A 67,256-nucleotide genomic window follows, 5' to 3' on the forward strand; every position below is an offset into this window, starting at 1 on the left:
TGGAGAGTGGAGGCGATAATAAAATAGCTTATCTTGTTGTTATAGCCTACTTCTCTGTATATACAATCCACATTTCTCTATTTATTAGAAACCAAAAAAACTCTCCTCTGGGAACATACAGTATAAAGTATGCATTGAGCCTATAAACACAGTAAAATACTAAAAACATATTGATAATCGATTCATGAGACATTTCTGTGTACAATTCTTTATGACGTTTTTGATTGCAGAGCAGAAAGTATTGATCGCTAGGCACCATGAAATGTGTTTTTCACCTGAATGGCTTACAGAACCATTAAAGGGAGATTGTATTGCTTCAGTCAGAGAGAATAAATTAAGTTTGATGATTTAGATGTCTCCCCCTAGATTGTTGGCATCTAACTGCATGTGCTGAAATGAAACACACAGACACATGTTCTTATGCCTTATAGAAAATAAATAGACCCATCATCTATGTATTTATGACATTTAAAAAAAAGAAACCCATCGTTTTGCATTGCAGTAACATGGCAGGATGCTGACCAGTAAAACATGTCCTACTGTGACCCACTTTTGACATTTGTATGAAATATGTATGACGGGTTGTTCCTGAAAATAGGAAAGAAATTCAAATGTTACAGAAAAATGTTACTCATTTTATTCCAGCACTCTAAATGTTCCCTACTTTCCATGTCAGGTTTGATTAAAATACATTTATTTCATATGAATCATTCTGAAATGTTTGCACTTTTATTAGAAACGACAATACAGATGTTCAATTCGTGATCTTTACAAGAATTACAACACAATTCTATAGACATTTTATACAACACTTAAAAGGTAGATACACTACATATTTAAACACACAGCTTTTACACAGTGGTGACAGTATAGAGATAGTGATAGTCTTAGTAACACAGAGGAAGTATGCATGAACACTGTTGCAAGATAATCAATCTACTGGTCACAGTAATTACTATTCAAGGAGCACTTCCATTTTCCTCTGATTCATATATGCAGCAGTAACATATAGAATACATACTGTACATACAATCGTACATGCAATTACATTGAATTGTGGAAACATGCAGCATATACACCTCTTTTTTTCTGACCATCTCAGCCTGTTTTAATCAATACGGTTCTCATACATGCTTATTTTATATCTCACACATTTTGGGTTTTCTGCAGACTTGATACATTTAATGACTCTTAATGTAACATCTTAGATAATAATATTGACTGAAAACCAAACATGCAGTGAGGCCTAGGGGAAGTTCAAAGTACACTGATAAAAACTAATCAATATAAAACTATTTGCCTTGATGAAAGCTTTGAACATCAACTGAAGCATACTGTACATTCACATGTGTTTTATGAAGGACCCACATATTTATGCTCCATCCACATTTATAAATTAATAAAAATCCTCTGACATCCTTAAAATGCCTGGATCACACTATTCTCGATTGAGATATGATTGTATTTAATGTATGAGGTGGCAACAAACATTCAGCTCAGAGCAATAGGCTACTCAGATATTTCCCTTAAAGGGGAACTCAAATCTGTTTAAAGGTCATAGAGAAAAAATCTGTATAAAGTCATTTGTGGCACCAGAGCGAGCTGTGTGAAGTTTGATTGCCTCAAGTAGTGTCACTCTTCAGTTCTGTAGCAAAGAGTCTGATCCTGCTTTTTAATGAACTGTCTATTGTGAGCAAGCGCGAGACGCCGAAATGGATGCCAATTAGATACTGAATGGAAAGTTTACTTTTAAAAAGTTGCCAAATGGTTCCATTGACAAGACCGAAATGATCTGTGTGTTTAGTCGTTGTGAACTAAGCTATCATCGCAGCACGTCCAGTCTGAAATAGCACTTGACGGCCAAGCACACAGCTGATGTGAATTCTCCGCCCCCTCGTCAAAGCCAGGCGACAAAAGCACAAAGCAAGCCGATCCACTTTTCCATGTTGATAGGAGCATTAAAATGAGAAAAAATAATGGGACAAAAAGAAATCAAGGGACAATGAGAATAGATAAAAATGTGCGATTAATTGTGAGTTAACTATGACATTAATGCGATTAATTGCGATTAAATATTTTAATCGTTTGACAGCAATAGTTTTGACACAAGCAGCTTTAATGTTCCAGTTGAAACAATTATTCAATGAATGACATAACGTCTCAATGGGTCCTATAAACTCAAGTAGGTTTTTCTGGAAGTTTGTATCTAAATAAAATTGACATAATCAAAAAGCACAGCTTTTTTTTATGATACCCTCGTGAATATACTGTAAATGTCAGTGAACAGACTCCAAAGAGGTTTGCACAAACAAACACAGACTCACTCAACTCCTGCATATGTGTACATGTACATTTACAGCTGCACACAGCTTCTCCACTATCACTTCAATCTACGGCACAGGATAAAAGCTTAGGCCGTCTCATAGCAACCTCTCCTTAACCTTCTCATTGCAGGAGGTCTCTGATGCTAATAACCCCCTCATTCTAAATGACTGCATATAAAAGATTCGGCAGGGTAGAAAAAAACTCAATACATCAGGAAGTACAAATGCTTTATTGTTTCAGTGTATGTGGTATTGAGTTGAGGAGACTCCCTTTAGGATTTAAGCTTGGATGGTGGGTGTTTGATGAGGAGCATTAGCTCATACTATAAGTCATAAATGTATGTGGAGGGTTTTGTGATGCTTAAGGAGGATTTGCTATTCCAACAATTGTTGGTGAATAAACTCACATGGACAAAGTGTTTTGTGTCACACATTACTACGTCTGCAGCATGTTCATACTGGCAAAAAGATTTTAAAGAAAGAAGCATTCTTAAAAATGGCAACATTTGTACTAAAATGAGTGTGGTGCTGATGGGCAACACTGTCACACAATTCGACCTGCAGCAAAAATGGTGGAGCTATTGATGGCTGGAATCACTACAATTTTGTGTCATCGTTCTCTGGTGTACAATGTTTATTTTTGCATCTATAAGATACGCAGCATTGCATCGTGGGATTGTTGGCTGAACGCAGTGTTCATCTAATATATCTTTCTTTTGTGCCATTGTGGGAATTTTTGAAGGCCGACAGTAAATATAATGACAGAGTTACATCACCATCAGCACACAACAGAATTAAAATCCCAAAGCCTCCATGTTGGATGCTCTTTATTACCTTGGGTGTGTCTTAATTGTCAATAAAATTACAAACAGGTGAGGGGATCCCTGTCATACACCAGGGCTGATTCTCAGTTATCTTATTTGATAACTCCTTGCTCGAACCGGAAGTTCTTCTAGCTCTCCTTCGTGAAGGCCGTCATTCATGCCCAGATCGAGCATCGAGCATCAAGGATCAAGGATCAAGGATCAAGGAGGGATCTGTGAGGAGCTATGAGCGAAGATACAGAGAGCAGCCTTCCTGGAAGCTATGCAGCTAAAAGCCGTTGCTAAATCTGCCCATACAGATGACGTATTCGTGAGACGCATCAAAGGAAAAGACATCTTATCCCTCTAAAAACCCATTTGCTCGCTTCCTCTCTTCTCGCATGATTTCCTCGGGAAAACAAGTGAAGAAACTGCGGATGCAATTTAAGATAACTGAGATTCAGCCCTTTACTTTGTGAGTTCAAAAGCCCCCTATGGTCACAGACACATAGGTGTTATCAATTGTTCAGGATGATTAAATCGCCGCTGCAACACCAGTGGCTGCAAGAAAACTAACAGGGGAGTGAGGGAGGTGTCAATCAAGCACTGTGTAAGCACACCCACAGTCCTGAGAGGACTCAATCAAGCTTGATAAGTTAAAAAACACATGTGGGGCCTTTCAATAACTCTTACTATGTGAGTGTACATCTTTTGATATTTTAGTTATTCAAATATTAAATATGTATTAGTATAATGAAAAAGGAACATGTTGCAGTTAAATAAGTTATTCAAGAAAACACAATTTTACATCTTTTTTACAATATTCAAATCTGTGTCGCTTAATCTTTCTCCTGATCAATCATTCATTCATGCATGCATTCATTCAATCATTCATTTCTAGGAATTTTCCACAGACAAGGCATTTTGACCTGTCACAGTAAGAAAAGCACATATTTTTCCAAGTAATTAAATGAATGGTGGCTGAATTCAATTTAGCTCCTTTGATTTCTGGTTCCTGGTATATGCTGGCTCACTGTCACTGGGACACTTGAAGACAACAGAGCCATCGTTAGTGTTATTAGTAACACTTGTGCTTTTCCTGCTATAGCAAATTTCACACCAGAAATGGAACACGACACAAGTCATAAATCCTGCTGAGAGAACGGCCTACTATGGATTCATGTGGTGTTGAAATAATCTGAAAAATTTGTTCCTGACTGGGAAAATTCACGTGAACACTCCCTCAACTCAGAACAACAACTGGAAAAGTTAGATTTGTTTGTTTTTAAAGATTTGATTTAGTTATGATTTTGTTCACACTTTTAAAGGAATATTTAGTAAAAAGAAAAAATGCATATTCCACAGATTAATACCTGCTTCTATGTTAACCTTGGCTTTGAGAGTACTGAAATAAAATATTAGATGTGGTTTAACCATCTCCTGCGTCCCTGCTTTGTTCCTGCTCTGTGTGATTTTACTGAAGGAGCCTTAAGATTAAACAGATTCATTCAAACACGTCAGGATTAATGGACAGAAAATAATAAACAGTCTCTCAACGCAGCATAACAAACTCCCTGAAACAACTCGAAACACTCTGGCTACCCTTTCATTAATTGTGTTAAAGAGCTCTTAACACATGCAGTGGATACATTATTCAAACAGAAGAACAGCTCTTTTGTTCTATTAAATTCTATTATCAAATAGGATTCAAATATATTATACCAGCTGTTACTTATCATATGATTTATGGTGGTATGTGGTGTATCTGCTCTTTGAGATTCATCTGTGAGTCACAGTAGTTTTAATTTCTCAAAGACAGATATCTCAATGATCTCAGGCTATGTTTTTCTTGCATCAGATGTGTTTTAAGATAGTTATCAAAGATGAAAATGTAGCCAAAGATGAAAATTAAGATAAATCACCGTAAAAACATTGTTGGAAAAAAAAATTCTCACTGATAATGATTTAACTGCTTGATTAAGGTAAAAGTAGCAATACCACACAATACAAATAATGTATGTAAAATGTTCATTAGGTGGCAGGATGGCGCCTGTCAGTGTAAAATAGACAATTCAGCATAGATTTTGAAGAGCTGAAAGAGAGGTGACTGAAAAGTTTCCAAGTTAGTTGAGGGTAGCTTATCTGTGTTGCCAGCTCTCGAGAGTTTGTTCCTGAGACAGAAACAGGTCTCAAACTAACTTTAAGATTTACTCCTGATTTGTGTGTCTGAAAAATGGCATTTTAGTGTCAAAATGTTTGGGAGGCCTAAAGGTTAGAGAAGCCAGCTTGTGACCGGGATCAGTTCAATCCCCAGACCGACAGGATAAAATCTGGATGTGAAAAGTAAAAGAGCAGCGCTTGTCCCTCCCTCATTACCACCACTGAGGTTCCCTTGAGCAAGGCCTTTAACCCCATGGGCTACAGTGGAGCTGCTCAGTGGCCAGCAGATCAGACTGTGGTTGTACTGGGCAGCTCCCAGGTGTGAATGTGTAACTGTGTGAATGTGATCAGGTTGTTCTTGCAAAAGAGAGGCTTCCTCTCAGTGAACCTTCCCTGAATAAATAAAGTTCAAAATAAAAAAATAAAAAAAAATATGCTTGTGAAAAATGAGTCCAATATTTACTTTGGTGAATATAGGGCAAACAAATCGGACATGATCTGGGCTTATGTTCGCTTCTTCCATCGGAATCAATACACTCAGAACCTGCCGCTAGTCTTCTAAAGAGGCGTACTCTGAGTTGGGGATTCACGGTTTTAGAACTCTAGTCTCTGGCTTCACTTTTCTGACCTGTAAGCTCCATCTATTATTTTTTGCAGTCTATGGTCTGGACATTTGAGTTTAGGTTCCTACCATATTTAAAGCACCAAACCAAAGGAAGGTGTTAGGACTTTCTTGAAAGGAAGTTTTCTGATGGAACAAATTGTAGGACTGAAATAAACATCAGTAAAGAATAATACTCAGCAAGCACAAGCAGTCCTTCAGTTGAAGCAACAGGTGTTCTTCTATCTGACATACAACAAAACAAGAAAAGACCGCATTAAAAAAGAATATATTATCGATCCATGTTGTCTCATCTAAGAAAGAGCTGAAAAGAAAAAAATATATATGGCTGCTGGAGCCACGAGCAACATTTTTGCTGCAGGTCTCTGTGTATTTCTGCTTTCACTGATTCTTTCCTCCAGACCTTTGTAGCATCTCTTTCATTATACAAACTCCTTATATGGAATTTATCAGCACTACATAGCCTGCACAATGTCCAGAGGGACGTATACAATATTCTCGATGTGACAGAGAACATGGCTCCAGCATTAGAAAATCACATTTTCCTTAGTGGCACATGTTTTGCTAATCATTGTTATTTATGTTATTTGCATGATCAGCTGTAGTCTTGAATATAATTTTATAGTTTAGAGCTATAGGAAACTGGAAAAACAAGCAAACAAAGGTGGGACATGCTCAGTCACACATGGTAAGATATACAGTAGGCTAAATAATTTTAGCTAATTAAAGCAAAACAGAATCATAAGTGTGTCCTTGAAATGATCCGTTATTCTCTAAGCAGGGTCTGTACTGATGTTGTATGCAAATGTGCTAGAGCTACAGACCCACTTCAGTTAATGGAAATCTACATCAAATCTCTTTTTCCAAAGGAAATACTGGATGAATACTGTCGAGATTTATTTTATTTGACACACACAACTCTTATGAATAAAGACCATGTACACATTTATTAGATGTATACATTTACATTTAAAATGATTTGTTAATCCACATGAAACTACAAAGCCTGCTTACAAAATGTTAAAAACACAAGATCAAACATGCACAATACACAGAATAGATAAATATATTGGCCAAGTGTGAAAGGGATTTATACACGGGTCTGTAGAGATGGGCATGTTGAGATGCAGAGACATGCTTGATGAAGACGACAGCAATAAGACAAGGGGGACAGCAAACTCGTTGGCAGCAACATCCCATTTTTTTTTCCCATAATGCACTTGCTGTCAGTTTTGTTGCTTGTCAAAAGGACAACTTTATTTTCATTCTCTGACTTGGCCGATGTGTTGAATTGGAACTGATCTGTTTCCATGGTTATTACCTCCTGCCTCACAGTTTGGCAGACTGGAAATCTAATGATACAAACTTTTTTCTATAATGCAGAATTTCTTCGGAGTCAGAAATAAACTCAGTGGAAGGGCTGACAGAGGGCTTGTTTACATATTTTTTTTTGGATTGCAGAATAAGTCAATTCTGTGACAATTTCAAAGGAGTGAAAGAGGAGCATAGTTGGTATATCACCTCAAGTGAAATTAGCTGGAGCTATTCTGGGCATAAACGCCAAACTTTATTAATTTATAAAGAGTCAAGGTGACAACCATAAATCCCATCGTCCTCCGTTTGTGTCTGGACCTTTGTTGCATGTCGTTCCTCATGTCTCTGTCCACTCATTTCCTGCTGTCAGCTTTCTACTGTCAGCAGTAAATGCCCAAATAATTATAAGGAAAGATTTGAAATGCTCCCTCACTAACAGGTGTAACCACTCGAACAGGAGACGGAAGGAGATGCCAATCAAACAGTCTGTACACGGCCACACAGGTCTGAGATGCGGTCTAATTGGGCAAGATGAGTGAAAACACCTGTGTAAGTGGAGCATGGCTGTGTAGAGGCTTGTGTTTACTTAGCCTAGCTGACCTAAAACCATGCCAGCCTACAGCTGTCTATAGAAGCTGGTTAGCTATCCTGTTGACTTATTTACAGTATGATCATGATGCTTATGAATGAATAAATAAATAACTGAATAAATAAGACTAAGTGAAGCTGTACTTATAGTCACAGTGATACTTTGAGCTAAAATGCTAACGTCAGCATGCTAACATGTTCACAATGCTGATGTTTAGCAGGCATAAAGTGTAGCCTACCATGTTCAACATCTAAGTTTAGCATGTTAGCATCCTTACATTTGCTAATTCATTGTGAGGGGAACATGAATGTCTGAACTAATGTTTTTGCCAGCCAATACAGTTGTCAAGACAACATCACTCCAAACCACAAACGTCAACCTCATGGACTCGTGGTGGTGCTAGAGAAAAAGTCAGATCACCAAAGCCTATCATCATCTGGGAACAAAGAATATTAGTCCAAAATTTCATGAAAGTCAATACAACAGTTGTTGAGGTATTTTCAACCAAAGTGTTGATAATAGCGTGGCAGGTGAACATCTGGAGATGACGTTCACCAATTAACCTTTTTGATTAAATACCAAAATAATTTGGTAGATACAGGTTAGATGTGATGCATTCAGGGCCACAGACAGAAACATACAGCACAGTGAAAACTCTCTCTCTCTCTCTCTCCCTCTCTGTTTTTGTCTGAATTGTTAATATTAAGTGGGGTTTAAAAAATAAGAAGGAAAAATCTGGACTGTGTTCATAAGTGCTGTCAAAAAGTGTGGTCTATTTGAGTACACTCCAGCCAGAGAGTGTCACAATGAAAAGGACAAGTGCAATTGTTATCAAGAGACGCATTATGCTGATAATGTTATAGGTCAGTGTTGCACATACGTAACAAGTACTGGTACTAGTCAAAATTAAGTTAAGTTAAGGAGTTAACGTAACGTCTGGACATAGTCTCAAAATTGTAAATATGTACAAAAATGCATCTAACATGTCACATAAAATGTCCATCTTTCCTAGTCATTCTATTTTTATGTGCATTAAAATAGTGAGTCATTTTTGTGCAATGGCAATGCACATTATGATGCACTTAATGTCCCACTAAGCAGTGTGAAATACACAAAAGCCTGGTCTCACATACTGTGTTTACAACACAGTTACAATACTGATGCAAAAGTACCACAACTAGCTTACTACACCACAAATTCAACCTGTGTCACTGCAAAAACTAAAATGTCTACAGATCTCAGCGTCAGTAAATCATTTTTCTTACAGGTGGAACTGACAGCAATCTTAAACACAAATAATGCCATTATCCTAATAGAATAGAGCCAACAAACTCATCAAAGCCTTTATTAAGAAATGCTGAGAGTGCTTGCGTCATCTTCGGTTTGGTTGAGCCTTTTGTTGGTTTGACTCACTTCCTCCTGCTCTGTGACCAGCTCATTCTCATGGGAAGAATCCTTAATCACGCTGTAATACATTGGCACATTGTACTCTGCCGCCTTCTCCTTGTGTCGCCAGTTACACTTGCAGAGCTTTTTGAATGCAACGCGAAACTTCTGAGACATGAGGTTGTAAATGATGGGGTTGACGGCACTGTTGGTGTAGACGCACATACGGCAGAAGAGCAGGAACCAGGTGTTGTGGTAAGGCGGGTCGATAAAGGAGTTGACCACCACCAGTGTTCGGTAAGGCATCCAAAGCAAGGCGAAGAGGATGACCACCACAGCCAGCATCTTTGTTATCTGTTGATGCAGAGAGATAGACAGATGTGCAAGGAATTAAGGAACAAAAGTAATGTAATTATGTGGCAATAATGAGGAAGTGTTATAACTATAATCACAGACATTCTGTTTGACATCATGTCAGTATTACAGAAGATGTCTAATAATAAGAGTCTGTAGCTATGCTAGCTCTGTGAGGCTGTACCTATGGACAGCTGTTCTAAATGCTAAAGTCAGAATGCTAACATGCAACAAGGCCAGGTCATGCTACAGCGGAAGGGCCTATAGCTCTTTTCTGAACGATTACATATGAGGGTTCTGTGAAAAGGTGGCCTTCATAGACAGGATGTAAGTGCATTAATTGTTTAAAGGTGCTATAGGTAGGATTGTGAAGATCCAGGACTTAGCCAAAAAATGTGTCTCAGTCCCTCCCCCCTTTCTGCTAAAGTCCAAAATGGTCTCCTTAGCCCCTCCCCCCACAAGGGAGAATGAATGTGTGTAAATGAGCAGTGATTGGCACACAGATAAACACCTGCCCCTGGCCCTGATTGGCGCATCTGAACAGGCAGCTGTGGATTTTTGCAAATTGCACTACAGGCTGTAGGTGGTGCCAGAGGAGCTGGATTTTTTTATTTAATTACCTGCTTCATGTAGTTCTTCTGGAACATAGGGTCAGTTTCAACAAATATGACAGAAAGTTATATGGGGATAACGGTGAACACTTTCAGTCACTTTCTTCTGAATTACATAAATAGTGTTGCACTTGTTTGTACACATCTATAGTGAGATAAATAGTTGTGTGAAGAGAGACATTTTACTCCAAACCACAAATGTCAACTTCGACCTCAAAGTCAGGGGATCACTAAAGTCATCGTTTGACAACCATGAATGTCTGTATCAAATGTCATGGCAACCTATCCAATAGTTGTGTCAAGACATTTTACTCAAAAACACAAATGTCATCCTCATGGTGGGCTAAAGGAAAAATCAGGGGATCACCAAAGTCAGTAGGATTCATCCTCTGAGAACAATGAACGTCTACAAACTATGTAATAGTTGTTGAGATTTCTCAATTTTGACCAAGGAATAATCCAATTTTGGATTTTTATATATTTTAGGTTTGGCTAAAAAGAGATTTCTTAATCAGAAATTATTCATGAGATTTTAATATTTTCTAATAAAGGTGGATTTTTTCAACAGGGGATCTGTGACCCCTAGGGGGGTCCTCGGAGTTAGTGCAGGGGGGGCCGCCAAATTATCTTTAAAAAATATTTTTTGGAATATGTATTTTTTCAAAAATTTTAATATGTTTGAAAATATACATTGATATGCATCTAAAATATTAATAGCAAAGATAAATTGGCCTATTTGTGACATTTTTTTTTTTTACATATTGAAGATAAGCTTACTATAGGTAAGTTAGCCACTATGGCAGCTATACAGCTTAAAGATTCACTGTGCCTTCCACATGTATGTTCACGGTTAAAACATAATGTATAAATAATTTATTTTCGTCCAATCAGTCCAGTTTAATATGCAACTCAATTGTTTACAATAAATGCAGTAGGGGGTCCCTACTTGGTCTCTCTTTGAGCTAAGGGGTCCCTGGTCTAAAAAACGTTGAAGACCCCTGCTCTATACTGTGTGTCAGCCATTCCAGTACCTGTTTCCTTGCAGAGACTGCACCCTTGTTGGCCTTGTTAGTGGTGTTGGAGTGACCTTGGTGAACCGAACTTCCTCCGGCTCTGTCGTTCAAATGCGAGGGCAGGGGGCTCATGAACAAAATCCTGGCGATGAGCCCGTACAGCACCATGGCCACAATAAGGGGGATCACATAGAACAAAGTGAAGTCCAAGAAATAGATCGGCATGTACAAGCTCCTGGAGACACGGTAGCCACAAGTGACCACCACTCCGTTGGTGTAGACGGTTTCTTCCGTGTCCACTAAGAAGAACCACATAATGCAGTAGAGCGAGGTGAAGACCCAGACTGCAGCTATGATCCTCTTGGCCCGGGAAACGGTGCATATGAATTGAGCCTTTATGGAGTGACAAATTGCGATGTATCGTTCAATAGTGAAGGCCGTGATGGAGCAGGACGACACGTTGATGCCCAGGTACTGAAGATAAGTTATACACAAGCACCCTGTGTATCCATAAATCCAGAAGGCTACAACATCAGAGATGTTAGGCAGCCCTGCAGCCAGGAGCACGATGAGGTCTGCGACAGCCAGACTGACGAGGTAGCAGTTAGTCGGGGTCACCATGTGTTTGGTGCGCAGCACAACCAGCACCACCATGATATTCCCAGCAATCCCTACTACACAAATGAGCAATGTCAAAAATATTGTAATGGCCTGCTCTTCAAGAGGGTTCAGAGGTATTTCTGTCCGATTTACAACTCGAGTGACTTCCTGAAAGACGGTTGTGTTGTTCTCCATTGTGTTTAAGTCCTGCAGCCACAACTCAGTTGAACTCCAAAGACACAAAACAAGATGCCTAAATGCAGAAACATGAGAGAAATGATAGGGACTGTAAGAAAATAGTAGGGCGGGCCAGGAGAGGGTTCATTTGCAAAAACAGATATGTTTGTTTGTGTGCAATCCAGAGAATATCAATCAAAACTGGGTTGGTGAATATGTCAATGTCATGTTCACAACTTGTTTCCACTGCCTCCAAATGGCAAAAAAAATCTGTCTTTGCAGGTTTAATATATTAATGAAATAACAGGAATCAGCAAACATCACCAAATTATGACTAGTTCAGTCACTCTAGTTTAAAATAAAGAGATATAAATAAAAGGTTAAATTTCAATCTTAATATTCTTCAACATTATTTAACTTTCTGTTAATCACTAACATCCATAAAGATTTGTATCCTGTGTTTCTCATAATGGACATATTCCTATCAGCCAAATGACTGTGAAGGGAAAGGTTAAGCCCACACTAAAGCCATTATGTTGACTGTTTGATCCGTTCTTTTTTTGTTTGTTTTTTTAAACAAATGAAGAAAGCCAGAAAAGGCTGACTATCCTCTTTATATTCCCGTATCCAAGGAAATAACAGAAATAAATCGTTACACATTTAGAGTTGATTCAGGTTAAGAAAATAAAAGTGTGGGAGAGTAAACAAATATTTTTAAGAGAAGAAAATGGGCAGCTTACCATCACTTGCAAAAGGCAGCTCTCACTCTCGCGTGGTAGCAGGTGCAATCAACCCAGAAACACAAATGAATGTCTTTCTCCAGAGGCGCTCTAGTCGTCCACATATGTCTCCCTATCTCTCTCCTGCTCTCCCTCCCTTTTTCCCAGTGCACCCCTGCCTCTCTTTGCCATCACACACCATTACATCCACACTGCAACACACTGCCTTGTACAGCCACCAACTTAAAAATCAATTCCACCTCCCCATCCAAGCTCAAAATGTCATGTCAACCATTGAGGCCATGGCTGTGGCCATAAATCCTATAATTATCCAAAGAACAGAGGAGGTAGCCTGCAATTTAACACATCATCCACTGCAGTGATTGGCCATTGAATTTAAATGGCACTAATTAGGAAGTAGATCTTTTTTTTTTGCCATAGCAGACATAATTTAGTTAACATTTTACAAATTTACATCTTTGGATACTCTGGTTTTACACAGATTCAGGAGTGTAGAATTAAAAACTATCTTGAAGGACAAACAGGAACACACATCATAAGATTAAGATTTTCGCTATTCCTTTGAGGCACATTTAGGAATGCTTTCACAGCCCCTGGCACTATGTGGTAGATACTGATACTGTTTAAAACCTGCTCCCAATAGCCGAAAACATTAAGACACATCAAAACCGACCCACAAAATCCTTCTTAGAGCTATGGAAATAGATTCAAACAAACCATTCTTTAAACCTCTTTCTGTGGACAAGACTGTCGATATGAATGCTAATGCATGACAGATGCTTGCAATTTTATCATTTCAAGTAGTTGCCAATTGCAAAGCACTCAGTCCACCAGGCTTCCTCTAATGAATAGATAACAGCTTCACAGAAGAAGAAAACATAATCCTGCAGAGAAGTTTCTTTCCAGGTAATTGTTTGATTGAACTGCTGCATGCTAAGAAGTCCATCCTATACTGCGTCTGAACGAATGAACAAATGTTAGACTGCTCGACAAACCCACTGACATTTATTTTTAGTTCCAGTTGAGAATGGTATCAAAACATGCCAGGCTACATTTTAGGGTAATGTTTATAAAATGTAAGATACCTCGAATATTTGAGTCTTAATATTTAACTTAATGTAAACATTGCATAGAATCTTCAATGAAGAGCTGCAACAAACATGTACAGTGTGATAGTGTCAGATAGTGTAAAAAAGTTGATTTTTCCACCCTTAAAGCTATTTAAAGAGAATGAAAATGGGAAAATTGGATGTTAAGAGCTACATTTGATTTACATTTTTAATAATCTTTCAGTTCACTGCCTTTCCAACAATAAGCCCAGAGCTGTGACACACATAGTAAGCACAAAATACATGAATATTTCATAATTTCTGTCTATCATCTTTACACAGTTTGATGAATTTTGAGACAATCATGAGTGGATAAAAAGTCAGAATAAAAAATAGACTAGATGACAAAGAGGTATTCTATTATTATTCTGGGATGGTGTCTTAAAATAAACTCCCGAAGGCTCATGGGAGTTTTAGTAAGGCCATACTGATTAAAATAGGCGGGTGAATTATTGGATGTGCACATGAAACAGATTCATTTCATCTATAAAAGTCATCTAGGTCAATAAAATATTCAAAACATTGTAAGATCCAATATATTGCTGTTCATTTTCTGACAGGAGGTACTGTATTATTCTCTATCCTCATTTGTCCAAAGCACCATAGTGACATCTAGTGGGGCTCAGGGGTAAAAATAAAAAATAAAAATAACAGATTCATACTGAACCACACACAAGGTAAAACAACACTGCACACACAGTACAAAAAAACAGACAGTAAAACATAAGATCTGTGACATTTGTGAATGAAAAAAAAAACCTGTTATCATTCAGGCAAACACACACGAGGATGCAAAGTTAGCAGATGTGGTGGCACATCTATAAAAACCACATCAGGTTTGAGTGTGAGCGCTTATGAGTGGTGACATGCCTGCACAGGAAAATGTGTTGTTACACAGGATGCTCTATCTTCAGTTTATGTTTTGCAAAATCAGACTCTTAGCATAAGAGTGGAGAATGATGTGTTACAAACCTTAAAGAAAAACTGTAGACTACTGTAGGTAAGAAGACTGAGTCTACATGCAGCCACACTAGCAGCTCTTTGAGGCTACTTAGGTCCAGCAGTGCGGCAGCATGCTAATATGCTCAGAATTTTGACCATCGACATCCTATAATTTGTTAGCATGCTGATTAACAATAAACACAAAGTACAACTGAAGCTGATGGGAATGTCATTAGATCTGCAGATATTTGGTCGTAAAGTATTAGATAATTTAATTTTGACCTGATGATGGCGCTAGATTAAAAGCTAAGATATGAGCAGAGTTATTACAATTCATCCTGAGGTGGACATGCATGTTTGCATCAAATTTACTGGCAATCCATCGGTTATTTGTTAAGACATTTCACTCAAAACCACAAACGTCAACCTCTGCACTAGAGGGGAAAGTCTGAGGATCATTAGATAGGCTATACAGTGTGTAGGAGCCATGAATCTCTGTAATCATTTTGGTGCCCATGCATCAAGTGTATGTTGAGATTACACTGGACAAGTGAAACCTTTGACATGCTGTTGGTGCTACGTGACAAGTCAGGATACACCCAGTCCTGAGGAGTCGTCCTCTGGGCACAGAGCATCTGTACCAAATTCCATGGCAATCCACTCGGTGGTTGTTGAGACATTTCAATAACACCGCTAAATATCGACCTCATGCTGGCGCTAGAGAAAAAGTCAGGGGATCACCAAAGTTAGTCAGAGTCATCCTCTGGGGACCAAACTATGTCTGTAGAAAATATCATGGAAATCCATCAAATAATTGTTGAAATATCAAAGTGGTCAATGTGTTATCATCATTGCGCGTTCGTTTGATTTCGTACGAAAATGTATGCACAGCTATTCTAATGATTTCTTTTCATCTATCTTTGAAATTATGACAACCGGTCACCGTTAGGCCTATGCTTATAGTTTAAGGTTATCACCAAAACTAGTTAAGATTAGAAAAACACTGGTCCCCTCAAGTCCTGTGTTTTGGGACCAATCCACCACCTCTATCTCATCCCTACGATATACAGTCCCATACTCAGTGTTTTGGTTACAATTACTACAGACAGTAGAGGGGGCTGCCTTACAGTAAACATCAATGTGGGGTTTACACTAATAAATACGTGGAATACATACGGACTACAGTGCATTACTTTTTGAAACTATATGTACAAATAGTTCACAAGAACAGCCTGAAGTGGTGGACCGACACACCGACGTTGCCATTCCTAGAGCAAAGCAGCTAGCATGGACAAAAACATCTTTAGAAAAATTTGACAAACAAAGCATTGTCCTGTAACCATTCACCTAACCTCAACACAAATAGTCTCTTTTTGCTCTTTTCTACTCTGCTTCTCTTGTACTTTCTTCATCAAGTAAACTATTCTCCTCTCCTCCTGCTCTCTGAAAAAGGACGCAGAGATTTTCCTGCGCAGCCGTCTGGCGTAAACCTCGAGGAACACCAGAGAGTAGCTCATCAGCCAGAGACAGCCCAGCAGGAGTGTGACTCCCAGGTTCGGAGCTGAAGTTGTCACATCACAGAGCGCTAGCTCGGGGTTGAAAGTCCACTTGTAATCCCGGTGGAAGTTTGTGAGCTCCCGCGTGACACAGGATTGTGGGATGATACAAAGGGCAGGGGGGAACCACTGAACCTAGCAGGAGATTAAACAAAGAGCAAAACCTTAAAAGTGAGGAAGCAAATATTGCAGGTAGAATAAAAGGAACTGCAGTAATGTCTTACCTTATAATTGACACTTATGCTGGCAGATGTCGGTGGAAAGTCCAGTATCCATGGCATAATCGCCTGAACTATATGATACACAACATGATCCAAAGCTACTAATAAAGTTATTGCAATGAAATATAATGTTACCACAACCAGTGAAATGAAGCAGGAGGTACATTCCTGACTTGTTATGTTGCGGCTTGTGGGACAAGTTGTATTTTTAGCAGCATGAGTCACTTTTTGCTGAAGCTCTTTGGAGATGTAGCCGTTATCAAACTGAACTGATGCCAGATAAGATTTTAAGTAGCGAGCAGATTCAAAGATTAGAAAAGCAACAAAAACGGCAGCAAGGATCCGGTTTGACAGCAGTTTGTAATCTTCTAGCAGGCCCCTCGCATGTGAGAAGTTGACCTCTATCTGTGCAATCATCTTAGTGAACCTGCTTTTGACTTCTGACACATCAACATGCGTGAAGTGATCCAACTTCCTCAAGTTGGTGACAATGCTCAAGTCTTCCCTTCTCACTTTGATGGTTTCCTCCACAAGGTCTCTCTTTGCTTTGTTCAAAGGTTCAGATGAGTTTAATAAAGTCTTTGTGAAACCCTCAGCGGTGCACTTCAGGATGCGAGCGACCGCCCCTACGTTCACCGAAATATTAGGAATGACGTTCAAAACTACAATCATGACGGAGGCTGTGATGAGGAGTTTGCGTCCCTGTTTGGTGCAGACTGTCGGCAGAGTCATGGTCAGCACACAGCGCAGAGGGTGACACAGGAACGAGACCAGAAATATGGCCACACTGTAGATGCAGGCAGTCTGAATGGACGCTTCATGGTTGTATTTCAGAGTCGTTGACAGCCAGTGATGAAGCAGGCCGCCAGTGATGATGGCGAGCGTGACACAGAGAGACAGTAGAGTCAGGACGTCTCTGACTCTGACAGGTGCAGGTGCAGAGTAAACATCCCACAGGTAAAGCAGGATACATTTTAAAACCTGTCTGTAGGATCCTGTTCTGTTCCTGAGGAGAGAAAACACAACCTGAACAAAGAGGTTGGAAATATTTGCTTTCTTGCCGAGAGTCAGAGAGAAAACCTTTCTTATATCCATTGAATGTGAGCTACATCAGCCAGCAGACAGTTAGCTTAGCTTAGCTTGGCTTAGCATAAAGACTGGAAACTGGGAAAACAGTTAGCCTGTCCAAAGGTTAAAAGTAATCTGCCTGCTAACACCTCTCTGTCTTTGTTGGTTGTCTTGCAACAAAGCTCCAGGAAATCATTAAACCTGGCCAATAAATAGTCTGGCACATAACCCTCCATAAAACTACAACTTGTCGTTTTTACACTTCAGTTTTTGTACAGATTTAATGATACAACCATAGAATACAACTAATTATTTAGTGAACTTTAGAGGCGTTGGTCGGTGAATTGTTCTTACTAAAGCTAAAACTTAAAGCAACACTAGAGAACTTTTCCCGCTTCGGTCCCCCTACAGGTTGGAAGAGGAATTGTCCATTACATAAAATTATGCAAGTTTGCCAGATCAGGTAGCGGATCTGTAGTTCGAATGAGACAAAATGAGACATTACGACAGCGGTAATGGACAATTCCGCTTCCAACCTGTAGGGGGACCGAAGCGGGAAAAGTGCTTTAGTGTTGCTTTAAGGCTAACCAGCTGCTGGCTTCAGAAAGCAAATGTGCAAAATGCCACACTATTACCTTAGGTATGAAGCTACAGTAGAACAAGGAGGTAATTAGCCTAGCGTAGCATAAAGACTGGACTCAGGGGAAAACAACTAGCCTGACATTTAGCTGATGCTTTTATCCAAAGCGACTTCCAATAAGTGCATTCAACCATAAAGGTACAAACTCGGAACAGCAAGAATCATACAGAAGAAGTACATTAGCTTTAAATAAGCCAAAACTACAAAGTGCCACATTTATTTTATCACCATCATCTTTTTAGCCAAGGTGTAGTCAGATTTTTAAATGCTGTTATCTCGTGATAATGAGTTAATGAGCTACTCTGGTGTTAATGTGTTTTATACTTCTTGTGACTGTAATTCAAGTAATCTCATTTTTCATGGATGTTTATACCCTTTTTTAGCATTTTATTTTTGAAAACCAGATGTCGTCACACGGGTTGTCACATGTTTATCATCAAGTCCGTCACCATCAGCTTGATCTGACCTCTGATAACCATTATGAGTAATAAAAAGAAACAATAATCGATCTGCCCAACTCTTCTGTGCAGTATCTTCACTGTAAAGCCAAAATTTGACATTTTCTCATGTAACTCATCAAGAAAGCAAATAAACTTATTTCCCAAAGTGTCAAACATGTAACTAAACTCCAAAAAATGAAGGATGGGGGAAGGAGAGAAGGATCAATTCTGAGAAAGATAATCTTCCATATGTAACTGATCTCTGTAAACCACAATGATAATGGGAAATTATGAGCAGCCTAATTTACTTCAACATGCATTTGCCAATTATGTACATCCTACAGTGGATACAATAAAAAAAACTTATATATAAACCACATACTGCTATATAGCCATTATAAGATTAGATAGATAGATAGATAGATAGATAGATAGATAGATAGATAGATAGATAGATAGATAGATAGATAGATAGAAAATAAATAACAATTCTTACCTGACAGGTATAATAATATTCTCTATGAGGAACTGCATTCTTTCTACGACAATATGAGTTTAAGAAAAAACAGGTTTGGGAAGTGTTCTGTTCATTGACGTGAAGGTTAGAAGAGGAACTTCTCAGAACAGTCACAGTCATGTTGATATTTGTGGGCTGCCTACAAGTTCCCATGTGACACAGGTCACACTTTCTCAATGACATATGATTTGGAAATATGCAATTTGTATTGTTTGTTTTAGCCAACAAACACTCACATTATGTAGAAATCACCCCCTCCATTTCAAAATGTGTTTGACACTACAAGATTTTATTTTGTTTTGTTTTTAACATTCATCTGCTGAAGCTGTACGAATATGTAGCTGTTTGGCTGCATTTAAGCTCTTTACTGACCCTTTCGACTGTTGACCTACTGTTGGTATAACTGTTGTGTATTTTTTACTCTTTTTTTTACTCTTTTTACTACTTAGTCTTGTGCACTTTATGTGGCCATATACTGGACTAATTTGACAGGTAGGCGGTCTATACTTTTGGGAATTTAGTTTCCTTGTTACCGTTCTTATTCATTTTACAAAACCTTTGGTCGTTCATCTCTTATAGTGTCATCATTGAATTTGCTGTCCAATACTGTTTTTACAGTTTCACATTCGCTTCAAGTCAAAATGGAAAAAAGGCATGACCCTCCCCCAACAATTTATCAATACCTTCTACACTGGTTTGCGCTTGACAAAGATATACAGGTTCCCATTGTTCTTTAAAAGCAATGACATATGTGACTAAACCTCTGCATTCTCATCTGACGCATCACACTCCTCTGTTATGGTGTGGTGGCCATTTCAGTAGATGTACTCACTAACGTTGTGGAAACACAATAAGCATGGAAACTACATTTCCTGCATTACTGCATTACTTCAAATACTTAGTTACTCCTCTGAGACCATTCAGCAAAGGACACTGGGTAACATTCAACACACAAACTGGTTGCTATGGGTCTTGTTTCTAGGCTTCCTCCACCTGGCCGTTTAAACAAAGTGAAATAAACGTAGAAAAGTCCAAATCTACACAAAACCCGCAATCAGTTAGTAAGCTGACATCAAATGTGGCATTTAGGAAACCTTTATTGCAAACGTGGCACGGTAAGATGTCCAGACTAGCAACATTAATATTCGTTTTTTACGTCTTGCTGCTCCCATCATCAGCCAGGAAATATTTTTTTTACTAAAGCAGTATATGGAATCAGATGTATTACCTACCACCATTTAGTTGTTTTGTGTTATTTAATCTATTTATAAAATATCTGGTCATGCCAGACGTAATTATTCCACTCATTTTTTTAATAAACAATGCAATTATCTGTTTCAGCCACCAGGGGAGCAGTGCTCCCCCTGCCCCACAGCCAAATCATGGGTCAGACCCATCTGGTAGCGAAGGAGGGCCGAGACTGAGAGCTACATGGAAAAATATGCATCAAACAAGCCACTTTGAAATTTTTCTGTTTCTATGAATACAAAAGTTGGGTGACCCCCACCCCCCTGGACTAAAAAATTTTGAATGACCCTCCCCTCAACAAAGAATAAAAAGACATGACCCTCCTCTGTTTTCCTCCGGTGGTCCATTCCATAAATACTACATATTTTGTGTCACTAGAGATACATGGGATTTAGTATAAAATTATAGTTCCAGTTATCATTGATACGGAAATGCCAATTTTATTTTTTAATGAGTAACAACTGAATAGTAAGATAGTTCTAATCTGTCTTTGGATCCTCAAAAAATATAGCCTAAATCAGCTTTGGTTCAGATCAAAGTTTGTTTGAGTTGTGCAGACAGTTGGGTACATTCTGTTCTCGTCTGGTTTCGGTTGTTTTTTTTATAGTTTTGCATTTAAACACCATGGGTCATTTTGCAGTGACCCTGCTAACACTCAGTAACAACCACAGCCTTGCACTGGTTAACCATTGTTGTCGGGCCTTGTGATTTCAGACAGACAAACACGCGTTGATGATCCACAAACACTGGAAGTACTTTACAACTGTGCACTCTGTCTGGCTCTATTTGTGTGTGCAAAGGCCAAAATGTGTTAATAGGTGTTAAACCTGAAGCCGTACAGGCACAGCTATTCAAAACCTGAGGATTGAAGGTCATTTTGGGATAAAAACTCAAACAAACCTTAGCTGTTGCAAATACTCTAATAACAAAGGCGTTTTCTTAACAATAAGCTTGCTATGTGCAGTCATTACAGGCAAATACAGAGATTAAGTACAACTAAATCATCATAATACAAACTCCAACAATATTTTGTAACACAGTTATTTATATGAATGCAAATCATCATTTACACTTTTTAGTCAGGATTCATACTCTAATGTAGAAAAGATTTAAAATAATGTTTATGTGCTATGGCTTTAAACATGCATCATATAATACATAAACAAGTAACATGATCTCTCAGTAATTTTAACCAAAAACAATACATATTTAAAAATAATTATTCACAGAGGTGTCTCTCATTCTTCCAGCTGAGGTCAGTCTAGCATTAATACAAACAGTACACTCTGCAGTCTGACTGTGGAGTTTCCTAAAATATTTTAAAGAGAACTCTTCAGAGCTCTCGCTGTCATTGTTGTTGAGGTTAAATGTAAAAAAAAAAAAATGTAGCTTGTTTTTAACTTAATCTTTAAAACTTAAAACTTGGAGTATGCCATTACCAACAGTTCCCGGCATGAAATCCTGGCACTCGAGAGACTAAAAAGACACTTGAGTAACAAACTCAAAAAATTCATCACTGAAAGGTAACAGCTGAAGCTCCCAGAGGCTTCTGACACAAATGAAGACGTCTACAGACAGACTTTTGTCCCTGTTTAGTGTTAAATCTTTACACAATCTTCTGATACTCTTTGGGTGAGTGATCAGAGTGTAGCATTAAGTGACTGGACAGGTGATAGGTGCACATCAGTAACAACAGCGGATGTGTTGATGGGGTGAGCCCATTCTGGATACACGTTCAAGTCAAACATGGCAACGCCCCACGTATTCATAGCCAGAGAGACCGAGAGGATACCCAGGATGTTCATCGCAATGCCAGTTTTCACCTGAGAATACAGGAGTAGAAAACACGAAGCTATAGGTGATGAAAGGTGACATTAGGTTTTAGTGTCCGATGTGAGGATCTTACCATGTCTTTGACCATGAGATGTCCCGTTGCAAATGCGATGGAGTTGGGTGGTGTGGACACTGGCAGCATGAAGGCATATGAACATCCTACTGTTGCAGGTATCATGAAGTACAGAGGGTTCACTGAGACACGAATAGCCTGCAAAGACAAAGTTGAAACAAAGTCATCACATTTTAAGGATAGGATGTAAGTCATTTAGTACTTTCGTGACCCCATTATTGCAAACTTATTTCATATGAAAAAGCGTTGTTCAAACCCACACAACTTTATATTCTATCCAAGATCTAAAGTGCCCAAATAACTCGGGCTCAGCTGCAAAGAAAAGGACGCACATGACGTCTCGATTATAAGAGTTTTCATGTAAAGACAAAATAAGAGAAAAAAGTAGTTCCAATGAAAACTGTTCAAATAAGATCATTTTAAAACCTGGGCAAAAACAACCAAAAGTATATGCATTGGCTGCATTGCATAGAGGTCAGTAGCATGGGTGAACTGACCCTTTAAGGAAATTGGGTGGTCACGGTTCAAATGTTTAGGACATATACATCCTGTAAACGATTCTCTGAGTGCATGCAGATAATGATTACTGACAACAGCAGTTCATGTCCAACAGGCTACAAACATAACAACATCTATTGCAAGTGTTTTACAAGCATACGAAGCCTTTGACGAACATAAAGAACCAGGTCAGCAACAAACCATGTTCCTGTACAGTTCATGAGTTGCCGTGCCGGTTTGTCTACTGTACTGTCATCCTAATGGCCACTTCATAACAGGAACACAGAATCCAACCCAATTTATATCTTTAAGTTGAACACCAGTGTTACCAGTTCAGCAATGACGGGTAGAAATATGATAATTGTGGCAGTGTTGCTGGCGAACTCAGTGAAAAGGGCCAGGAAAGCAGTGATCAACATCACAGCTGCAGCAGGAGGGACCTCGGCCAAAGGCTGGAGGTGGCCCCCGATCCAGGAGGCCAGTCCAGACTCCTGCCAAAAGCCACAAGATCGGGGTCAAAGGTCAAAGATCAAATCTCAACACAATGAAGCAAAGAGAAGAACAGAACCCAACAGAGCAGAGCAGCAATGAGCCAACAGAACAAAAGAGATGCATTTATTACACAGACGTATGACATGCAAACTCTAAAGTCACTAATCTTGCATTCAGCTGGAAAGAAACTTTGCCTAGAGTTTAGATGAGAAGATTGAGACATTCCCACTTCCAGATTTATACATTCAATATAATGCTACAGCCAGCAGTCAGTTAGCTAGCCTGGCTTTGTCCAAGGGTAGCATAATCTACCTACCAGCACCTTTAAAGTTCTCTAATTAAAACATTATATCTAGTTTGTTTAACCTGAAAAAAACAACAACATTTATACCTCACAAGCTTTAGCCATAGCGAAGCCGCCTCCGAGCAACAGGAGGATATTCCAGGGAACAGAGTCCTGAGCTTTCTTCCATGATAAGAGTGGGACATAAGGAGTATTTGACGCTAAAGGAAAGACATGGAGGGAAACAAACAATTAAGAACTCCAATTCAAGATTATCATATAATAAATTGTGCTCATGTTTTATGAGCACAATGTTTTCTACAACATCAGTGCTGTCAGCTGATTCCATAAAAGATGTACGCAGTTCAAACTTCTAAATCACAACTGTATACAGTAAACAATGTTTTGTTTACTTCCTGCACAAAAGGGTGCATTTCACAGCTTTAATCAAGATTTTAATAAAAGAGACTAAGGGGCACTATAATGCTGCTTGGGCAATTCAAAATGTTTTTAATAAGTCTGTAAGTCCAACTGCAATCTGAATTTTAGAGTAAAAACTCCCCCACAAATCTAGAGCGTTTATTTCATGTTTTATACATTGATGATGATCTTTTGTTGCTATATCCTACAGTTTTGGTGGGATAAAGACAATTTTCCACTCCACAATTTTCACATTCAAAACATTTGACCTACACTGAGAGGGACAAATGAGCCCCATGATTTGCTTTTCTTTTTTTTTGCTTGTGTCCAGTGGTTTATTTGCTCAGCTGAAAATAATACACACACACACACACACACACACGCGCGCACGTGTCTCCAGCACACACCAAACACGTGCGTACAGTTTGTACGCATGTTCACACAAACACATACACAAACAAAAACCCCAAAGTGCATAGCGTTAAGAGATTATTCTAATCACAGAAACAGAGAAACTACAGTTTCAGCTCCAGACTCTCTAATCTACATTATTAACATTCCTCGGCTTATTTACAGTATCCGCAATAGTTGTGCCAGAGACACAGACCGAATGTCTTTAAATCGTTCACAAATATTTGGTCATTAAAATCAACTTCTGACTCGACCCAAGCTGCTAACTGGTCGCTTCCATTTGTTATATCTCTTTATTTGATGGTATTCTCCCTTTTTTCCAGCACAAATCAAATCTAATCAAAATAGTTTATTTATACCATAACTTAAATCACATTATCACAGTGATTAAAATAATAGGTTAGATATCAAATATCGCTGAAAGTCCTATGTCCGCTAAATGAACCATTAATAGGTGTGTTCTTTTAGAGCTCACTGACCGTGAGGGTCGAACCACCAGCTCAGAGAAGGTTTCTGCGAGGGGAAGAAGAACAATATGGACACAATGATCACACCAGTGACTGCGTCTGAGACGTACCTGCAGGACAACGAGGAAGGGATCTTTATTAGAGAAAGATAATGAACAGGCTTCTCAATACATACATTCTGTGTTCATTTCCAAACAAGAAATTACATAATAACAAGCAAACTAATTTATGTTTTTCATCACATGTGCCTCTCTTACCCTTTTTTAAAAAACACAGACCAGCCAGTGATGAATTTGGGATCTCTTGTGAACAGCAGAACAGCAAACAATATAAAAAAGAAAGCGATCGCTCCCTCTGCAAAACTGAAAGTGAGCAGGTAAAGTTAACTCGGTGATATAAATGTCCTCCCTCACCCTGTATTGCATGAGATTTGCAGACATACACAATCCTCACTTTATGGGCCCCAGATTTCTGTAATCTTCGTCTATTAGAGCCTTTGCTCTGGCCTCTGCCTTGGCTCTCCGGTCGTGTTGCGTGAAGCACAATCTGCACACAATAAAAACACACTGTGTGACACATGGAAATCTACAAATGAAAATGACTGCACTCCATATCTACAAAGATTATCTACAATTAAAAGCCTTTTCCCTCATATGAATATAAATCAATATAAATAAATAACCCTCTTGACATTTGGCCTTCACTGTTTTGGCTAAAAATCAGCGCAAAGATCATTTTAACATGATTGTATCAAGTTTCTTAAGTGAGCAAGTAAAGTTTATTTATACATACTACCCTTAACGGATACAAATCTCAAAGTTCTCCACAATAAAATGAAATACAATCAATAAAAGACATAAGAAGGAAAAATCAGACACCCATAAAAAAAAACAAAAGTCTCCAACTGCTTTTTAAAAGAATCAAGAATTTAAGAATCAAAATCCAAATTTAAACAATGTAATCTGCAATAAGCAAATGTCTGACACCACATTACCGTGTATTCAATCCTCCGTGGAGAAACGCGATCCAAATCCATCCCAAAAACAGGAAGAGAAGCATGAGCGGGAAAGCGAATGCAAACCAAGAGCCAAAATTGATGAGGTCGCAGTCTGGAAAGTAGCTGTAAAACAAAGTAGCTGATAGTTTCTGATGATGCAAAGTTTTCACTGTTTAAACGCTGCACACACACAAAAAGAGAAGTTACCTTTTCAGCTGTCCAATCAGGATGAGGTTGGGCGCGGTGCCTGTCAGCGTGGCGGTCCCTCCGATACTGGCTGCATAGGGAATACAGATCAAGAATCCTTTCCACACCTTCAGCTGATAGGCCGACTCCGTTTGGATCTCCTCAGCCGTCCTCATGTCACTCTGCTCCGTCTCATCTGTCCTTTTGATGTTTTAAGAGACATGATTACATAAAATGAACTGTGAATAAGTACATTCATTCATTTTCATCAAAAGAGTTTAACACGGGACTAAGAACTTTTAGGATATACGCTTATTTGCTTTCTTGCTGAGAGAAAGATGAGAAAATGTATACAGCCGGCAGTTTGTTAGCTTAGCGTAGCTGAAAGACTGGAAACAGGGGGAATCAGCTAGCCTCACTCTGTCCAAAACTAATTAAATCAACCTAGCAGCACCTCTAAAGATCACTAATCAACAAATGATATCTGTTTTTTTTAAATCTGTACAAAAAAAAGTGTACAAATGACAAGTTGTAGTTTTACGCGAGGTTTTGTGCATTGTGCAAGACTATTTCTTGGATTTTATTTTAACTTTCGGACAGCTGAACAGCTGAGCTGTTTCCCCTTGCTTTAATGCTAAGCTAACGGTCTCCTGGCTGTTGTGTCATATTTACCATACAGGCACGAGAGTATTCTCATTTAATTCTTGGTAGGAAATCACAAAAGCAAATTTCCCAAAAGGTCAAATTTCTTAAAAAAAAAACCGGCATCCAAATTCAATCCAATTTGTTTTAAATGTTGAAGGATGTATAGGCTTGTGTGAAACGATCTCAGTGTTTGTTTCTTACCCATCTATTGACAGCATTAATTTTTCTGAGGGCATTGAGGGCAGTGACTGCAGCTTTACAGTAGACTGACCTGAAAGAAGGTGAAACAAAGAGTTGCCGTCATGTAGTAATATAAGCAAGAGTTTTTGCTCTTTGTGTGTGTCGGGTGCGGGTTCATTTATGCTGTTCATATATTTAATATATGACTTTAGGTCCATCCAGCATCATTTATCACCTACCAATTGGATATTCACTAACTTTGTATCCCAGAACTGTACAAAGTTCACGACTTAGATTACATATCAAACGCTAGTAAAGATAAGGTTTTCTGTCATTTGGGGTCAGTGGAAAATGCTGGTCACACAACACTGACATATAATCACATTATAAAGTTGGTTTTCCAACACACGTTTGCTTATAGTTACACATCCAGCAGTTACAGAGCAACATTATGATTTATTTGAAGTCGGGATTCTGGCCATTGGATGAATGTAAAATATTCTCTTTCTTTTTGCTTTGTTTTTGGTTTCCACCAACACTTGAGAAAGAAAATCTGGCTCTTTGGCTGCTAAATGCTCCACTATGTTCACCAACTAGTCTCTAAGCTGTCTGTCTGTTTGGGGCTGAGTAGGTAGTGTACATGGGTTTATCAGAGCTTTTGAGCTGCTTGCTGTGGATGAAAAGTTTATGAGAGCAATGCGACTAAAACAGTAAAGTTGTGGGCAGGAAAACTTAAAAGATGAGCTAAAAGTTGTTAAGATGCTCAGTAGCACTGAGGGAAACTCAGAGTTGGTGATTATTCTCAATGGGCTCATCACTACACCTTTCACGTTATAGATAGTAATTTCATCCATTGTTAAAATAAAAATATTGATTAGAGCAGCTCCAAGTAAACAGTCATTCCCCATGTCAGGTAAACAACATGAAAAATACCATTTATTAGGTCATTCTCAGGATCCTCTGTGGACTTGCTCTTCCTTTTCAGGGTCTCCAGGTCTCCAAACAGACTCTCTAGGATGGCATTAGCAATAGGGAGCATCATGGCTGTGGTGGCGGTGTTGCTGAGCCACATGGACAGGAAGGACGAGGTCAGCATCATTCCCAGTATAAGCCTAGGGAAATAATTCAATCTCAAATGAATAACATTAATCATTATCATAGCTGCTGACTTGGAAGATGTTCTTTTTGGAATAAGGAGCACGCTACCTTAGAGGGGTAAGGTTGGCGATATTCTATATTTTCTTAATGTCAATAAAATCCATGAAGACTAAAGACATAAATCTTTAAAATGGGTCACAAATACATACTTTTTTTTTTTAAACATACAGTATATAATTTCCTTAATCATTTCCTCTCATGACTACTATCAGCAGAAGGATGGTGTATGATAGATCAACTCAAAATAAGCTACAGAGCCCATGTTCATCATTATTAAAGAAGATGTTGCACAGTAGGTGTAGGCTAAGTGTTTCAGTTTTTGAGAGAATAAGAGAATATAAAAAACAAAACATTTTTGTGCTTCTTCTACCTCCGGGAGGGGCATCTTAAGATTTCCAATGCCTTCTCAATCAATCAATCAGTCAATCAATCAATCAATCAATCAATCAATCAATCAATCAATCAATCAATCAATCAATCGATAACAGTGATTTCACTGTAATCGATTGATTGATTTGTATTCCCATCAGCTCCTTCACACATCCCACTAACCTATATTGCAACAGTGTGGCTCACTCAAGTGTTTAAATCGTTTTTTGGACAACAATGGAGCTCTATAGCACTATATAAGATATATCAGGTTTTGGCTACACAGGCAATACTTGTTAGTAGATCGATTTATTGTTGGTTTTGTTCTTTTAATGAGATTTGTTGGGAATAAGAACAATACAGAATATCACCAGACGTATCCTTTAAAATGTTTTTCCTGTGATTTCTCACCAGGCTGGTTTTACTCCAACAATAGTGAGGACCTTTAGGGCGATTCTGCGATGCAGGCCCCACTCCTCGATGGACGACGCCATCACAAGACCACTGAGGAAGAGAAAATTGGTTTCCAGGAAGTACTGAGGACAGACTGTTTTGGATGGAAGAATTCCCAGTGTTGGGAAGAGGCAGACCGGAAGCATTGCCGTGACGGCCAGAGGAAGGGCCTCTGTGCACCAAAACATAGCCATCAGCACCACCACATAAAGACATTTTCCCTCCTAAAAGATAAGCAACATGTGGTCATTAATGTTTAGCCAACTTTAAAAAGAAGAAAAAGATGTGACAGGGGAAAAAAAGGAAGAAATACAGTGACTTTGTCAGAGAGAGAAAAATTGCATTTGTGTGCACCTGTGTGCATAAGAGGCATGCTTCTGTATAGTTGAATACAATTCCTAAGGAATAGTGTACAGTGTGTGGCATAAATATAATTGCGGGGGGGGGTAGCTCAGTCAGTAGGGAGTTAGGGAGTTGGGTTGGGAACTGGAGGGTTGCTGGTTCAAGTCCCCATACGGACCAAAGTATGGTGGTGGATTGGTAGCTGGAGAGGTGCCAGTTCACCTCCTGGGCACTGCCAAGGTGCTCTTGAGCTAGGCACCGAACCCCCACCTGCACAGGGTGCCCTTCCATGGGCAGCTCCCTCACTCTGACATCTCTCCATTAGTGCACGTATAGGTATTGAGCATGTGTGTGTGTAATTCAGGCTAGTGTGTAATGTGAAAAACGTTTAACGTAATATAAACATAATAAATTAATAATTTTTTTAGATTTAGTTTATTGAGACAGGGCTGCAGCTAACATTAGGCTACTTGTAGTATTTTTTATTATAAGTAGGCCTATAACTTCATAATTCCACTCCACTACATTTAAAAAAGGGAAATATTATACTTTTACATCTATTTTTCACTCATAGTTACAAATTACTTTTTACATAAAAACATGATTGAAAAACATGATATGCTTTTTAGATTCAGTAGTATACAAATACAAATATAACATGCTCTTATATGTATTTGTTAGTGATAAAACACAATAAAACATAATTACATAAAATTCTATAATAATAATAATAATAATAATAATATACCACTTTGAAAGGAGCTATTCTGCATAATGAGTTTACTGTAATGGAGTATTTTTAGACTATGGTATAATATATTTATTCAAGTAAAGGATCTGAGTACTTCTTCCACCACTGAGTCTCGGTCTGATGATTTCATTCATTAGGCTATTCATGACAAAAAGAAGACGAGAAATAGCTTAATTCACTCACCTTTTCCGGCAGAGTAAAAAGTAACGGCAGAAACACCAGTGGAGTGAGCAGGAGAATCAGCTCTTTGTGGATGCACCACAGCTTGTTGGACACAACTGATAGTTTCATCTCCGGAGTGAACTTTAGCTCTGTTTAGAGGGAAGGGAGCTCCAGAGTGCTGAGGGGAGCCTGTTATAGGACGTACTTTGAAGACTCTGTCCGAGTACAGAGAAGATTAACTACTTGCCACTACAGTTTAACTCCTCGTAGGGCGGTGACAATGGCTGACAGACTTCAGTGCGACATCTGGTAGACCTTTTCATGTATAGACAAGATTTTCTGTTTGTTCTAGGAAAGCCTGTTAAACAGAAGGGTCACCATAGTGCAGCAGCAAGTTGCAGCAGGACTTTATCCGGGTTTATTTGGGCACTGTGATTTGGTTCCCAGTTTGGACAGTTTGCTTTTCTCCCGTTGAGTTCTCAGTAAGAGGCCAAACACAAGTGCAGCTTAAGAGCAGCTTGCAGGTTGATGAACCAGGGATTGTATATATAGGCAAAACAACATCAAGCTACAATAATTCACATCTTTCACAAAAGTAGGCTACCACCACAACTCAAGTAAGAACCCTGCAAGTAAAAGTACAAAAGTATTACGATGAAAATATAGCCTATAAATACCAACAGTAAATTTAGGCTCATTATGCAATATGCAGAATGGCCCATTTCAGAAATGACTGGATTCATCTTTAATTGTTGATGCATTGATGTGTACATCACTTTAATGTTGCAGCTGGTAAAGTCTGGTCTGATTACAACTATAGCCACACATCTTCATACCTGAATGACATTAAAGGTCGATTTCCAAAGACTCCCAAAACAGCACATAGCCTACAACCGTTCTATTTACGGCCACACAGATAAAGCCTGACATCCGGCCACGTGGTCAGGCATTGCCCCTCGACTTTCGTCTCTATGTGTGTTGCCGTTCCCAAAATCCCTTTATTACGCGAAACAACAACAACCTTCGAGCTAGCAAGCCACACGCTAAAAATGGCAAGGTTTGTAGAAAATGTGGATCATGCAACAAGGCAGGCCTGCTTGGTTCTTTTGGCTAATGATTGTAAAAATTAACAAAGAACATGTTTACAGCATTGACTATCTAACTGGGACGTTTTGGGGCCAATTGTTGGGATTGCTGTGGACAAAGTACACACGTAAGAACACTGGTAAGAACACTGGTAAGAACAAATCACATTTAACCATGTATCCAGCTTATTTAATTAGCTCACGTTACTCATTGTGTAAACAGTGAACTTCCTGACTTATTGTGGCCTTTTGGCTGTCCTGAACCCTGAATGTTGTCATCAGGTGTGCCACCAAATCATTAAAACTGAGTAAACACTTCAGGCTTTGCTCTCAAGTTCTGACATGCTACAACCTCCTTGGAAAGAGGAAGAAATTCTGCGCATCGCCTAAGGGAATTTTAGAATCAGTAGGGAAACAGTACATTTAAAGCTACATTGTGTAAGAATTTCTCCCATCTAGTGGTGAAATTGTATATAACAACGAACTAAATATTACTTTCTAGCCCCGGGCCCACCCGAAATTAGCTCTTAGTATCTCCATCGTCCAGCTGATTTAGCCACTCCAATATTAACTTTGGTCTTGTTGCTTTGCCTGTCGCGTTGTCGTTTTAATTCTCTTTTTCGCTTCCCTGGCGAGTAATCGCCTACTGGCATTCGTCACGGTGCCATCGAGTGTAAGAGGGTGAAAGGCTGAGGTATGTCCCTCTTTGGCTAATGTATTTTAAAGATGGAGGTGCAACATGGCGGCCGTCATTCGAGCGACTCGCTCGTATGTATTCTGAATGATTGTGAATGGCAGATTCTACACTTACGAGAATACTTTGATTAGTTGATGGAAGTAATTACACATGAATGAGCACATATTTGTGAAGGAACAAAGGGGGTTTTGCTAAGAATCAACAACAAAAAATTACACAATGTAGGTTTAAATCTACATTTAAATCCATTCATAAAAAATAGAAATGCTATGTAGACTTCTGTATTCTAACCCTATTGTAACTGTAACCTGATACTTTCTGATAGATAGTTATAATGCATATTTACTACAAAGAGCATGGTGCTTTACGCTTCTATTTTCTAGTGTCAATATAAAAGTAGGACAATACAAAAATAAAGATTACATTTTTTTAACCCAAGAAACATAGTTGGCATGAGCCATTATAAAAAACATGAACAGCATTGTTCTGCATGTTTCTAATTTGTTTTTGTTGTTCAAATAAAAAAAACTCAAGTTAAAGTGTCTGTACATTCAAAACATATAGTAGTAAAACATATTTGCTATGTAAAGATCTAGAGACAGACTGCATCATCATTAAATCACAAATGTAATGAATCAAATTTACAACAGTTTTTTTTTCTTCTTTTAAACCCAGTAGTGAGTTTATACTTACTGGCTCACTCCATGGTGCATCATACCAAATACCAAATCTCACAAATTTAAATGATGTAAAGCCTTTTTAAAAACAGTTCAACTCTTCAACCCTATTAACTCTTTAGAGTTTAGAGTTTGATTTTGTCTGAATGTGGTGGTGGTGCTGTCTGAGGCTGTGCCAGTAGGTGGGGATCTGTGCACATTTTCCTTCACTGTGTGCATGCTGAGCTGCTCTCTGTGAGATGCCTCGCCTCCTTCATGAACTCAAATCAGCATTTTCAAAAGGCCGTGATCCATTTAATGCTTTTTCTGTATTAGTTTGACTTTGTAAAGCAGGAGGAGAACTCAGAGGCAGATTTTTAAAGATAACATAACCACAACAGTACATCTGATTATACATCTAATAACGGCTTGTTGATATCTTTGTTGGTGTTTGTGGTTCTACTCATTGCGGAGTGGTATCATTTTCTGTGAGCAGTTGATTCATGACAGGAACTAAAGCATTACATGTGGTGGGTGAATCCCAAAAGCTGAGTGATACAGTTGCTCTAGTTTTATCATGACAAGTAAATGTATAATTTTTCATAGTAATTCACAGCACAATTAAAAACACAAATAATTAGCTGAGCTTTTTCATTTAAACCCTGTTAGCATATCAGAAGTTTGTTAAAATCCCTGTACACAGATCCATTCAATGTTACAATATACATATCACAATATCAGCTATCATATGTACAATAAATGCTGTTTACACCTGTAGAATTGTGTGTGTGTGTGTGTGTGTGTGTGTGTGTGTGTGTGTGTGTGTGTGTGTGTGTGTGTGTGTGTGTGTTTTTGTTCTTCTATATAAGCTTAACATCCTCTCATGTTTGTTCCTGTTTAGATATGAAAAAAAAAAAAATCTTGCTGAGTTAACCTCTATCGTGACAATAAAAAAGCCACACATGGTTTGTTTCAGCAGAGTGACACATTTTTACAAACTGAGGATGCTTTACTGGAAAAAAAAATCTCTGAAAACAAGTGAAGTACAGTACATAAGAAATGCAACAATAAAATGATGTGTAATAGCTGATTTTGAAGATTTGTCCGCTATTTACATGATCTCACAGGTCAGCTTCGTCACTAATACTGCCATCGTCTTGAAGACCTCATACGAACAGCTTCAATAACCTGAACGACCAAAAAAAAGAGACAAACGGCACAAATCAAATCAATTCAGCAAATTGTTCAACTGGAAAAAAGCCCACTCACTATGCATGTAAGAAAAGAAAAACAAAAAGATAGAGAGGGGCTGCTGTTAGAGGAAATAGTGCATCAGAGCAAGAATCAGCTCGCCTACGACCTCTCAACAAACTGTAGGGGTTTCACGCTAGATATAAAAACTCAAAAACAAAACTAATTCATGCAGCATAATGTTCAGTGGGAGGTGGAATAAGCCAATGTCTTATCATAATGCATCTAATAATGTGTATTTTTGTAAAGGTAGAATTTATGGCTGAGCTGTTCGATTTTACAAGTGTAGCCTACCTAATAAAGTGGCCACTGAGTGTAAAATAATTTTTTTTAAACTGTAGGACGGCCCAGCAAGTCCTCCAAATTGAATAACAAAATACGTTGTTTGTCTATGCCCTCTAAAACGACACATTAAAGTATATTAAGCCCACACCTGCAGTTTCTGCTGTTTTGTTCCTCAAGGCTCCATTTTAGGCCCCATCTAATATAAATAATATGACACCACAGATGGCTGCTTTAAGAGAGCACTGTCATGTAGTTGTACTTCCCCTTCAAACCAGGTGAAGTCCAGAGTTTTTAGTGTGAAATGGTGGATGACAAGAAACGTTTTCTTGCTAAACAGAAGCAAGACACATAAGTCATACTTTTTAAAGCCTCAAATCAGTGGTTTAACCACTGCTCTTGGTTTTGCAGATTTGGACATCTCTGTCTCTTTTGATTCTGCCTTAAAGGAGACATCATGAAACTCACTTTTTCAGTGCTTGTGCACATACATTTGGGTATCTGGAGTGCCTACAAACCCACAAACTGTGCAATTAGCAACCCAGTTAGGCTTTTTTGGGCTGTCTAGATCAGAAAACATGGGAATCAAACAGCCATTAAGATCTGGCTGCCCTTACTATGTTACATGCAGCCACATTAGAATATACCGCCGTGAGTATCTCCACCCACAGCTTGAGAACTGCCTTTGCAAAGGTACGCCATATTTTTCCTGCAAGCCAATTAAAGCAGACTGGGAGTTTTGGGAGGGGGGCTTAAAGAGACATGCACTAAAACAGTGTTTACAGACAGAGGGTAAAAACAGGTATATTCAGAAAGGGAGTATGACAAAAGTATGTGTTTCTTTAAAGCATGTAAACATGTTCTAGTAGAAACACAAAATACAAGTATGAACCGGAAAATTAGATTGATGTGTCTCCTCTAAATATAACAGTTTTATTATATATTTAAATTTAATAGACAAAAGAATGATCTAAGAATTTTTCACTTCAGACGTATTGCGATAATCAAATATTTTGTTCTTCTGTTTTCAAAGCACGACGTTGATTAGTATCAGCCCCTCCACTATTCCACCTCCAAACATGACAATCTTCAATTTTGGCCATGTGCTCCATAAATGAATTGACTTGACCATGTTTGCTTAATAACTTGCAACAAATCCAACGTTATGCCAACTACCGCCAACAGGCTTGTAACATTAGCTGGGTACAAAGCGGATGAACCGGCTATAATAATGATAAAAAATGAGTATCTGTGAACGTTAGCGGTTACGTTGCGGTCAACGTTAACTAGCTGGCCCAACCGGCTCCATTTTAGCTTGTGATAACGTTAGCTGGTTAAGTCAGCCCAACCGTGATAGAAGCACGGACGGCGTTGCCATTTGTACCTGGCTAACGTTAATGCGCGCGAACCGGCTAAAATAGCTAACGTTACCCTTTCGACCCGACACCCAAAAAAAACACACAGGTTAACAAAAGCTGGATGAAGCATAAGTCCCTATATCATAAACAATATATTTCTGAACTTTTACCACAGAGGTGTAAGAAAGGTTGCTCCAAAATCCCAGTGAAACAGATAACTTTTGAACAGCTTCGTACATTTTTTTGCGCTTTGCGGTGAGTCTACTTCCCAAGATGCATTGCGCAAATCAAAATACAGGAAAAACACCTGTGAAAAATCATTACAAAAAATTCCTTAAAATTAACACAGTATATTAGCCCGTATTTTTACAGACCTTTCTTATACAGTGTACAGAAGATAAATAGAGTTTATTTACCCAAATGCTGATTAGAGCTAAAACGATTTTGCTGAGGCCCACTGCCACATAAACTATAATGCTCCACATGACTGGCAGGTCCTCCACTTGTCTGTGGCAGACTGTTGCGGACTGAGTCGTGTTCAACACAGTTGTCATTGTTGTCAGGTCAGCCTGGGTCGCACACGCTGTATTCAGACAGAAATCAGTGTTGAAATTAGACATTTCAGAGCAGAAATCTATCACAGTAATACATGTTCTTTGATACTTGTATCTCATTGATGATTAAACATTATTCCTTTAAAAAGTTTAGCAGACAATTTGACAAAAATTCCAATGCCGAAAGTATGTTTTTATCTAAAAAAGGATTTATTCTATCAAGCAGAGGCAACATTTGTCTATTGGTCGACATTTCATTTTTAATGAACAGTAGAATATATACAGTACAGGCCAAAAGTTTGGACACACTTTCTCATTCATTGCGTTTCCTTTTTATTTTCATGACTATTTACATTGTAGATTCTCACTGAAGGCATCAAAACTATGAATGAACACATATGGAATTATGTACTTAACAAAAAAGTGTGAAATAACTGAAAACATGTCTTATATTTTAGATTCTTTAAAGTAGCCACCCTTTGCTTTAATATTAATAAGGGAAAAAAATTCCACTAATTAACCCTGACAAAGCACACCTGTGAAGTGAAAACCATTTCAGGTGACTACCTCATGAAGCTCATTGAGAGAACACCAAGGGTTTGCAGTTATCAAAAAAAACAAAGGGTGTCTACTTTGAAGAATCTAAAATCTACAATGTAAATAGTCATGAAAATAAAGAAACACATTGAATGAGAAGGTGTGTCCAAACTTTTGGCCTGTACTGTATGTTTGGAAAATGCATAACTGTCACAGTGGAAAGGAAAAACCTAACACTGTCTAACCCTAACCCTAACATTATGAAAAGGTGTTTCCTGCTTTTTGATGTGGCTCGGTACTTTCTGTGACGCAGAAATAAGGTTAAAGCAGACAAGTTTGGTTCATGATCTTGCGTATATAGAGATTATATTAATGAAGGTTTCATTTTTGGTGCATCTTCAAAAGCTGTAACCTGAGTTTGATTCCAATCTTGTATGTGTTGATTTGGTAATTTACAGTTCCGTATGCACCTCACAGGGAAACTGTGATCTTTGATGACAAACTTACAACAATTACTTTGTAGTCTCCAAATCTTTTGCAACTTGGATGTTTCCTGCATTTTTAACTGTCAAATATGAAGGGAAATGGTCTGTTTCACTTGCAGCTGCCACACACATCTTGTCATTGCATTACAAATCCCAAATTTAGAGTGGAGCAGTGTTGTGGACGTTACTGAAAACTAGTAATTAGTACAGTAACTACTTCTCTTAAGTAATCAATCAGCCTGCTCTCACAGAATTACGTGAAATGATAACACCGCATTAGAGTGACATGGAATGTGTGAAAATTCTGTGTGGCCACAAAACAATGCCAATGCAAAGTCAATGAGAAGATGACGTAGCATTATGAGCGACTACGGTAGCGAGTAGTATGAAAGCCCGAAAATCCACATAGGGAGGTTGGTTGGGGTGGTGGATGGGTCAAACAACACAGGACTTTCACCCAGGAGACCGGGGACGTGTCACGTTTCCTAAACTCAACCGTAACCGTCCCGTTCTTCTTTTCCTAAACCCAACCGTGCCGTGTCCCGTGTGTCATGGAAAGCCCACCCACAGCCTTTTCATTAACTTGTTCATTTCACGGAATTCTTCCGTGGGGCACATCCGTGAAACTGCCACAGATTTTGAGTTAAGGGGCCGTGTTCATTTCATGGAATTCTGTGAGATCAGGTTGAATTGAATTGCTTTACCAATTACTGCGTATAAGCTAAAAGTAATAAATTACTAGAGAAAGTAACTTTTGCATTACTTTTAAATATCTGTTTTAATTCTCTTATTAATGCTTTATTATTTTAGTGTTGCTGTGGGACAGTGTGGGACAAGACATACAGTATGTCAAACTATCTATACCCATTATCATTATGATGAAAAGTAAGTAAACACTATATAGAATATGCATCAAACTTTAACCACATTGGAGAAGGACCAGTTAGGGGTTAATAGACAAATACTGCATTTTCCGGTGTCTATGTAAAGATGTTGTCTCACTTTAGTCTTTACATGCTTACTTAAACTAATATTTACTTTCCCTGTCAAGTTAAGTGGCTACACATTATATTGAGGAGGGAACCCCAAACCAAATCCTGCTTAGGGCCCCCAAAAGTCTGGGGCCGGCCGTCGTTATACCCAACACTAGAGATGAGATATCAAAAACATTATCAACATACTATCTAGATATGTTTGTAGCTCAGTTCACATGCTTCGTATATTGTATATTGTGCCAAGTGTGGTGTAAGTTATATTTATAGCTTACCGTGAACCATTAGGTTGACGCTAAGATCCTGATTTTGACTCCCCACATTTGCACTGATGTGACACTCGTAGGTGCCTGAGTCTTCAGGTGTCACCTTGGGCAGCAACAAATTGTGTTTCTCTCCAAAACTGGGTTGGGGTGAACGAGTGAAGCTGTAGTACTGCGGGGTATTGTTATCTTTAGACTTCCTGATGATACCATTTTTTTTCTTCTGGTTGTTGAACTGTTTAAAGTAACAACCAAAAATGAATTTGTCAGATTAAATGAAACTCACTGACACACGATAAAACAAACTATTATTGTGGCATTTATTGTAGCTTAAATTTAGCAAAATTAATGAAGGGGCTTATTGACCTTGTACCATGCCACAGAGAGGTAATCCACAGCGTCAATATCAACACCTGGATGCTCACACTTCAGAACAACATCTTCAGCGCAGTTTGCAGTTTGCATTTCCTGGGTTGCATAATGCACCAACAGCAGCTGAGATAATCAAAACACAAACAGCATCTATACACTGACTGAACTATAGTTTGTATAGTGGAGGAAATGATCAATACAATATTATTAAAATGTTACAAGCTCAAAATTTGTACTTAAACTTAACTCACCTTAATCAGCAATACCTTCTGGGACATGATTGACGGTACACTTCATCTGTCACTGGAGTTAGCTGTAAGAACGGGTGTTCTCACTTCACTTAAAATGGACTTATTTCCTGTAAAAGTGGCACATTTTTAGCTTTCAGGTTACTATTTGGAGACATTCATTGTCTGAGGAAAATCTGCCACCATGTGGTGCTTTACAGCAGTGCATACTGTGTTAATACTCGTTTATACATTTTTCACAAAACATTTGAGTTTTGGGTCACTTCCTTAACACTCGCAGTTCAGTTCAGATCTTTATCCACACAAAATAATTTATTTTTAGCAAGGCAGAGTTATTTAAAGGCCCCGACCCCCCACAAATTTTAGGCTGCTTTTTAAGTGTGCTGTTTAAAATCTGTGAACCTCTTGTGAGTCCACCAACCTTATGGAAGTACAAAACTAAATTGTTGTTAATTTAACAGCACCTGAAAATCTTGTTGTATGCTAGCTGTGGCCTATCTCCCCCACGGACCCATTCAACCAGAGACAAGCATACAAAAAAACAATAAGGCAACAGAATGTGTGAAAACTATACATGTAATACAAAATGCAATGAAAAGACTGCAACCAGTAAGAATAATTACAAGCTCAGGCTGTACAGTATGTTGTTATCTAGGCAGTTTAGCATATATATTTAAATTAAATAAATTTGCCCCACATGAAATATATAAAAACATGAACCTGTTATGAGTATAAATAAGCTGCAACAGGTCTCATAAATCTGGATTTGTTAAGCGGATTTTACTTACAGTAGCTGGTCAGTGAGATGTTTCTTCAAGAAATTAACTGTCAAACATACCAAGGCTCACATCAATCAAGCACACACACACACACACACACACACACACACACACACACACACACACACACACACACACACACACACACACACACACACTCATGAACCTGGCTCATCCTGTTGTTTTCATCGCAGGGAACTCCCCATTGTCCCCCTTAAGCATATTATTTGTAGGTGTCGCTCTAGTTGACAAAGGAGGTCGATATATGGTTATTAATAGCCGACTGGCTTTATGGAAAAGGGAAGAGTGAGGTCTTAGGATTCCACCATCTGCATCAAACAATGCATCATTCAGCAGCAGCTGGCACAGTGAGCGCAGGGACGCAGAAATGTAGGCCTACTGATCTTAACACTGAACATCAGTGGAGATGAGGATTTTTTGGCCGCTTTCTATTGGACACCGGTAACTTGCAGCTGTGAGCGATTTTAGATTTATGACAGGGAGTAATCTCAGCATGAGAGATAGCAAATACAAAAGCATGATGCTCCACATTTCTTAAATATCTCTCACTTGTCGGTCACTGCAGATGTTCTGTGCTGCATTTATTCAAACCTCTTAATCAAGCACGAGGGAGTTTTACAGTTATACAAAGTATGTGTTAAAAGGAAATAGTGTCATTAGGAAGGAAGTTCATAAGACTTAACAAAGTTGTGATTCTCTGAAGGTTTATTTGTTGGTATGAATGTTAGTGAGTGCACGTGTGATCTGTGCATGTACAGAATGTGTTTGATTCTGGCTCTCCGTGCTGTAGCTAAAGGGTGTTGCACGCCACAGTAAATCCCAGAGGTTGTTAACACGCCCAGCTGCTAGCGTAGGTCTCCATGTTTCTGTCAGCGAGGTTGTTCACTGCACACTCTTTAGCCTCTGATTGAGGAAATCCTCTGTTTGCTGAAATGAAATGTCCCAATGGTTCCGCCATCTCTCCCACAGGCCCTGTACACAGAGACTTTCCCATGAAGAGTGTGCATGTTTACTGGGCTTTGACAGATATATAGCTCTGTGATGGACCCTAGCAGTACCAATGTTTCAGTGCTGGAGAGGCTGATAGGGTGATACTTTGAGATTATTTGGGCCATTTTCTTTTTTTAAATAACCCAGAATTGAACACCAAAACTCTAAACTGAAACCGAAACAAATCCTTCTCAGTTCAGTCCATATAAGATATTTAGTGTCCGACATGAGGAATTCTTTCAGGAGCAAGGAAGCATTCAAACATAAACACAATAAAAACACAATAGGACAACTAAAGACTTGTACATCACATGCAATACAGAATGCAGACAGTTTTTTTTTTCGAATTAAGAACATTTATAACACATGGGATAAATTAACATTTTGCGCCTCATTTTTAGAGACCTGTATTTCTGACAAGGACAGGATGTGAAATTCCTTAAAGAAAGGAAGCTTTAGATTCGTTACGAAAAATGTCTGACAAATTAGTGACGCTCACCAATGTTTTTACTCGCCACCCTGACAATATTGCCCATTTGATTCATGTTTCGAAGGTCTGGACTGACGCCGTGATGGATCTGTAAAATAACTGTCAACATTTAAAATGTTGAACGTCCCCAAGAAATACCCCAGTCTTTGTTTCCCTTTGCATATTGTTGTATATTGCCACCATAACTAATTAGCTAATAGAGTTATTTACTTATTAGCTCTTTGAGGCAGAATGGCCAAAGAAACTCTGGAAAACACTGCTAACTTAATAAAATAAAAAAATAAAATCACTTAATTTAACAAAGATAATCTAAATAAAGCCTAAAATTTTAAATTTAATTGAACACCCTCACACAAAGACATCTCAAACATACACTATAATAAATATATGCTGTCACCCATGCCAGAGAGGATGATATGATTCTCCTGTTTGATCTAGATAATCCATTTGTTCTGTACTGAATACGACTGTAACTGAAATGGTTTCTGTGTTTGTGAGGCTGCAGAGCTGCATCACACTGCCTGTTCAATTGTTTGTTTAAGGAAGCAAAAAAAATAAACACTTTCAGTGTGTATTACTGGATTCTCACCTCTGCCTCTAGGCTTTGGCAGGCTGCTGAGTGCGGGAGGTTGATTGTCCGAGCCTGCATTAGAACAGAGCTGTGTTACGACGGTCTGTATTGTTCCCTAATTTCTTCTCAGGGATTTCCTTTTACCAGCTCCCCACACCCGCCCATCCTATTCACTGTACAGCCCTCCATCATCCTCCCTCTGTCTGAAGGCCCTGCCAAACTCTCTGGCACATGAAAAACATTGTTCTTGTATGTTTGAGGAGACACAACCGCCTCCTCAGACAGGATTTTCTCCCCCACTGAGGCTCAGCTGACTGTCGGGCAGACAGACGTCCTCCTCCGTTTGGAAAAGCGGTCATGTTCAGTCAAAGGTACCTGGGTCTTGAGCCACAAAGTGACTCAGAACCATTAATATCTTTGACATGCAGGTGGAGCAAGGGGCCATCTCCCCAGCCAGGGAGTGTTTGAAACATGGTGAAACTGACTGGGAGAGCAGAAGCCATTGAAATATTACCATGTGCAGGTCTGTTTCTAACAAGAGCTCTCTGGCAAGACTACAAAATGCTGACGTTAAGCACCCATCTGGGAATCGGAACTGCACTCCCAGATGACGTTGAAAAAACACTTTACATCCTTCCCCGTTTCTGGATCATCTATTTTAGCTTTTTCTTTTGGCGAGGCAAAGGGAGGAAGACGTTTGAAAAGTCAGAGCAGTGATTTGTGTTCAATCTGAAGAGATGTTTTCATGGAGCCATTGCTCAACATGTTTCCTCTTCTGTTTGTTTAGACCTATAACTATTAGTCAATCAGCATTAACAGGCTGATATGTTACATTATGGCCGTTTCTTCTACATTTACTGTATGCAAAAATAACTCTGCAAAGGTAGAAAGAAGAACACTAAACTGCAATCTGTTACGTACTGAGTTTCTTAATGGGCAACATAAAGAAGACCAATCTTACACACAATAGTTTTAGGTTTACATTAAAGTGAGCTTTATTGTACAAAGAACTTTTTTCAACTTTATTACTGCAGTGCAGCCATCTTGCATCCAAATCCTGAACACATATCTTCTTTAAATCTTTGTTTATGTTAAATCTGGTATGGTTGCAAACTGTTATAATCTACTCGACTTTTTAATGCTGCTGTACAGGTAGTGGTGGAAGAAGTATTACGATCTTTTGCTTTGGTAAAAGTACCAATACAACAACGTAAACAAACTCCAATTACAAGTATAAGTCCTGTATTATTTGCTAAATGTACATGTGAAACTTAAAAATGTAGTGGAGTGGAAGTATGTTTTATTATTCTGTTTTATCACTATGTACTGTATACAAATTTTAATAGTGTAGTTTGTCCATGTGGAGACAATTTTAGATACTTTGTATACTATTGGGTAGATTAGTAGTATAATACTGTATCATACCATGTGTTTTTTTATGTAAAAAAAGTAACTAGTAAGTAAGTGTCAAATAAATGTAGTGAAGTAAAAAGTCCAATATTTCCCTCTGAAATGCTGTGGAGCAGAAGTATATAGTAGCATAAAATGGAAATAAGTCAAGTACAAGTATCCTAAAACTGTACTTACAGTAGTACTTAAGTAAATAAACTTAGTTACATCCAACACGGCTTACATGTCACTATTTGTTACAGATTGTTAATTAAGAGTAACCTTTGCCGTTTTTATCATCATTTTATACAACTAATAGTACAGTATTTGTGAGAGTTTTAATGGTAAACTGGGTCAAAATAACTATATTTTAGTAAATAACACTAACGCTGGGTCAAAACAGCCAATTAGTACTGGGTAAAGATAAATTAGTAGTACTGCACTCAAACAGGTGCAACAGTATTGCAGTGGTGCTATATTTTTAACCCAGTGATTTTTAGTGTGGACAGATGGGAGCCAGAATCATCTCTCTCCCTCTCTTTTTTTGTCTCTGTGTTTTATGTTTAGTTTAGGTTGCAGGGGTGAGTTCAGGCTTCATCCTTCAAAGACGTGACATAATATAGCAGACAAAGCAAAGTAACCAAGCGTTTTCTTCTTGTTGTTTTCTTTTTCTATCTTCCACAAAACAATAGACTGTCGAGGTAGTTTTTCATCTCAGGTCATAAATCTGGCAGCAGGAGGAGGAACGGCCATCTACCTTCAGTTCAGCTGCGCTGAAATTCTTCCTGCACAAAATCCCTTTTGGGATTAAAAGATGCGAGCGTCCGAGGAAGAGGAAAAACTCACCGAATCGAAGCAGTATACCTTTGCAGTGGTCCCCAGGTGGCTCCTCGCCTGTCAGACATGTTAAACACATCCACCCTGACCTTATTTCTCCCTCATCTCCTCTGATGCTCTCTGCCATCAATTTGTTACCTGTCATCTTGAAAGAAAAAAACAAACTGTCTACTTCCGAAATGGTGGAAAACTCACTATTTGGTTCGCTCATGCTGAAAAGCACCACCAGAGAGCAGTACATCTGGGCCCCAGCGCCGGATGAAGTCAAGACTGGCGCTGACCCAAAGCTCGCCGCACAGAGAGTTCCTCAGAGAGGTCGGCTGCGCGTTGTTTTCCCTTCCTGTGCCTCTGTGACGTCTTCCTGCCGGGGGGAGCCTCGGGGAGCCATTTGAGGAGGCCCCGGGGACCCGAGCCTGTAGGACTTAGCACAGCAAATTCCAATTAGCCTGACAGGGCAGGTGGGGGATGGTGGGGGGGTAGAGGGGAGCTCGGACCCCCAGCATGCACCTCTAACTGCCCTAAAATTCACTTTCCATACAGCCTCCTGTGTCACCGGGGAGCCTCGCACCGTCATTTTGAGGATTACATTTTCACGTCTGACTCAAAGCGATGCCAGACAGGAACCTGGGCTCAGTTGTCTCTGTGTCCGAGCTGCAATCCGCCTGTTGGACTGATCACAACGCTGTCTTTTTCAGACTGGAAAAGACAGAGACAGGCCCGCAGAGACTGGGCTGCTTTTGCTTTGCAGCCGGATATCACCGCACTTATGAAATGTTTCCCAGTGAAAGAGGTCTGAATCGTCTCTGTGCTATGGAGACCACCTTGCAAGACAATATAAAAGCAAATGTACGGTATTTATATAGCCCTTTTCTAGTCTTAACGACTACTCTAAGCACTTTTACAGAGTACAGGAACCATTCACACACATTCAGCAGCTGACGCTGCCGTACAAGCTGCTCATCAGATAAACATTCACACACATTAACACTCCAGTGGCGCAGCATCGGGAGCACTTCGGGCTTCAGCGTCTTTCCCATGGACAGTTGGACATGGGACTGCAGGGCCAGGGTTCCAACCACCAACTTTCCGTTTGTTAAACAACTGCTCTACAAGCCACAGCTGCCCCATAGAAGCCTTTGCAGCTGAATGTAAGCAAATGAATAAGACTGTCATGATGATAGTGATAGTAAGAACCTCGGTATGAACTTCAGAGGGAATCTTCAACCACTGCTGGCACGTGAACTAATCCATTCATATAAATTCAGAGAAAGTTTTCTTCAGGATCAACTGCAGCTTAATATTTGCGTCATTTTCCATGATTACACATCAGCAGGGTTTCACTTCTGTGCTCCAGCGTGACATTTGACCTCTCACCCCATCTCTCTCTGTCCATTGGGCCCACAGCAGTGATTTATCCCTCTGACATACCAACAGCTGTGTTGGGGGCTCCGAGCAGAGTGTGGGTTACTATTTGCCGTGACTAATCGATAACAGACTTCAAAAAACAGCCATCGTGAGATCTGGAAAAAAATTACCATTCATTGACACCAGAAACCTTGACGCTCTGCGCGCTTCATAAACAACGTCTTGGCAACATTACTGGAAACAGTGGAAGTGTGTGTGTGCGTGTGTGTGTGTGCGTGTGTGAGATTTTCCATTAAGACATAAAAGACATTTTATACCACTAAGTTGATCGTTAAGAAAATAGATATTTGCAAATGGAGCTGAATATAAATACAGTTTGTTATTTGAGCATTTAGGTGTCGGACCAAGAATGTTAAAGTTTCTCATTAAATTTAAGTTGGTATTTTATGTAATTCTCCAATCTGCAGTAACAGCTTGAAACAGAGAAAGTGTCAAAAGATTGTTGATCCCAGAAATAAACATTTTCTATTTTTTTCTGTTGTCAATTTCATCATTTTACTCTGCATGCATTTAGTTGACATCAATGTCCCAGTAATTAACACAATCTGAAACATATTTTGACATTGAGTTTTCTTCATGAAACGGTTTCTTGTGAACCTGGGAAGCAGGAAAATAACAGCTTTTATTTTGATAAAATATATTTTATTTTAAACTTTCGAGGGGGAAAAAAAAAAGGACAAAAACTCATAAGTTTCAAACAAATGCACTGCATCTTTGAAAGGCTTATGCTTAAATTTTCTCAGTCAAGTATAAATAGTCTCTTCTTGGTTTCCAAAATTTGATCCAGCATGTGTGTCTCGGTGTGAGTGTTTGTGCTAACACCAGCTTTGACTCTTCCCTGAGAAAGTCTTTGAGGATTTTCAGGTTGCTAATCATACACTGGTCTTCAGTCAGCGTCTCGTTCGCAGCGGACCCAGCCCTCGCATTTTTAAACAGTCTTTGGCATCCTTTATCTGGAAAAAAAGAGAAACGTCTCAGTCATATAAAGATTCAGCAATATTAATGTAACTGCACCAGAAGTACATATAAAGACATTATAAATGTTTATTTTCTACAAAACATGTTTCAGCTTCACTGTTTGATGTCACATTAATGTCCAAATGCAAAGTGAAAGGCCATATAGTCATTACGTTGTAGATCAGCAACAAGGCATGCTACGGAGGGTAAATTCACATTAAAGTAAGAACAAACAAAGGGAAAAACACTGTAATATGTAGAGCTTTGATTAATTGGAATGCAATGCCTAGTCATGTCATTCAAGAAAATAGAAAACCTCAATTCAAAGTATTACTTAAAGAACATCTGCTAGCTGAGCAGAACTCTGTATTGGATAATACTTAATGAATGCTGTTAGTATCATTGAGGGTTCCCTGTGTGCATTTGCTTGGTTATATTATTAGTGAACAATGTCATAATCTCATCTCTACGGTTTGTGAATAATTTAAACTAGGTCCTGTGTTGTCCTGTGTTGTGTTGAATGTTGTTATGTCTTGTTATTGTTTTCGTTGTTTTTCTTTCAGTGATGTATTGAATGTTGTTTTTTGGTGGTTGTTTTTAATGTAATGATGCACGTCAATGTATAGCTGCACGAGTTGTGGGGTGGACTCCAGGAAGAATAGCTGTGGCTACGGCCCCAGCTAATGGAGATCCCAATACAATCAAATCAAATCACATTATGTTTTGAACCACAGTGAAGATTTCACAGTAGTCAAAAAAGAGAATAAAAAACATCTGCGTCTGACTGTGTGAGGAATTTAGAGCGAGCGCCGAGACATGTGCCGTGCGTAAAGGTATTTTTACGCACACACTCCAAGACAAAATAATGGGAGTTACACAAAAGTGCTCAGGATTGAAAGGTAAACAGATGCTGCATTAGACGGAAGCTTCTCGAAAAAGCATGATCAAGACAAAAACGTGCCTGTGTTCACTTTGATACGCATTTAGCACATCGAACACATCAGTTGTATTTAAGATGCACTGGATTTTAAGCCGGCTTGACTACGAATATGCAGAACAACAGAATTTACCCCTTTTCTCTGGTTGCTCAAACAGAAGGTGCAGATGGTCCGCGGCTGCTGCGCCCCGCTCTCTCCTCGCGCATGAACCGCGCCGAGGCAGGGCTGTCCATCAGCGCCGCCGTCTCCGAGAAGAAGCACGTTGGCCAGATGGGAAATGTAGCTGGATGCCAGTCGGAGAGTTTCAATCTTGGAGAGCTTTCTGTCCACCGGCTCGGTGGGTATGAGAGTCCGGAGAGCTGTGAATGCGGTGTTGACACTCTGGGTCCTGCCTCTCTCCCTGGCGTTAGCTGCGCTCCTCTGTTTCACCACCACCGGGGCCTCCCCTTCCAGTCGGTGCGAAATCCTTCTGCGTTTTTTGGTGGAGCCACAGTAACTTTGCTCCGAGCTGCCGTCGCTTTCGCTGCGGTTTTCATCATCCTCGGACGTAACGGTGAAGTCAGAATAGATCAAGTGTGTCGCCACGGGCCGCAGCATGGCGAAAGTCATCTTCCCAAGTTACACTAGTCCCGGCCACAAATCCTCTGGTAGTTAAGACCGACAACAAACGCAGGGACCAATCCTACATCTCAATTGGGCACACACGCAGCATGTAACCACCTGCGGGGAAAAAAAAGGACGTTTTTAATAAAGCTGACCGACTTTTCACAAGTCAGTTTTTGGACTGGCCTGTTTTAGGGATGGACCAGGACTACCTGCTCAACTGGGCTCTTATAGCTGGATGGGAGGAGCTGCAAGCAGCGCACACACACACACACACACACACACACACACACACACACACACACACACACACACACACACACACACACACACACACACACACACACACACACACACACACACACACACACACACGCTCACGCACAGTGTTACAGTAACCTCTCCAGTGAAAAGACTCACAAATAATAACTCATCACAAATTTACGCCTAACTCTTATAAATCACAAATGCACCAGAATTGCAGATGAATATTATAGTAATAGGCCTACACTATAACAGATAAAGTGAGTTATACATTAATCACTCAGACATATTAAAGAAACATTGGCACTGTGTGATTTAGTAGTATTGCAAGACACAGTATCACATTCACATTATATTTCATTTAGCTGATGCTTTTATCCAAAGTGACTTACAGATAAACAGTATTGCAGTGACTTGTACCTGTATTTTGTGGTGGAAGAAATATTCTGATCCTTTTCCTAAGTAAAGGTAGCAATGCAAAATACTCAATTACATAAGAAGTGCATCAGTGTTAGCAGCAAAATATATAAAAAGTAAAAGTATATGCAGAATTCAATTCAATTGTATTTATAGTATCAAATCATAACAAGAGTTAGCTCAACACACTTCACAGATAGAGTAGGTCTAAACTACACTATAATTTACAAAGACCCAACAATTCCAGTAATTCCCCCAAAAGCAAGCAGAGAGAAGACACCCATTAAGTGAAATATAAGTAGAAGTAGAATCATAATGCCTGCTGGTCAAGGTGGACCTAATTTTTTCGATACTTTATGTAGTGTAGTGCTGGCTAGTTTAAAAATCCATCTTTTTTATGAACTGATTCAATGTTTTTGTAAATGTACATTTTTAATCAGCAAAGTAATTTGTAACTATAGCTGTAAAAATACAAGTATTGGAGTAAAAAAAAAATAAATAAGTAAGATTTGTCAAAGAAAGTACCTTAATATTGTACTTAAAGGAACACGCCGACTTATTGGGACTTTATCTTATTCACCGTAACCTCCAGAGTTAGACAAATCACAACCTGTAAATAGGAACATGTTGGCGTTATTTTGTCCCTTATTCGGAGCAGTAGGATTACTGGAACCATTACCTGCATGTTCTGTGCTGGCCTGATGCCGCTGGAGCCGTCAGACAGCGTTACAGCACGCACGGAGATGAGAAGGGTATGTATGGACTTGTCTAACTCTGGGGGTTACGGTGAATAAGCTAAATTCCCAATAAGTCGGCGTGTTCCTTTAAGTACAGTACATGAGTAAATGTACATTCCACCACTGTCTGTACTTTATCGATAGGATGAAAGGAACTCTTGTTTCGTATGAAATTAATGTTTCTGGGCCGGGAGCATGATTATAAAGTTGTAAAATTCAACTTTAAAAGGCTATAGAGTCTTTTAATGGCATTTAGGGACCAACGTTTGCTTTTCAGTTATTTTACAGTTTACTATCCTGTGTTAGTCTGACATGTTTATGGTGCTGCCACCCGCTGAGGTTTGTTTCTGTTGGCTGGTAAACCACAAGACCAAAATACACTTAATACCTCCACGAGACTTCAGCTTGCTCAACATCTACATTGGCCTACATATATAATTGTGCCGGTGTTTGGAAAACTGTATGTAAATTCTCTTTGTCTTGCCAATTCTCAAATTTCCAATGGAAATTGTTGAGTCAAATGTGCGAAGTTCTTTAATTTGAATATGTTTTTCAAGACGTCTGGCTTAATATTTGACCTCGTACCACTATGGGACAGCAACAAACAGGCGTAGATTAGCTGAAGTAAATAATATGTTTAATGAAAAGGCCTACGCTCAGGAGCAGAGCTCAGGCAGCAGGAGAAAGTTAAGTATGAGTAAATAAACATTGAGCAGATGATCCTGGAATGGCAAGGATGTATTTGCTTGCTGCCCTGAGTTCAAAAAAACAAAACAGTGGCAAATGGACGATGTACTCCTTCCAGTCTTCTCCAGCCACATTCAACCACTTCAGTGTGCCTCCGCTGCATCAACAGTCAGACATCAGACACCTAAACTGTCTGCTGAAAGAGCTTGGAGGTCTTACAAAGGACACGAACCAAACAGGAATTGGCTGTAGCAAAAGCTGTGTGAATATTTCAATTAGCAAAAATAAGGGTGGGGGGGGTTCTCCAGAGATTTTACTTCATGCAAGTTAATTAAAAAAACATTATGAGCTATTAAAGATACATAAACTGATTTTAATTTGTTTTGATATCTGATATGATGCAGTAATAACACATTAAAAGGTCAACAAATCCCCTCAACTATCAGCAAACTAATTATGCTGCAAGTCTCAGACACTCTCTGCTGCTGCATGGTTTATTACGTTTATAAAGACCCATGAAGACGCAGTATGAATTTATTGTATGTATTGTATGTTTTTGTGGACTGGAGAGCATGAATACAGCATCTCGACATGCTGCACTTTCACACTTACTTCCTAAACAGGGGAGCACTCACCGCAAGAGGTCTTCAGCCTTCAAACTCAAAATCTAAAACTGATAGTGAAAGAGATTTTTAAAGATAACATAATCACAATATACATCTGATTAGACATCTGATAACAGCTTGTTGATATGTTTATTGGTGTTTGTGGTTCTACTCATTGCGGAGTGGTATCATTTTCTTTGAGCAGTTGATTCATGACAGGAACTAAAGTATAACATGTGGTGGGTGAATCCCAAAAGCTGTGGAATACAGTTGCTCTAGTTTTATCGTGGAAAGTAAATGTATTATTTTTCATAGTAATTAACAGCACAATTAAAAACACAAATAATTAGCTGAGCTTTTTCATTTGAACTCTGTTAGCATATCAGAAGTTTGTTAAAATCCCTGTACGCAGATCCATTCAATGTTACGATATACCTATCACAATATCAGCTATCATATACTACAATAAATGCTGTTTACACCTGTAGAAGTGTGTGTGTGTGTGTGTGTGTGTGTGTGTGTGTGTGTGTGTGTGTGTGTGTGTTGACTTGACTTGGGACTTAAGACAGAAGTTGAAGCGTTCTTAGAAGAACTATCTTATTTCATGGAACTGTAAAACACTCCTTTGCTCGTCCAGAAGAAGTAGATCCATTTGTCCATCCTGATGAGGAGACAGCATGTTGGCTTTGCCACCCACTGAGTCCTGTGTTGTTGTGCTCTTCAGATATCTCCGAGGACAGCATGCTCTGTCCGAGGAAAGTTTTCTATCTGTGCTCTGTTGCATGTTTTGCCACTCTATAGATGGCAGTGTCAGTTTGTTTGGCTTTCAGTAAAATATCTCAACAACTAATTCATTTCACAAATTTTTCAATTTTTGCCATATTTGGTACAGACATTCCCGTTCCCCAGGGAATAAATCCTTATAACTTTGGTGATGCGACAATGTCTTGACAATTATTTGATGGGTTGTCATGAAATGTGTTGCCGCATCCATGTAGGGCTGACATCTTCTGGTCGGTTGGTTAGTCGATAAGCTCTTGTCTGACCAAATTCTCAATGGTCTCAATAAAAGCTGGAAACCAACAATAAATGGATCCTACTAACTAGTTAGCTAGTATTGCCTGTAGCAAAAGCTAGAAATAGTATATTACTCTGAGCTCCAAAAACTATTAAAAAAACACATCAGTGAGCCACACTGCACTGTGTGACATTCAAATAGTCGCCAACAAATACACCATTTACTCCAGTTTAAGTAAAGTATGCCAGAAACTACAGTGCCCAGCTGTTTCGGAAATTATGTAGACTTTTATAAAATTGAAATGATAAAATCAGGACCCTGTTTTAACCATCTATGTCCTCAGTAGAAACAAATGGGCTTGAGGCAACAGAGAGCGACAGACAGGCTGAGAAAGTATTGACAAACGGGACTAACTCACTATTGGCTTGAGTCTTAGAATGGGATAGGTCTGTCTCCCCTGACTCTTAGGATAGGTTATGGTCAGGTGTTGCAGAGAACAATGGCTGGGGTTAGAGCTAAGGTTGTGTTGAGGTAAAGCCAAGGATCACATATTGTCCCTCATGCTTGTTCAGCAAAGCATCCGTAGAGGAGATCTGTACTGTGGTTTCATGGTTTATGCACGGTTTGATTATCAGGAATCAGTTAGCGTTAGTTCTTAAGGTGCTGGAGCCCTGTTGATGAACACTGAATGTATACACACATCACCCAACCTCCCTGGCGGAGCAGGTTTGTCTTGCTGTTCTGTTGCATGTGGACACTACAGCTGAAGTTAACAGAGTGCTGTTAAAGGACAAGGCTGATGTGAAGTGCATGATAATATGCTTGGCCACAGACAATGCCTTCTAATGAGTCATCTGGTCCTTTGATAGCAGAGCCCTGTCCAGTGAATATGTTCACTCTGATTGGCAGGGCAAGTTTGAAGCATGTGTGAAATACAACCTGTTGGTATTATACCTGATGTACACTTTCACAAAGCTACATAGAGACAAAGGTTAAGGCACAATGTGTCACAGAGCACAAAGTGGTGGAAAGTAACTAAGTACATTTAGTCAAGTACAGTACTTTAGTAGAAAATTTGAGGTACTTGTACTTTAATTGAGTATATTCTTCTCATGCAACTTTATACTTCAACCTTACTACATTTCAGAGGGAAATATTGTACTTTTTACTCCACTACAAATACCTGAGAATTTTAGTTACTTTACAAATTAAGGTTTTTTTGCACACATAACACATTACAGTTGAAATGATTAACTGAATAACAGAATATGTATAGGCAACTATTTTGATAACCGTTTCATGGTTACAACTTTTACAATTTGAGGATTTCCTTGTAGTTGTTTAAATGCATTTTTAATAATTTTGAGGTTCAAACTGTTGGTTGGACAAAACAAACATTGTGAGGGTGTCACTTTGGGCTCTGAGTATCTGTGATGGCAATTCTTACTATTTTCTGAATTTTTACCAATTTAAATAGTCCATCGATTAATTCGAGAAATAATGAGCAGATTTATTCCATAATGATAATAATCATTAGTTGCACTTATAAACAGTTAAAAAAGGAGCTCTACCTCAAAAAACCACAACAGTACAATCCTGGATTTATATAAATGCACAAGAAATAATAATGATATAATATATAATAGTTTGACAGTCACATTGGGGCATTTTTCTGCATTGAGTACTTTCAATCCTTTGAGTACATTACATCATACTTACATACTTTTACTTAAGCAGCATTTTCAATGTTTACAGTATAGGGTTAGTACTCCTACTTAAGTAAAGGATCTGAATACTTCCTCCACCACTGCACAGAGCACACAGTGCGGGGGGGTCAGAGGGCGGATCCGGCATTGCAAATCTGGCACAAATTACACGCCTGCAGCAGCCACCAGTAGTCTGAGGGAATTCCGGATAGGAAGCTGTGAGAAGTCCTCATCGGCTCAAACACCACACACTCGTTCAAGAGGATTTGCTTATAGTGCCTCCCCAAGTGAAACAAATGTCTAACCAGAGATTGTTTTTTAGCTGTATTTTAAATGTAGACTCTACAGGACTGCCAAATTAATAAGATCTTGTAAGGTTGTTTTATTCTGCCACTGGATCATTTTATAGACTCAGCAGTGATTAGAAGACACAGGGAAAGGCTCTCTCTATCAATCTTTTATCACCTTCAAAACAATTATAAATCCCAAGAGAAATCTGCCATGATGAAAAAAAGAAGAAGAAAAAGCATGCTTGTCAAATTTTAAAGAGATTTTAAACAACTGGCAGATTCATCTGTTTCAATGCACAGCCTATTATTTTCCACCTGGTTACAGTCAAAACTAATAGAGCAATTCATCTTTTAAATGTGTACGACACTATATGGTACACCACGCAACACATAAGTAAAACAATTTGGTGGGATGCCAAAAGTAAAAACAATGTCACCGCAGACAGTGTAGTGAATGCTTAGACAAGCTCTGTATCTCCAAAATTCAATTTAAGCACTTATAATTTTAAAACTCTACGTATAATGCGTTGTCCACATCATGCAAAAATACGTTGCTGCTTAGAGCCCCTCAAAGGGTCCCTCAAAATACCATTCAGAAGGGCAAAACATTTTGGAACAACTAGAATTATTTGAACTTTTTGCACATAAAAAAAAAACCTGTCAAAATCAATCAGCATTGTTTTATATTCTTTCTTAATAAGTCATATTGTTCTTGGTTACAGCAATCTTGTTTTGTAGTGTTGCAGGAGAGAAACTATACCGAGCAGAGGAAATCACACCCTTCTTAGAGCCTGACCAAATTTCATAACGTAGTCACCACAAGTTCATTTTGTTAAGTCATCACTGACAATACAACAACAGACTGCAAGAGAGTATATGAGAATTGACACAGCCACAAACCGTTTGTAAAAAGAAAAAAAAAGAAAATGGCCACAAACACTTCCTCTTCTTAGCTCCCTAAACCTCCTTGATCTGTTTAAATCCTCAAAGATAAACCACCCATGGAAACTGCTCCACGGAGCAACAGGTGCAATATATTTTTTCATACCGGTATTGCGTGTCAGAAACCCTTTGAGGATATGGTTACTTCCAGACAGTGGGAGAGCCACAGGAAGTCTTCTCACACGCGACGATTCAGAGGAGAAATTTAGAGTCCTTTAGGGCCGGTCAGTAAAAGCTGCCCTCAGGTCTCCCTTCATTTCCTCGATGGCCACAAAGGGAGACCATCAAGCAGCTCGGAGCTCGCATTGTGAAGGCGCTGAGGTCGGAAAAGGCCTCGTCTCTCAGCAATGCTCTGTGATGTATATTTTACTTACATTATTCTGCAAACCTACAGTTCCTTCCTCCAAGACAGAGGGGCAAGGGAACTGACTTGACTTAATAAGCCGGGCCCTGTCTCAAGTTCGATACCAACAACAAACATGCACCCTAAGATTATTCATCACAGCAGAACAAACCATTATCGTCATTGTTTTACATGTTTAAGGAAGGCAAAAGGCTGCCATCTATGTTATTTACTGTAAGTGGAACACATGTGTACTCTTAAAGCATCAGGGACTATGAAGAGTAAGCCATCAATCAGCTTCTTTTTACAAAAAATTGTAAAATGATTTCATCTGATGGTACTTTAATGAGATGAGTGATCCAGAGACGATGAGTAAGAAAGACTGATGACGGGAAGAAGGGGCAGACTCGGAAAGACTCAACAACATCTTGCATTTTGACACAAGACGTCAGCTTGATGTTCTTCTAACACCTGAGTCTTTCTGCAAACCATCTGCTCTATAGGCTCCTCTCTATTACCTTCATGTGCTGTCTGAAACATCACAATCAAAGTTGACTGTGTATAAGATTTTATGAAGTTTTGATACCTTGTTGCAACATTTGGTCCTACTTAATTATTAGTACTTTTACAGGCTCGTTTTAGTTGTTGAAATAATGCACATTTCCTCCTCACACTCCGATGTAGACACAAAGCAGCTCCGCGCCATTTGATTTTTTTTAAATTAGCACTAGTGCCACAAAAAAAAAGACTGACTACAGGCACCTTTTGATGTAATTTCAGACTAAAATAACTTCAATGTGTGACAACATTTAAATCTTTTCCCAGAGCTCAGTAGAACGAGCTCAAAAGGTGCACTTGAAGGAAAGCCACTGGTGGATTCAATAAGCCTTTTTTTTTTTTTCATAGAACATATTTTGACATGTCACCGCAAGGAAAAGCATGTGTAAATAAAAAAAAAAAAGAATGATGGCTGAATTCCATTAAGCTGCTTCAGTTCCAGGGTCCTGGTATCGCACATGTTGGCTCACTGTCACAGTGTACTGGGACACTTGAATGTAACAGATGTAACATTGTTAATGCTTTTCCTACGATGACAGGTCAAAACATCCGCTGTGAAAATTGTTTTTTTAATTGTATGTCTACTGCAATCACATGGGGAAAGTAACTACATTTACATACTGTGAATCTTTTCTTTTAATCGAGAATCGTTTTTGAATCGAAAATCAATTTTGAATCGAATCTTGAGCCTAAAAACCGATATCATATCGAATCGAATCGTGACAATTTCTGAATCGTGCACCACTACTATGTAGTGTCACTTAGCCCCTTACTAATAATGTCATTTCTACATTTGTTGTGCAAAAAGAAAGATGGCAAGATGGCGCTGTAACGTACAAGAAAATAACTGCAGGAAAAGTATCATTTAAATTACTTTTTATGTGCAAGAACAACTGGTGTTTGAAGATTAATAAGTATTAAATGACAGACTTGATAATAATGTTTAATTTACAAAAACACTACTATACACACACATAAGAACCCTTTAAATTACATGTCTGTGGTTTCACATGACAAATGTCATGTGTTTAACTAAAGAGTTACATTTCCCCCTGCTGGTAAATCCTTTGCTGTGCAGTCCTGTAGAAATATTTCTATATTCTAGTGTTATTCCCATTATTGTAGTCGTATCCCCTGTCTATGTATAGACTTGGGAACACACACTTAGTTAGCTCAAGCTCTGATTACCATATAAGTTCAGGAATCTGTGTATTAGACTCAGGACACACAGAAAGTTAGCTTAAGATCTTCCTCTGGCCTTTGGGCCAGTATTTTTCCTTGAATTCTCTTCAGTCCCCAGCTGCACCAGAAGAGAGAAAAGCTGTGTATGTGTGTGTGAGCCACCTGGGCCAAGTCTCTGAAAAGTGCTGCTCCAGCATCACCGCAGATCAGGCGTCGAAGCTCCCAAGTAAGTGCTGAGGTCTGAGACGTTTGATTTGATGAGCTTGGCTGGGATGGTCGACATGTTCAACCTCTGATACGCAGCGAACCTGTGACAGCCTCCAAAAGAGTAGTAGTAATTCCCCCCCTCTCTGCCTTTGATCCACAGCACATCGATGGGAGGAACAACACTGATGTCTGCTGTCTCCTGGAAGGAAGGACACACTGATAATTAATTCATACCGCAAGTGTGCAGCAGATATTATGCAAGTATTGCAAAAAAAAGTCTAAAAAAACCTGTAATTTTACAATAACATATGATACACTATACTGTAATGATGAAGAGGGAAACTACAGTATGATTAAGAAGCTAAATGTTACTACAAACATGCTCTGTAGAAATATTGTAAGAACGTTATAGGCAGGGGTGGAGGTAGTACTCCAAAATATACAGAATTATTATGAGCAAATTGTACTTTAAGCATCAAAAGTAAAAGTACTCATTTTACAGAATGGTCCCTTTCAGGGTCTGGTTGATTATTAGATTATTATAACAAAGTTCTAGCAAGTAGAGGTGGAGTAGTTTGAAGTACTTTAAATAATATTAGGTAGTTGAATGTATACAAATGCACCCAGGGTCAAGACTGAACCCCAAAGTACCAACCAAACATTACAAAATCTATATTCATTTTAATGTTCATATATATTTTCAGTACATTTTATTTCCTCACATTATGGCCTGTTGCTGTATATGTAATTATGGTGGAAAATACTAAATATCATCATTCATGAATAAATAATTTTAATTTATTTATTCATTTTGATTACAAGCTGTCAAATTTAGTCTAAAACTTTAGAATCTGCCTAAAAAATTGTAATAGATAGATAGAGAGATATAGTACATTATTAATTTAACTGTTACAGCAGCTTAGCTTATTAATACAAGATAAAACAGCAACAAAATATACTTTTTTATAATTATTTTATAAGCACTAATAAGTTATAACAATAACTTAAATAAAAAGTGGGTTGGAAAAAAGTTTTTTACTCTATATACATAAGGTGGACATTAGCTAGTGCAAGTGGTGTTAAGTTAAGTTGTTGCAGTTATTGATCAGATCATTTAAAGTATAAAATGTGTTAATAGAAGTGGAATGAGATCAAATTCAAATAGCACAAATATTCACATGAACCTGTATTAAATATGATTTTACATTGGGGAGCTAATCCACAGCAGTGTTGTAGGCCAGGCATGTTATTGGATCTTAATGCCACCTTAAAGTGCACATAATAAAACATTGTTACCTTTATTGTTTTCATCAGACCCTGAACTTTCAGCTCATCCAGCACCGGAGGAATCGGTCTGATGATGACTTCCATCGGGACGTTATGGACCTCGTCGAGGCTGTCCGAGTGAATCGACCTGTTGTTGTTTTTAACGTCCGCCGCGCCACACTGGGTGGACATTCCCGACATGTTTCTACAGGTTAAAACCGATAGTTTCACTCGAGTTATTTTAGTCCCGTGCCAAAACCGAAACATTTACCTACCGACAGTATTCTACGGCTCTAGTTTAGTGTCACTTCCTGGATGCTAGGTTTGCTGCATTCAGGTAGCGTCCGAATAATCGCAATAATTTGTAACCGCCTAGGAAAATGTACGTGAACCTCAACCCAACTCGGAACAACAACTCGGAAAGAAATTTCTGCTAAACGACTTGCCGAGTTGGCGTCATATCACGCAGTGACTTGGCTTTTTTTTTATTCACGTATTGCATAATATTTTTTTGTTCACATGTCATTTGTAATATAGTATTAGGTTGTAACCGTTAGTTGCTGTCCAAGTAGAGTGGCTTAGATTAGTTAGAAAAGTTGTTTGTTAGCATTTACCCTGATAACTGTAGATAACAAGTCAGGTAAAGCAATATATATATTTTCTTTTCAAATATTTTTTTGGGGGGTTTTTATTGCCTTTATTTATAGGACAGATTAAGTCAGAAAAGTGGGAGATGACATGCAGTCATGCATGTCTATATTTTTTCCCACATTAGGCTATGCCCATGAACACACCAAAGTCTGAAGAACGACTTCCCAACTCGGTAAAGGGGACTATCCAAGGAGCACGTGAATGCAGCATTTGATTACGAGATGCCTAGTAACTTTAACAGAAAGTTTTCATTGGTCCTCCGCGCTGTCAATCACAAATGTAAGTTACAACCATGGTTACAACCATTGGTTACAACGCCCTCTCTGGTCGGTTGATAGTTGGAACTAGATTGCATTTGTCATTCAAAGGGCCAAATTACTTGTTATATCTAAAGAAAAGTGTTTGTTTTGTTCGCAATTAGCATAAATGTTGTTGGACAGCCCTTTGTTGTCAAAATAAGAGATAGTATAATAATGCCGGGCCTACAACACTGCTGTGAATTAGCTAGCTCAGTTAACGTTACCCAAATCATTGCGGTTAGCCTAACATTAGCATCATTCTGTTTTTTTGCCACTTGGGGACAGCAGAAACCAGCTGTGTGCCCACCATTGACATATCATCTCATTTTAAGTTGATATGGTGAACTTGTTAGCAAGCTGTTGTTGCTTACACATCCAGCAGTTACATTATCATTAATTCGGAATCTTGCTTTTGTCCACGTGAAGAATGTAAGTTTAATATTTACTGTTTGTTTTTCATAGCTCTTTTACCAACTCCTGAATGAAATATCTGTCTCTTTAGCTGCTAAATGCTCCACTATGTTGAGATTTTCCTGTCTGCTGCAGATGAAAACAAGGCAATGAGAGCGGTGAGAGGGGATTTAAAATTTAAGTTGAGGGTTGGGCACCTAAATAATTAACTGAAACTCACTACAAAGCCATGTAAAGTTTTTTAACTCATTGTAAGACAACCTTGGGTATTTTGAAAGGCGCCCTAAAATAAAATGTATTATTAGGGGAGCTGCTGCTGATTGAGATAGTAATATTCTGTAGGGAATTCATCACCAGCGACCCCATTTGTTGTTGTTTTCACATTGCCATTTAGTACAAAAATATAAATTATAGCCACTTTAAATATTCTTTCCTTTATTTCTTTTATATTCCCACAGGAATAGTAGTAAACTCAAGCTGTAGTTTGAGCAACTAAGTGTTATTTATCTCCTGTAATCAGTGATGCAAAGTCACAAATTACATTTAATGTTAATAGTACAGTACTGGAAAAGACTTGACCCTTGTCTGTTGTTGACCATGGCTTTACTCCCTCATGGTTTGGGATCCCACAGGCCCCAATGCTGTTTGTGTCAAAATAATAATAGAACTTGCAAAATTAATAATTTCTTTCTATTCTAAATATGTTTTTTTTTTCTCTCTGTCCTGATCTTATTAAAAACCCAATGTAGAGAGGTATTACCGTGGTATCCCTTCCCTTTGTCACAAACTGGGCTTTCATTTTTGATGAAGGTGACAAAATATGAAAAATCTATTCCTTTTGTTTGGAGGTAGCTGTTGTAGTATTTCATGGCATGTACATGTAGTACCAAATACAAACTTTACCCCTTTTTGTATAATTACTTTTTCATTTCATTCAGCCAAAGTGTTTCACATTCAAATTCACTCCAGCAATTAGTCATGCAGTTGAAAAGAGTCGCTGCGAGCCCAGAATCCTTTGGTGACAATAGTTTTTAATGAGGTCAGTGTTTTGTATTGTCGACTGTTGCATGATATAGGCTTCCTCCATCAAAGTGCACTACTTGGTGTTATTCTATTTTTACAGAGATTTCAAAGAGCCAGCCAGGTTGCTGTGGTTACAAAAAGGACGTCTGGGCCCGCAGCTTTGCACAGGTAAGTGGAAAGCTTCAAAGATCTGTGGCAGTGGAGCGGAAACAGAACTATTGTTGTTTTCTCCAACCCACAGCTACAGCATCTTCTAATGAGACAATTAAAAATGATTTCTTGGACAGTAGAGGCAGGCCATTATATTGAATTATTACAAATACTTTGAACTACAATGGCAGCGCCTTTTGTGTTTATTAATTGGTCACACGGGGATCAGTTACAACATGAAGAAGGTCTATATATAGTACTCTATATAATCATTAACAGTGGTATCAGTACATTATATATTATCGTGAAATAAAATTGAACAAAATGCACCCTTGTTATTTAGGTACCGCAGCGAATGTAATCAACTTTTTCACCCTATTGTCAAGTCATAGTTTTGCAGTAACAGCAACAATCTGTTTATAATTTCCCCAAAACAGCTTAGCTTTGAGATCCACCTTACATTTTCTACTTTTCTTTCTTAAAGAGCATCTTAGTTGACACCAGTATAGCATAATAACAACAGAAAAACTCCAATTAGACTGTAATATGCTGACATGGCTCGTGCAGCTAGCTGACTTGGTGCTTCTGTTAGAATAACTACAGTATAGTAAATATGTATGGTGACATATCCCCCCTGGGCATTCACTACTTTATACAATGTCAATTTCAACTCGCTTCTTTGCTGTCAATCTGAAATCATGCACCAAAGGAAACCAGCATCACATGAAGAGAAGAGAGCCTGCCAGTCTAAGCATATAGACATGTAAATCATCTCCAGTGCTGAGGTGTGTTTGGAGTCCCACTACACTCTGCATGACCCTCTGCTGTCACAGCAGGACTGTATTCTAGTTGCTAACATATCTCAATTACTTAGATTGAGTTAGTCACACAGGTACAGCGGCAGGTCATGGAAGAACAGTTCCCACATAATGATTTGCTGTTAATATTAGATTTCAGTCCCTGTGGGATTGTCACACTTAGAGCAGCTGGAGAAAATTACCTGCCAGCTTTCCGACAGGGAAGTGAGCTATATTTATTTATACCTTCCCCTTTTACACGTTGACATGCTTTTAAAGTGATAATTATTCTGACTGCGATTTCCATTCTTCAAACTATAGCTTTGTGATAGATGAATGTGTCTGAAATCATGACACGGTTTAGCAACAGTGGATGTTGCTGCGTTTGCAGCTGAATGTGTGGCTGATTTGTTCACTGATGATGTTCACGCTGATTTGTTCACTGATAACTGGTGGCTCTCGCTGCCTAAACCTATGAAATTATTTTCTGCACTATCTCCTTCTAGTACATCTGCCCAGAACGGGATTTCTGTTTAATGATCTTCCATGCCTTAAAATAAATTTGCTCACCCAGAGATAACTGGTGCTTTGGAGTGAGGTTATTTGGATGTGGATTAAGCTGTAGGCTGTCTTTCCATTTGCACTTCATTAACTTTACCCTAAAAACAGAGGCCGAATAAAACATTTTTCCCCAGCTTAAATAACACCATAGAAAGCATTGTTAAAATCATCTTGTTCATCTTTTAAACAGATGGTAAATACAGTATCACATCTGTAATTCCTTTGCTAAACTTGTTTCTGCATGTATTGTATATGAAGAGAAAAGAGGAGCTATTTAAGGAGTGCCTTCCTTGACTTTTGCTTGAGTGCCGATGACAAGTTGGATATCTTAGATGCATAAAAATGGGATTTTGACATGACTTCAAAAACCGAAGCATACGGATGAGGTGGACCCTCTGCCAACTGGAGACGAGGAAACAGATGGGTTTTACACAAACAGCACAAACATCAAGAACACTGAGTTAAAGAGCTTGGCAGTCTCACTTGATGAAACAGTGAGGAATGGAGGCGCTTTTAATGAGCATCTCTCCTGTGATGCAGAATGTGAAAAGACAAACTGTTAGCTCTTAAAGGGGCAGTTACAGTTGGTTGGCCCTGACTGGTTGAACCGAATGGTTTCAATAACCTCTTGTTGAGTGACTTTGGTCAGTACACATGCAGATTGGTTATAATATGGAGAAAATAAAATGGCCTATAGGGCAGAATATCGAATATTATGTATATATATATATATATATATATATATATATATAGAGATATATTGAATTATCCAGTTGAACCGATGGCACTGCCACCAACCAAACAAACAAAGCTCGTTGTTGGATTGTTAATGCTGACAGTTGGTGATCAGCCAACAGATGGCGCCAGATGTATGGAAAGGGTCAGAGCAAAGGCCTGCACCAGTTCAAGGAGTGTTGAATCAAGTAATGATAGTTTATCTAATTACAAAGATGACATGTTGTTTGCTACAATACGTCACCTGTGAGCAACTGGGAGACACCAACATAGAAAACGAAATAGTGAATTTGAAATAGTGAAACACATTAAGAAAATATTTTTTACCCCATATTTTTATTGGACTGCATTCTTTTTTTTAATTAATAGATTCATTACTACTCTACTTCTCTATGAAATGTCAAATGAAGCGAAAAATGCCCATCACAAGTTTAGAAAGCTCAAGGTGACGTCTTAAGATGTCTAGTTTGCCTGACCAACATCCAAATTAAACCCAATTATATTCAAGGCAAAACTATATAAAAGCAGCAAATACACAGAGAACCAGTAAATATTTGGGATCATTGCTTGAGTAAACAACTGAAATGATAAATCGATTAACAGAAATGTTGCAGATGAATTATCTGTTGATTGGCTATTTGATTCCTCAACTAATTGTTTCAGCTCTAATGATATTTCTCTGTGCAGGGTAGCAGATCAGATTTTTCAGTTCAGTTCAAATAACTTTATTTATCCCCTGTGGGGGCAATTTAAAAGAGGAGTAGTTCTAAGTAGAAAATATAATAAATACACACAATGCCATATACCATAATAAATACACTTAAAGTGAGAAGTGCAATAGCGAAAAAGCAACAAAAGACTTTGTATGAATCCTAACAAATATTTGTATTATTGAGGATTCATTTACGATTAAAAAACATTTTCTTTATTGATTGATTGATCGATCGATCTTGAAGAAAATAGTATTTACAATCGGATTAACGATCCTTCAGCCTAAAGCCCCAGAGACATTCAGTCTTCTTTCACATAAGACAAAAGAAAAACAGCAAATATTTACATTTCAGAAGCTGGAACCGGAGACATTTGGGTATCCCTGCTCAACAAACAATTATTTGATTATAAAAATTGTTGCTGATTAATAATCATCATCATCATCATCATCATCATCATCATAATTGACTTTGATCGGTTCAGCTCTAAAATTACATTATGCTTGCTGTGTCGTGTGAGAGCAACTGAAAGACACCCGTTGCAACTAAATTCCACTAATGAGTTTGAAATCGTCAAAAACACCCATTACGGATATAGTTTCTTCTCCATATTCTTTTTTTGCCTGTCATATTAGCAGTAGATATAATTCGTCTGTGCAGGGTAGCAGTTCATAATTTGAATAAATACTGTTTTCCTATAAATAGGATGATAATCTGATGTTTGTTTCTCCAGTTTGTGTTGTTTAATAGCTGTATATGTGCTGCTAGGTAGGTGTGTGCAGTAAGCTAGTGGTAAAACTCTCACCCTGTCAGAAGGCACTTATATCAGTCGCTTAGAAGATGATGGTGTTCTCAGGTCAATATCTTTGAAGGGAGAGTGTAGCGCGCTCAATTTTGCTGGTTGTTTTCAATCATTTGCTGGATACGCTCTGTGTGTGTGTGTGTGTGTGTGTGTGTGTGTGTGTGTGTGTGTGTGTGTGTGTGTGTGTGTGTGTGTGTGTGTGTGTGGCGATGTGAGGCTGCCGTGCTGTAGAGTGTTGCAGGGCTATGTATGAAAGGCCACCTTGGTCTCCTTTTCTGTCTTACGGTGCTGATCACTCATAGCGTCTGTTGTTACACGCACAGCTCACCCACGGGTGATGTAATTGGATTGCATGGGTCCCCATTTTACAGTCCATTGGCATGTAATGACATCCGTTATTTACTTTCATCATAAAATCTGATAAGGGACAACATCTGCCAGGGTGAAGTTTGCGTGAGTACCGCACATGAATGTTGATGTGATCTGCAGCACGGTGAGCTGTTTGCTAGGGGTGTGACGATACATCCATCTGGATCGATATACCAATTCAATCCTCAACGATCCAATATTATCGATATAAAAAGGAAAATATCGATACATATCGTCATCTTTAAGATGGGCCCTTATTTTGAAATTCCCACTTTATGTTTATTCTTTTTTATTAAAAAGAGCAGTTTGTTTTTTATTTAAATGTCTGGAAGAGCTTAGTAATGAAATTGTCGAACCATATTTTAGTTGCTTTTTGTAAATCTAGATAAATAGCGTTAAATGGGCTTATGTATCCTATCGTATCGTTCTGATTTAAATGGAATCGAAATCGTATCGTGGCAGACTTTGTGATATCAGTAAATACTGTATCCTTGTCCTTAGAACCGATATAATATCGTGTGGTGATAAAACATGTGATTTACTGATTCTTGCTGCGTGCACAAGAATCAGCACTTGCTGTTAAACCTGTCATTTTGACTCTTAGAAAAATGCATCTTGCGAATACAGATATGACATGTTTAGTTAGTATATCTTCAGTGACATAACTAGCATAGAAGCATGTAACAGCAACTATGGCAATCACTGCTTTCCCACACCGAAGAGATGAGTGTGCAGCAAAGTGTCTTGTTTCTGAGTCCCTGCTCTGCTCTGCTCTGCCTGCTGTCTCATTATACTGCTGCTGTGCTGCTGGAGGACACTGAAGGACACAAGCGATTGAATTCAAGTGTTGTATATTCCCTGGAAACCAATCAAGAAAAGCCCCAGAATAATAATCCCTGTCCGCTGTCATGATTCATTTTTATTTTGTTCCATATTTTTCTCTGGCTTTTGAGTCACTCAGAAAGAGTAGTCCCAGCATAAAATCAATGTTCCATTAAAATTGAATGACCAGGAAGGGCTTAATAGTGGTGGAACAGATGCTTCTGCTTTTGATAACGCCGGCGTCTTAGGAACTCTTATTCAAAGCTATATTGGCGTTGCCGGGCCCTCTGACTGTTCATGTTCTCAGCTGCTGTGAAAAACAAGAGGATATTGGCATTTTTGTTAGCTAATTGACAGTAGAGCTCATAAAAGTCATCAAACATTGACAGAGGAGGCTACAGCTGATGGCACATTATAGTCATTACTATAATTACTCACTGTGTTAATGTTAACTAAGGGCTATTTCAAACAGATCCAAGAGTTATCATTTTTTATCAGTGTCAGAAAAAGGTTTAAGAAAGATATAACAGTAAATCGAATGAGCCGGTCGGCCTGTCAATGAACACCTGCAGGTTGTGTGTGTCTTCTTGTTTTCTCAAAATAAAAATGAAAAACATCCTTTTCTCCTTTTAATAAAATCTGTTGACAGTTTTAAAAGAAACAAGAGTGAGCTTGTAGGTTCCTTGTGCTATTGTTTTTATTAACGTTATCATTGCTATTGTTGTCATCATTATTAATTGTAGCAGAACAAGATAAATCAAAACACCCCTCAGCAATCATGGCTTAAGTTTCTTCATACTCAGCTGGAACAGAGAGAGAGAGAGAGAGAGAGAGAGAGAGAGAGAGAGAGAGAGAGAGAGAGAGAGAGAGAGAGAGAAAGAAAGTGGAAAATCTTAATCAGTTTTTTTTTTCTTTGAGGACCATATGGAAGGTTTCAAGCAGCCAACCATATGTTGAAGGCTTTTGTCATGGAAATCATACTTTTTGGCACTTTTTCATTGCGCAGCCAAGCCGGGCACATAAATAAAAGAAAACAAGAACAGAAAAATCATACAGAACATGATCAAATCTTTGAGAATACACAGAGTTTGAAGTTGTTTTGTCTGTAACTTACAACAGATAGCTTTTTAATCAAGACACTCCCTGATTCACGTGGCCACCCAGACTGCAATTGGTACCTGTATTTGTCTTCTTTTTAATAAAAAAAAAAAGACAACATGAATAGAAAAAGAGCAATTTAAATGTCTACATGCATTGTCATATTATTGCTGTGATATATTTACAAATATATTTACAAAAATCATCAAAGAGGAACAATGTTTCCCTACATCTAAATTCACAAGTTTAGAATCCAATTGTGCCTCCCTTTCTCTCAATTAATATTTTCTCTGAGGACGATCTGTAATGCTGCCAGTTTTAGATCCAAGCCTACAGTACATTTCCAATTGGTGTTTTTAATGATCTCAATGCTTTTATCTGCCTCATTAAAAAGCAGTCCCCAGGTTTTGGAGATGCATTATAGCTCTGTCCCACAGTAAAACATGAAACATATAAAAAAATAAAATTCTATAGGAAGTAGTGAATTCTGCATTAGTTCAATAATACGGCGAGGTGCCAAACTGTGTGTTCTGCAAGTTAATCAGGAGCCAGGTGGTTTGGATGCTCTCATGCAGTGATTCAGCTGTAGCACTTAGACGACCATTGACAGGATGATGGTGAAGCAGGGACGAGAGGGCGGACAAATGGAGCAGAAACTCCTCTTTCCTCTCT

General features: G+C 38.7%; 5 protein-coding genes across 5 annotated transcripts; all 5 read right to left on the reverse strand.

Moving 5' to 3' along the window:
* Window positions 1–9,159: 9,159 nt before the first annotated feature.
* Window positions 9,160–11,971, reverse strand: LOC114559285 (thyrotropin-releasing hormone receptor). The gene is made up of 2 exons (XM_028583873.1): window positions 11,195–11,971; window positions 9,160–9,552 (listed from the first exon to the last, which is right to left on the reverse strand). The coding sequence occupies exons 1-2, from the start codon at window positions 11,969–11,971 to the stop codon at window positions 9,160–9,162; spliced, it is 1,170 nt and encodes a 389-aa protein (XP_028439674.1).
* A 1,757-nt stretch (window positions 11,972–13,728) lies between these two features.
* On the reverse strand, window positions 13,729–19,253 carry ocstamp (osteoclast stimulatory transmembrane protein). The gene is made up of 3 exons (XM_028583605.1): window positions 19,166–19,253; window positions 16,525–17,527; window positions 13,729–16,435 (listed from the first exon to the last, which is right to left on the reverse strand). Exons 1-3 carry the CDS (start codon window positions 19,201–19,203, stop codon window positions 16,088–16,090), a joined length of 1,389 nt encoding a protein of 462 aa, XP_028439406.1. The 5' UTR covers window positions 19,204–19,253; the 3' UTR covers window positions 13,729–16,087.
* Window positions 19,254–21,616: 2,363 nt separating this feature from the next.
* Window positions 21,617–29,108, reverse strand: slc13a3 (solute carrier family 13 member 3). The gene is made up of 12 exons (XM_028583427.1): window positions 28,858–29,108; window positions 27,853–28,031; window positions 26,941–27,010; window positions 26,116–26,295; window positions 25,906–26,031; window positions 25,365–25,457; window positions 25,169–25,273; window positions 24,924–25,021; window positions 23,722–23,834; window positions 23,168–23,329; window positions 22,341–22,478; window positions 21,617–22,257 (listed from the first exon to the last, which is right to left on the reverse strand). Exons 1-12 carry the CDS (start codon window positions 29,091–29,093, stop codon window positions 22,075–22,077), a joined length of 1,683 nt encoding a protein of 560 aa, XP_028439228.1. The 5' UTR covers window positions 29,094–29,108; the 3' UTR covers window positions 21,617–22,074.
* A 16,994-nt stretch (window positions 29,109–46,102) lies between these two features.
* Window positions 46,103–48,123, reverse strand: tcf15 (transcription factor 15). The gene is made up of 2 exons (XM_028583884.1): window positions 47,464–48,123; window positions 46,103–46,389 (listed from the first exon to the last, which is right to left on the reverse strand). Exons 1-2 carry the CDS (start codon window positions 47,938–47,940, stop codon window positions 46,327–46,329), a joined length of 540 nt encoding a protein of 179 aa, XP_028439685.1. The 5' UTR covers window positions 47,941–48,123; the 3' UTR covers window positions 46,103–46,326.
* Window positions 48,124–56,360: 8,237 nt separating this feature from the next.
* srxn1 (sulfiredoxin 1 homolog (S. cerevisiae)) lies at window positions 56,361–58,570 on the reverse strand. Its single transcript, XM_028583762.1, has 2 exons — window positions 58,187–58,570; window positions 56,361–57,089 (listed from the first exon to the last, which is right to left on the reverse strand). Exons 1-2 carry the CDS (start codon window positions 58,421–58,423, stop codon window positions 56,880–56,882), a joined length of 447 nt encoding a protein of 148 aa, XP_028439563.1. The 5' UTR covers window positions 58,424–58,570; the 3' UTR covers window positions 56,361–56,879.
* Between the last annotated feature and the right edge of the window lie 8,686 nt (window positions 58,571–67,256).

Source organism: Perca flavescens, chromosome 7 (genome assembly GCF_004354835.1).
Source record: "Perca flavescens isolate YP-PL-M2 chromosome 7, PFLA_1.0, whole genome shotgun sequence".
NCBI lineage: Eukaryota > Metazoa > Chordata > Actinopteri > Perciformes > Percidae > Perca > Perca flavescens.

Bases quoted from the DNA above. Each gene is read 5' to 3' on its own strand.
- LOC114559285 (XM_028583873.1), bottom strand. From the start codon at position 11,971: ATGGAGAACAACACAACCGTCTTTCAGGAAGTCACTCGAGTTGTAAAT. The intron at 9,553-11,194 runs GTACTGGAATGG...CTGCATCAACAG, and splicing joins CAGTCTCTGCAAGGAAACAG to ATAACAAAGATGCTGGCTGT.
- ocstamp (XM_028583605.1), bottom strand. From the start codon at position 19,203: ATGCAGTTCCTCATAGAGAATATTATTATACCTGTCAG. The intron at 17,528-19,165 runs GTAAGAATTGTT...TTCTCTCCTCAG, and splicing joins AATATTATTATACCTGTCAG to GAACAGAACAGGATCCTACA. The intron at 16,436-16,524 runs GTAAGACATTAC...ATCTCCTGCTAG, and splicing joins GCATAAGTGTCAATTATAAG to GTTCAGTGGTTCCCCCCTGC.
- slc13a3 (XM_028583427.1), bottom strand. From the start codon at position 29,093: ATGGCTATGTTTTGGTGCACAGAGGCCCTTCCTCTGGCCGTCACGGCA. The intron at 23,835-24,923 runs GTCAGTGAGCTC...TCTTTCCTTTAG, and splicing joins CTGGTGGTTCGACCCTCACG to CGTCAAATACTCCTTATGTC. The intron at 23,330-23,721 runs GTATAAATGTTG...GGCTTTTGGCAG, and splicing joins CTATGGCTAAAGCTTGTGAG to GAGTCTGGACTGGCCTCCTG.
- tcf15 (XM_028583884.1), bottom strand. From the start codon at position 47,940: ATGACTTTCGCCATGCTGCGGCCCGTGGCGACACACTTGATCTATTCT. The intron at 46,390-47,463 runs GTAAATTCTGTT...CTTTTTTTCCAG, and splicing joins TGAGCAACCAGAGAAAAGGG to ATAAAGGATGCCAAAGACTG.
- srxn1 (XM_028583762.1), bottom strand. From the start codon at position 58,423: ATGTTTCGGTTTTGGCACGGGACTAAAATAACTCGAGTGAAACTATCG. The intron at 57,090-58,186 runs GTAACAATGTTT...CCTTCCTTCCAG, and splicing joins GTCTGATGAAAACAATAAAG to GAGACAGCAGACATCAGTGT.